Raw genomic sequence first — 60,948 nt, 5'->3', positions numbered from 1 at the left:
ACATTACTTTGTCCCTCTAAGTCTTTACTGCTTCAAAAAGCGTCGGTAGGTTTATTCTTTTTTTTTTTTAATTGTGCTTTAGGTGAAAGTTTACAGCTTAAATTAGTTTCTCATTCAAAAATTTATGCACATACTGTTCTGTGACACTGGTTGCAATCTCTGCAATGTGTCAGCACTTTCCCCCTTTCCCTTTCCATCCTGGGTTCCCCGCGTCCATTTGTCTAACTTTCCTGTCCCTTTCTGCCTTCTCGACTTAGCTTTTGGGCAGGTGTTGTCCATTTCATCTCGTATACTTGATTGAACTAAGAAGCATGTTCCTCACGTGTGTTATTGTTTGTTTTATAGGCCTGTCTCACCTTTGGCTGAAAGGTGGACTTTGGGAGTGGCTTCTGCTGTGAGTCAGCAGAGTGCCCAGGGCCATAGTCCTGGGGGTGCTGAGTTTATTCTTGCTTATTAGGTGGTAGCTCTACAAAATGGGAAACCCAGACATCCCCCCCGTCAGTAGGCTGACAAACCCTACACGTGTACCAGCAGCTAGCTCTGGACCTCAGATACAGCCACACCGAGAGAACCAACATTTTCTTTGATAATACTGTTTATTGTCCGATGGCTGAACGATCACTCAAGAATGATACAAAGCATCAGAGACATGCGCAGTCTGCTTGTCATTTTGCAAAAAACAAAACAAAACAACTTTCATGTGTTCCCAGCACAAGAAGGTCTCAGGTTTCATATTCCAGAAAAAATACATCGCAAAAAAAAAAAAAAAAAAAATCCAAACAAAATCAACAGAGCTTTAAATTATGGCAGCAGTCCGATATTTCTTAATACTTATCAAGCAAAGATTTGAAAATAACTATCATGTAAACTTTATTTTAAATATTTTGAGTTGCTTGCATGAAGAAGAGAACAAAGGGAGGAGAGAACAGTGCTTAGAATATAACGTATAAATTAAACCACGCCAAGCGGAGGTCCTTCGTAAACTATATATATATATAGCAATTATTTACTGTGAGGGTATTTGAGTGGCCGTCTCTTGGCTGCCACTGGGCACTCGGACTTCATCTCGTTTTGCTTGACTGTTTCTGCTCAGCATGGTGGGAAGGCCAATAAGGACGGACTAAATATGAAGGCCATCTTTTAGAACCAACTTACCCAGAGGGCCCTTCCTTCGTAATCATTTGAACCGGTGAACAAAAGATGGGAGAAAGAGAAGCAACGATGCTCAAAGAACTAAATCCGAAGGACTCCACCTTCACAGCTCGCTACCACAACGTGCTACCCACTCTGTGTCCAACGCTTCCACGATGCAGAAACCTTTTCTTTTTTTCAGGAAAAAAAGTGCAAGTCTAACACCTACCAACAGTAATAAAAAACACAGCACAGGAATGGTTACAACGGATGTCAAAAACAAACTGAAAGGTTTTTTTTAAAAAATCAGCAGAAACAGGAGTAAATGTTACATATGATATCACCATACAGGAAGTAAACGGGGTGGGGTGTTATACTGAGTGATGAGAAGGGTGTGGTGTACTGGTAGATACTGAAATCACAAGGACTGGCCCATGGTGACATCGTACCAGCTCTCTATCAACGTACAGCATGAAAACGCCCTTGGAGCAGGGGCTGATTCCAGGATGTTCTCTTGTCTGCCCTACGGAGGGAAGTCATCAAGGTCTCTGCTGACCAGGTCCCAGGCAGGCACATGGGCTGCATGCCACATGGGGCGATCAGGGGTCTTACAGTGGCTTTGGGGTCGCTGCAGAATAGAAGAGGCTTAGAAGATGGTGCTTTGGATACACTTTGTAGAAGGCCCACTTATAGGCGGCCAGGCTTCAGTGTGTGTATGCGTGTGTGTGCACGTGTGTGCGTATATGTATATGTTTGCATGGTGTACACCTATGTCCTCAGAGCATCTTACCTTTACAACCCAAAGAGGAGGAAAAAGGAGATTCTCTTTATTGGTCTTTATTGTGATTGAGCAAGGGCTGCTTGTCTTAACCTCCATGGCTGGCATCAAGGATTGCTTTTAGGGAACACATAGACTCCCCAGTTCCCTAGGAAATTTCTTCATGGGGTGATCTTCGTAATATAAGAAATGTAAGCAACTTGGGTGCACATATTAGCTGAAAATGAATCTTTCGAAAAGTGAGATGTTTCTAAAAGCAGACCACCCCAGTGCCATGGAGGCCCAACGAGAAACAAGAGTTTCACCACAGCAACCCACCTCCAATCTCCTTTCCTTCCCAGGAGGACTGCAAGAGACATTAGCTAACTTTACTTGCAGAAATTCACCTCCAGAGCAGCAATTGTCCATCTTTGCGGGGGATGACGCTAAGCCCAAGGCATCTGCTCAGAAGGGCCCCGAGGTGTGCCAGGGACCCAGCAGGACTCAGCTGTTCACATCCTCAGGATGTGCAAACTGGGTCCCACAACTGGCCCTCGCCACCGCAGCCAACCCAGGCAGAGCCAAGTCCTGCAACTCAATCTAGTCTCCCAGTTCCAGGGGGAGGCAGCGGGAGTGACCTCAGGAATGAACTCTAGGGACCAGCCAAGCGTCTGTCCAAGACCCTGCCCAAGCGGTAGAATCAAGCAGGTTCCCACTAAGGGGTGTGTGTGTGTGTGTGTGTGTGTGTGTGTGTGTGTCTGTGTGTCTGTGTGTCTGTGTCCGCGCGCGCGCGTGTGTGTGTGTGTGTGTGTACGTGGAGGGAGTATGGGGCTGAAATGACCTGGCGAAGCTCACATGTGGCTTGGTGGGGGCTACTTGCTCCCATGCCTCTCCATGGCCCCAACTGAGGCTCCCACCGGAATTCTGTGATTGAGGGGTTTGGGTCTCTTTCAAGAACAAGCCAACTGGTTCCAGGGTCTCTCTTGGATTTGGGGGTGTTGCAGGGCAGAAAGGAGGGCACAGGCAAGGGGTGGGGCCTGCCACTCTGGGGACACGGCAGGGGTGGAAGCTGCATGAAACGAGGGACATGCCCCTCTCAAGATGAAAGGGGCCTGGTAGGCCTGCTACACAGTCTCACAACGACCCTCAAAAGTTTCTGCAAAATGCGCATTTCCAGGCTAGGGATTCCCCCAGGTGCTACCCACTCAGCGCCAGTCACAGCGCCAAGACGGGGCCTGGGAGGGATGTCCGTGTGTCCCACCCCACACCCCAAGCCTGAAGACTGAGATGTTTAGGCCGGGGGATGCAGTGTGGGGTGAGACCCCGGCCCACCTCTCCCTCCAGACGCACAACCGGGTTGAAAGGGAAAATGGGGTGGGGCAGAAAGCACGCTAATTTGGGCTCCCCTCGGACGACTGTTTTTCATGCTGTTCCCAGGAATGATGTCAGAGCTGGACCAGTCTAAACTCTCGGAGGCTTCTCGTTGGCCACAGGGTTTGTGGCCCGCTTATGGATCCTCGATGTCAAGAAACTCCTGCTTGGGGGGCGCGGTGCCACGGTACCAGGCACAGGAGCCATCGCTCCGCTTGATGCAGGCGAAGAACTTGGCCTGGTGCCCATTGATGTTCTTCTCCGTGACCCAGTCCATCCAGAGACACTCGTCCGGTGAGGAGATGTAGCACGGGATCATGGGGCAGCGCGTGATCTGGGGGGACACGGGGGAAGGCCTTAGCATGGGCTGTCCCTGATACCCGTGGGAAGGTTGGGGGAGATGGGGCCGGTGCAGCAGCAGGTGGCCGCCTGAGGGAGCAGTGGGGTCTGGAGTGGGAGCCTATGCAGACTGTCTCCAGCACACCCCCCTCCCTGCCTGCTGCACCCCCTCCAGCCAGTGGGTCTCCATTTTGGGCCACCTTGTCTACCTTCTCTGACCATGACCATGGCTTCCACTTACCTCCATCCTCCTGGGGGTTCAATAATAACAACAACAATAATGTCATTGTTAGCTGCCAGAGAGTTGGCCCCCGACTCATGGCGACCCCATGCACAACAGGATGGGACCACTGTGATTTGCACGGTTTTCAGTGGCGAAATTTTGGAAGCAGATTACCAGGCCTTTTTTCCTAGTCTGACTTAGTTTCAAAGCTCCGCTGAAGTCTGTTCAGCGTCATAGCAACACATAAGCCTCCAATGACAGATGGGTGGTGGCTGTATTGGCCAGGAATCAAACCCAGGTCTCCTGCACGGAAGGTGAGGACTCAGCTACTGGACTACCACTGCTCCCAATAGCAATGATAAACCCAAAACCAAACCTGTTGCCATTGAGTCAATTCTGACTCATAGTGACCCTATAGGACAGAGTAGAACTGCCCCATAGAGTTTCCAAGGAGTGGCTGGTGGATTCAAACTGCTGCCTTTTTGGTTAGCAGCCAAGCTCTTAACCATGGCACTGCCAGGGCTCCATAGCAATAATAAAGCACCTTAGATTTCCTGGAGTCAGGTGCTAGCCACGTAAAAGGTGTACCTTGTCCTCAAGCGTAGACTGCCAGCAAGTGGCTCTGAGGCCATCAACAAGTAGCATTTTCACAAAGGAATCTCAGGCTGCCTGACCACGTAAAAAGAATGCCTGCACTTTTGGTCTCAGATTGGGCACACAGGAGTTCTGCCTGACACGTGTGAGCCTGGAGACTATGAGGGCACAACTCACATTCGAATTCTGACCGCTCTCCGACTCAGACAGCAGCAAGGGAGCTGAGGGACGGTTGTGGCCACAGTCCCCAACAAACAGCAGAAGCTCTGAGAGGCACAGAACAACCCCACAGCTTCAATAACAGGCAGTGCTTGGCCCAGCGGGCACTCTCTGGCCCCAGAGCCCACAGTGGGGTGCCTGCTACCCAAGTTTGGCTCCTGTGCTGGCAGGGATTGGTAACGACGGGAGGGTGCTGGGAGATGACAGAGTCTGATTCTGGGAGCCTGGGCGGCCCCACCTCCTCTAGCCATGTCTAAGCTTCGACCCTGCCTCACCTGTGTCTCATCTGTGCCGGGCAAAAGCTCTGGGCCAGTTTCGAGAAGGGGGCAGGCGCTTAGCTGCTCTTGACACACAGACCCCATGTTTACAGGAATCTTGAGTGGAAATGGCTGGGATGCTGGCAAAGTGTCATGTTGGGGGGGGGGCTCACACAGGCACACAGGTGTTTGGCATTTCCACTTCTGCAGAGAATACCCATAGGGCCATGTTCTCCCAAGCACCCACCCCTCTGCAGCCCAGGTGCTCAAAGACAAGCCGAATGAATGACTCAACAGGTGAAGTCAGTGAAGGCTGGAGAGGAGCCTTCCTGAGCTCCACGTTCCCAAAGCAGCAGCAGCAGCAGCAGCAGGCCACAGACTACGTGGCTACCTTAGCCTGCTCACACACCCGGACCCTTACCTCCCAGTACCCACAGTGCTCGCCAGGGCTTAGGGCCACCCCCAGCCAGACGGCCTCGCTAGTGGGGAAGCCACACTCTCCCCACAGCCCCGGGACCAAGAGAGAGAGAAACCCCCCCACCCCAAGCCAGGGACCACACCCCAGCTGTCCACATGCAGCCTGCGGCAGGTGTGGGGCAGGTGAGGCCCCAGGGAGGGAGCTTGCTTACCTTGCACTCACAGCCCATCTGGTACCTGTGGTTCAGGCTCTTCTTCTGGGTGGCGCTCAGGGTGTCCCAGGGCACGATGAAGTCACAGAGGGTGATATGCATCTTGCCGTTCCCCTCTGCCTTACCTGCGAGACAGAGGGGCACGAACTCAGGGCCAGGTACACGGCTACCTTTTCCCGCCCCCCTCGGGTGTTGAGGTTTACTTCTAGCAATCCTGTGGGTTGTTTCTGAGCGTAAAAGTAATGAGTGCTCCCTGTACAAAATTTGGAAAATGCGGGAAAGAATAAAGGGGAAAAAGCTTCCGACTTCCATCACCTTCAGCTCACGTTTTGATGCCTGTCCTTCCAATATTCCTGCATACCCACACATTCACACACAAACGCCAGCCCGACTGTATGTAGACTGTATTTTTGTAAACCACTTTGCTTTTGCCAAATATTTTGTCCACAGGCAGTTCTTCCACCTGATGCTGAACTTGGGAACAGCATAAGCATGGAATTAAAAAAAAAAATGGATATCTGCTCTAACGTCCCCTACTCGGGATGAGCGGAGGCGGGGCGGAGCGGAGGCGGGGCACCGGTTGTTTCTTGTACCTGAGACTCCTGACTCAGCTCCCTCCCTTCCTTTCCTGAAGATATCAGATTTGTGACGAAACCCTCACACTCAAAAAAACCCCAAACCCACTGCCATCGAGTCAAATCTGACTCGAAGTGGCTCAATAGGACAGAGGAGAACTGCCCCCACGGTGTTTCCAAGGCTTTATGGAAGCTATCACATCTTTCTCTCGCGGGGCAGCTGGTGGGTTCAAACAGCTACCTTTCAGTCAGCAGCAGAGCACTTTAGCCACTGCATCACCAGGGCTCCTAGCGTCAGCCAAGCAGGAGAAAAAGGATAAACAGTGTATTCCAGTGAATGGCAGAGTCTAAGGAGTGCGGGGTTGGTCATTTCACAGCCATCACTCCTGCTACAATGGTACGTTGTCAGGGACACGCTTGCCAGCATGGGGCTCAGGGGCAGAGACCATGAGTGATTCCCCAGGCAGCAGACAGAGAACCTGGCTGGATCCTGAGCACCTTTGCTTGGCAAAGCTTCTGAGTGTCTAACGTCCTTGGGACTGTTTTCTGCAGCTCTGCAGTTTGGCCAGGCAGCCCCTAGAGGGCAGTGTGAGGAGACTGAGCTGGGAGAGCCAGGGCTGGTCCTCAACAACCACGACAAAAACAAGCCTCAGAAAACTGGAAACACTAGATTTGTTGGGTAATAAGATCCTGCATGGGTGGGTCTGTCCCCTTTCCCCTCTTTCCAGATTTTATTTTTCTAATTATAAATGTAATGTTGTTGGGTGCTGTTGAGTCAATTTTGATTCATAGCAACCCCATGTGACAGAGTAGACCTGCCCAATAGGGTTTCCTAGGCTGAAATCTTTATGGAAGCAGATTGCCAGATCTTTCTCCTGCAGAGCCGCTGGGTGGGTTCCAACCACTAAACTTTCACTTAGCAGCCAAGCACTTAACTCTCGAGTCACCAGGATTCATTATAAACGTAATGGATGCTCATAATTTAAAAAAAATTAGCAAATACAAGAATGCATAAAAAAGAGACAGAGCCAATGCTGAATGCCAGTGGGCTTCTCTCTGTACCCACGCTGAGCGGCCCTGGGAACCTGCCCTAAACAGCTGCAATGCGTTATGTACAAGGTCCCGCAGCCTCTGCACCTCCTCCGGTCCTTGCACCTTCTCTGTGTCATCATGGTGTTGGCACCTCTAGTCCTTCCACCTTCTCTGGGTCATCATGGTGTTGCCTCCTCCGGTCCTTCCACCTTCTCTGTGTCATCATGGTGCTGGCACCTCTGGTCCTTCCACCTTCTCTGGGTCATCATGGTGTTGGCACCTCCAGTCCTTCCACCTTCTCTGGGTCATCATGGTGCTGGCACCTCTGGTCCTTCCACCTTCCCTGTGTTATCATGGTGTTGCCTCCTCTGGTCCTTCCACCTTCTCTGTATCATCATGATGTTGCCTCCTCTGGTCCTTCCACCTTCTCTGTAGTTATCATGGTGTTGGCACCTCCAGTCCTTCCACCTTCTCTGGGTCATCATGGTGTTGGCACCTCTGGTCCTTCCACCTTTTCTTTGTTATCACGGTGCTGCCTCCTCTGGTCGTTCCACCTTCTCTGTGTCATCATGGTGTTGGCACCTCTGGTCCCTCCACTTTCTCTGTTATCATGGTATTGCCTCCTCCGGTCCTTCTACCTTCTCTGTATCATCATGGTATTGCCTCCTCCAGTCCTTCCACCTTCTCTGTGTCATCATGGTGTTGCCTCCTCTGGTCCTTCCACCTTCTCTGTAGTTATCATGGTATTGGTACCATTGAAAGATCTTTGCATGACAGGTGATCTCAACCCCACAACCCTATTTTTTTTTATTTTTTTCAAAATAACAGCTACTGGGCCATAAAACGGTACAGCCACTTTGGAAAGCAGTCTGGCAGTTCCTCAGTTAAACATAGAATTACCATATGACCCAGCAATTCCACTCCTAGGTATATACCCGAGAGAAATGAAAACACATACCCACACAAAACTTGTACGTGAATGTTCATAGTAGTATTATCCATAATAGCCAAAAGGTGGAAACAACCCAAATGCCCCTCAATGGACAAACAAAATGTGGTCTATGCATATAACGGAATATTATTCGGCAAGACAAAGAAATGGAGTTTGATACATGCTGTAACATGGATGAACCTTGAACACATTATACTAAGTAGAAGAAACCAGACACAAAAGACCACATGTAGTATGATTCCGTTTATGTGAAATTTCCACAACAGGGAAATCTATAGACAGAAAGTAGATCAGAGGTTTTCTAGGGATGGGGTGGGGGAGAAGGGAAGATGGGGGGTGATAATGGGTACGGGGTTGCTTTTTGGGGTGATGAAAATGTCCTAATACTGACTGTGGTGATGGTTGCACATCTGTGAATATGCTAAAAACCAATGAATTGTACACTTTTCCGGGGGGGGGGAGCTTTTTTTTTTCAGGGAGGAGCTGTTTATTTTTGAGTGGGGATCTTGAGATTCCTATTTATCTTTGCTTTGTTTGGTCTGCTGGAAAATGCAAGGAAGTCCAACTCAGTGTAGCCAGACGGAATCCCTTCTTCCCTTTCCTCCCTTCTTCCCCGGCCCTAGCTTGGATGCTTCCGGAAGCACGGGAGAAAGGTCACTGCTGAGGAGAGGGCGTCTACTGGTTCAGGGAGCACCACTGGGGACTGCAGTGACGGCACAAATCATGCTCGCGGCTTGTAGTGTCCCCAGTATCAAAGGCGCCGACCATGGCTGTCTGGCCCACCGTGATACCCCAGCACCTGGCACGCTGTCTCTCCCAGAACGGGCAGCAAAAAAAACCTTCCTTGAATGAGTGAAAACAATGTTTGATGTATGACTCTAACTACACCCGCAAACTAAGCCAGAAATTGGGGTTTAACGCTATTGCTTATCCTCATCTCCTGCTCCAAAGCACATCCATATGGTCAGGAGTCGCTGGGAAGAGAGCCGCTGGGAGAGCCCGTGCTGCAGAGTCTCCCCTGATGGGGCTCTGTTATTCTGTAGAGTTACATGTTTGCAAGTATTTCTCTGAGGGAGCCGTGGTGGCGCAAATGGTTAGGAGCTCAGCTGCTATCTGAAAGGTTGGCTGTTTGAACCCACCCAATGGCTTGCTCCGTGGGAGAAAGACCTGGTGATCTGCTCCCGGAAAGATTAGAGCCAAGGAAACCCCACGGGGGCAGTTCTACTCTGTCACATGGTGCTGTTATGAGTCAGGATAGACTCGATGGCACCTAACAACAGCAATAACAAAGAAATAGGGAAAATGATCAGCAAAGCAATCCGGAGGGGAACACTGGCAGTACAACAGCATCTGTGCCTGGACCAATTCCACTGTACATCTGAGGACCTTTCCGGGGTCCTTGTTTAGCCATTAATCGAAGTGTCTTTCACATTGAACTTGCCAAGAAGAGATGCACAACTGACACCGTGGAAAGCATGCACTATGTTTTTAAGGCAGGTGGCGGACCAGCTTGCTGCACGGTCTCCTCCTGAGTTTCCCTGCAACGGGTCCACCGCTGGAGAAATCTCATCTTTCTTAGTTGTGGTGAGCTTTCAGGCTTGCCACACTTCCTTCTGGGGACGGAACAAAGCACATTTGCAGGCCACGGGCTGTGCAGAGGGGATCTTAGACAAGGGAGTCTAAGTGCTGATTTCTGCAGGGTTCTCATCCTGCATTTTAGGGAAGTGTTGCAGGCCTCTTTTGCATCCGGCGCCACAAGGTGTCGTTCTTCTTTTTTTCTCTTGCCATACTTGAACTTTAGCTTGTAACAGTCCCTAGCTCTTTGCTTCAGGATTCTTTTCTTCCTTCCAAGACGAAACCAAACCCAACCCACTGCCATCGGTCGGTTCAACTCATAGCGACCCTACAGGACAGAGTAGAACTGCCCCCATAGAGTTCCTAAGGAGCACCTGGTGGATTCAAACTGTCGATCTTTTGGTTAGCAAATGCCCTTGTGTCAAAAACATAAAGTCTTCCATGTCATGGGGTTGTTAACCAATGTCATAAAACAATATGTGTATTAACTGTTTAATGAGAAGCTAGTTTGTTCTGTAAACCTTCATCTAAAGTACAAGGGGAAAAAAAAACTCCACAATTCTTAAGAAATGAAAAAAAAATCTGAACTGTAAAAAGACTTACAAAAAAGGGAGAAGCCAAACTTGAAACATGTAAAACAAAAACAGAATGCTGCTGGAATTGAAGTTGTATAAAAGGAATAAAATCGTAAAAATTGGCTTATGAGAAAAAAAAAAAAGTCAAGAAAACAAGTAACTTAAATGAAAAGCTATTTAAAAGAACCTGGATATGATACAGTATTTTGAACAACTCTCATAGATATAAATAAGTAGTATAAGATGCAAAAGAACACTGACAAAAAAGAAGACCCAAGAATGCATAAAACAAGAAAAAAAGATAAGTTAGTACACTAAATTTTTTTTTAAATAAATGCAAAAAAAAAATAATATGTGTCAGTTATGTTTTATGGAGCCCTGGTGGTGCAGTGGTTAAGAGCTTGGCTGCTAACCAAAAGGTCGGCAGTTCAAATGCACCAGCTGCTCTTTGGAAACCCTATGTGGCAGTTCTACTCTGTCCTATAGGGTTGCTAGGAGTCAGAATTGACTCCAAGGCAATGGGTTTTTTTAGTATGTTTTATAACACAGTTTATTGGATCTGTACTAGAAAGAGCAATTATAAACATCTGGAAGTTTACTGTATCTTATGTCTCAAAAGAATAAATTCTTTTTTTGTACCAAAAAAACCCATAAAGTCTTCAGCATCATGAATTGGTAGTGGAAACTCATCCATCATTTGGCTTAGTATTTTAACTGTTGCTAACGGCTCAATGAGCCCTGGTGGCACAGTGGTTCAGAGCTATGGCTGCTAACCAAAAGGTCCACAGTTCTAATCCAGCAGCTGCTCCTTGGAAACCTTATGGGGCAGTTCTACTCTGTCCTATAGGTTCACTATGAGTTGGAGTCAACTCAGTGGCAATAGGTTTTGGTCTTAGTGGCTAAAGGACTGAAGTGTGCTGGTGGGGCCCTGTGGAAGCCATCGGGTTGACCTGCATTTTCACTGTCTGTCCTCGTCAGCACATGTACATTCGTTTGGGGACCAGCCTCCTTATCACAGGCTGCCTTAATTATCTAGTGCTGCTATAACAGAAATACCACAAGTGGATGTCTTCAACAAAAAGAAATTTATCCTCTGAGTCTAGGAGGCTAGAAGTCTGAATTCAGGGTGTCAGCTCCAGGGGAAGTCTTGCTCTCTGACAGCTCTGGAGGAAGGTCCTTGCATTCGATCTTCAGGGTCGAGGAGCTTCTCAGCACAGGGATCCTGAGTCCAAAGGACACGCTATTCTTCCGGTTCTTGTTTCTTGGTGTTATGAGGTCCCCCTGTCTCTCTGTTAGCTTCTCTCTTTTAGATCTCAAAAGAGATTGACTTAAGACACAATCTAATCTTGTAGATTGAGTCCTGCCTCATTAATATAACTACCTCTAATCTTGCCTCATTAACCTCATAGAGGCAGGATCTACAACACATGGGAAAATCACAACAGATGACAAAATGGTGGACCACCATACAATACTGGGAATTATGGCCCGGCCAAGTTTATACACATTTTGGGGGGGCACAATTCAATCCATGACACACGCACTTCAATCTTTTAAAACTTTAATGCTTTGGAGAATTATAGGAATGATATGCCGCTTCCCAGGTGTGCACCGTACCCTTTAAATGGGTAAACGGGCAAATGGCACTGCGTGTGAATTAAATCTTAATGAAGTTGTTTAAAATGCACAACAAAGGTTGCTATCTTCAAGAAGGGGACAGAGAAGTCCTGATGTAGCAACGAAGAAACCCTAGGAAGCATTTGCTGGGTGTGGGCACTTCGAGGAACAGAGAGGACATTACCCAAGGATCAATTACACAAATTTTCACCCCATTCATTGGCCAGTGCGGTGACTGCCCTCTCTCTCCATGGCCAAGGTCAACGCCTCTCCCACTGCTAAGTCATCTAGATCCTTCAGTCTGCATGAGTCTCTTCCTCTTTGTACCTCCTGACGCACTCACTCGCCATCCGTACATCCCCACAAATAAAGCCTGTCTTTTATTTTCTCTCGTGTCTCTTTCTGTCTCCCCTTCTCCCTGTGGGAACGTGTGTGTACTTCCTGACAGCGGGAGCCCACAGCTGCTATGGTCTCCAGCCTGAGCACCACTCACATACACACCTGCAATGAGATACTCCTTCTTTCCTCCAATGTCCAGCGAGACCCCGCACACGGCCGAGGAGGGGGCAGTGTAGATAAACTCTATGTCCTTGTCAGGCCCTTTAAACATCTGAAAAAGAGCGGATGAGGCAACATCAGCAGGAGCCAGGCTGTCAGCCAGAGGGTTCCATTCCCACCAGAGCATGACGGGGCGGCCCCGCCTCCACCGCCATATTGCCAGCAAAGGAGGAAGGCCCAACAAAGGAGGACAGAAGATACAGAGGGGACAGGCTGGGGACGGCCATCTCTACTACAAATGACTCTCAGTAGGGTAGGCGTAATAGTCACCTGGAGGGAACTTTCTCAGACTACCCATCTGAGAATGAGGTCATTTCAGATGTATACTTCCAGGTGATTCTGACCCAAAATGGGGAACCACTAAAAAAAAAAAAAGCAATTTCCAAGGTAAGGATTCTAACTCATGGTGACCCCATGTGTGTCAAAATAAACTGTGCTCCATAGGGCTTTCAATGATTGATTTTTTTGCAAGGAGATCACCAGGCCTTTCTTCCAACGCACCTCTGGGTGGAGTTGAACCTCCAACGTTTCTGTTAGCAGCCGAGTGCATTAACGGTTTGCACCACCCAGGGACTCCGAGGAAGCACTACATTTGCATGTTCTTGGGAAGGCTGATTGAACATTGACTACTTGACAGGTGGGAGCAGAGAGGCCACTGGAATTAGGATGGATCCCATGGACGAGCAGGGTTAGACTCCCCACACCTGATTTACTAACAGCCTCTTAGGAACGCACACACTGCCAGGGTGAAGGGGTGCACTATTTCAGGACCCTGGGCAGGAAGAGAGCCAAGCCAGGGAGTTCCTGCTGCCCCCACTGTGGGGCAGGACAGGCGGGGACATGAGGTCGGCCTGAGAGCTGCCCTCCACTCTGGCTTTCGGGGGTGTAACCCCATGGAAGCTGTGTATGTGCTTGTGCCCATGCCCTGGGGAGAAGGGGGAAAGAGAGGTGTCGATTAAATATTGACAGTTACAACTGCTACCGTGTTACACAGCTTTCCCTCCACCTGAAGCCTAGAGTTTTCTTCTCTAGGATGGAGAGGAGTCAGGAAGAGAAAGCACGCAGACCCTCTAGGACCACACAAACAAAAAGCTGGGAAGACAGAATTTAGAAGCTCAGGGGCTTCACAATTCCACTTGAACTTCCTCAGGACTCCAAGGTTAATAGCTTTTTTTTCTTTTTTTTTTGAGAGTTTCAGTAAGGAAACCGAAATGGAGCTGGGTCATCTTTAAGGTCACGTCAAACAAGCTTTGCAATAACTAGGCTCCAACACATACCAAGACATGTCATGTTGATGTGACAACAACGTTCTATATTAAATGACTTCTTTCTCCAAGGGGCTAAAGAACACTTCCTTGGCTATCACCTGTCTTTCCATGACTCCTTAATGAGGTTGTAAGAGCAGAGATTCCCTTTAAAGAGACTTAGGCACTGAGGGACTGTGTAGTGACGGATGTTTAATTACTATGCATTTCATTGACCTTTTGATGATCACCTTGGCTTCTTTCTATAAGCTATCAACATTTATTGTCTAGTACTTTTTATTTTTGTGACAAAAAAATATCAACATTTACAAATGCTGCCATGTTACAAAGCTGTCCTTCTACCTGCAGCCTAGAATTGTCTTCTCCCCTGTAGACCAATTAGTTACTGCCAAGGAGAGTAGCACTGGCCCACCTGCCCCAGTTGGAAGGGTCCCATCCTTTCAACCTCCTAACCCAAGCTCTTCCACGACTTCAACCTCTCTGTCTCTCTGGCAAACATGGGTTTCTTCCCGTATGTCCTTGAACACAGACAACTCTCAAAAACTAACAACCATCCCACAACCTCTACCTCATTCGGCCACCCTGACTCATGCCCCATCTCATTCCCAGGTGGCATAACACGTTGTCATGGATTGAATTATGTCCCCCCAAAAATGTGTGTATCAACTTGGTTAGGCCATGATTCCCAGTATTCTGTGGTTTTCCTTCATTTTGTGATTGTAATTTTGTGTTAAAAGGTTTAGGGTGGGATTGTAACACCATCCTTACCCAGGTCACATCCCTGATCCAAAGTAAAGGCAGTTTCCATGGGGTGTGGCCTGCACCACTTTTTATCTCTTAAGAGATAAAAGGAAAGGGAAGCAAGCAGAGAGTTGGGGGACCTCATACCACTAAGAAAGCAGCACCAGGAGCAGAGCGCTTCCTTTGGACATGGGGTCCCTGTACCTGAGAAGCTCCTCGACCAGGGGAAGACTGATGACAAGGACCTTCCTCCAGAGCCAACAGAGAGAGAAAGCCTTCCCCTGGAGCCAACACCCTGAATTTAGGCTTGTAACCTACTAGCCTATGAGAAAATAAATTTCTCTTTGTTAAAGCCATCCACTTGTGGTATTTCTGTTATGGCAGCACTAGATGACTGAGACACGTATCTTCTAACTTCCCAGGCTACAGCCTCCATTTCTTCCCTAACTCTCCTCTTTCAGGAAGCTGCCCCTAACGACACTAGTCCACAGGAATCTCCTTTCTCAAGAGGAATTCCTCTTCCCTTTAGGATTTTTTTTTAGGATTAAAGCCAAGGGAAGTCTAGACTACAAGCAGCTGTTTGGGGCTACTTAGGTCAAATACTCACTTCAACTGTAGGTTCCCAGAGGCAACAACCAAGTCCTCGCCACGTCTGAACCCCTACAGCATCAGAGCCAATGAGAGGCACTCATGGAACATTCCAGAATTGCTATCGTGAACTCGGCAACTTAAAGCTAAGGCGATTCAGCTGAGTTATTATCCATGGGCATTAAGGTAACACATTTCTGAAATAACGTAGGTCGATGGGAACACACCATTTCCACACAACTTTTTTTTTTTTCCAGTCATTTATTGGCTAAGGGAAATTGGATCTATTTGTGGCTGGAGGGTCTTGCTTTCTGCCCCTAGGGGTTGCTGGGCTGTGTCCCAGGGACCCAGCAGCCCCTTGCAAGAAGACTGAGCACTTTAGTATCATCTTCAGGCCTCTTTAGGGAGGATCTGGCCTTGCTGCAAACCCTCCAGCACCCTCCAGCTCTGCTCAAGGGAGTGGCTAGCATTACCTTTATCTGCTTGATCTCATACTGAATCCTTTTGATGGGATTGCCATAGATGTCGTTCCCAGAGTCCACCTCCTTCTCGCTAACCGCCTTGGCCCTGATCACTGCAAGATACAAAGACACACAGGAGAGGGTTAGGGTTAGGAGTTCCCACAAGACCGACAGTCCTGCTCTGAGGAGTGGTGAAGCCTCCAGGCCTACAGGGGGTCCTGGAGGGAGTCAGAGAGGTGAGAGGGAGCCTACCCATCATCTGTTATTGGGTGTCCTCTTGAGTCAATTCCAACTCATAACAACCCCATGTGTTACAGAGTAGAACTGCCCCATAGCGCTTCCCAGGCTGTAATCCTTATGGAAGCAGATCGCCAGGCCGTTCTCCCACAGAGCCTCTGGGTGGGTTCTAACTGCCAACCTTTCAGTTAGCAGCCACGTGCTTAACCACTGCACCACCAGGGCTCCTTACTCCTCACTAAAAAAAGCAAAACCAAAAACCCATGGCTGTCAAGTCGATTCTGACTCATATGACCCCATGTGACAGAGCAGAACTTCCCCACAGGGTTTTCTAGCTGTGAACTTTACGAGAACAGATCACCAGGTCTTCCTCCCATGGAGAAGCTGGGTGGGTTCAAACTGCGGACCTTTTGGTTAGCAGCCAAGTGCTTAACTGTTGTTCTACCCAGGCTCCTTCCCCCTCGTCTAAAAAAAAAAAACCTCGTCTAGGGGCTGTAAAATGAGGGGCAAGATGTTCCCAGCCCCCAGCATGGCATCTGATGCCATACCAGCTGAAGGGACAGCTCCTAAGACCGTTTCTAACTCTACGATTCTTCAACAAAAACCCTCTTTACCAACAGTGGCACAAAACCAGGGATCTGGGTCCTTCCTTATCAGCAACTTGATGTTTCTATAATCGTGGGGCAGTGATTGGCTTGACCAAAACTGCTCTGTTGATGGGAGCTTGTGTGCTCCAGGGTTCTTGTGCATCTCCTCCAATACGGGTTTACTGGGGGAAACCAAAACCAAACCCAAGGATGTCAATTCAATTCTGACTCATAGCGACCCAATAGGACAGAGGAAAACTGCCCCATAGGGTTTCCAAGGCTGTAATCTTTATGGAAGCAGACTGCCACATCTTTCTCCCACGCAGTGACTGGTGGGTTCGAGCTGCTGACCTTTTGTTTAGTAGCTGATCTCTTTAACCACTGTGCCACCAGGGTGGCTGGGGGAAGCAGTAAACCAATGAACTGGCCTGCAATCCTGATTGTTCAGTTAAGGACAGGTGGGGGCCCCACCCCACCTCCACTTCACGAACTATAGGCAAACAGGCTTTTTCTGGCTGAGGGCAGAAGGGATAGTTACCTGCCTTAAAGGAGCCCCACTGTATTTAGGTTTGGGGTCTTAAATCTAAAAGGTTTATCCTGCTGCCCTCCTAATCTGTCCTGAAAGTTTCCCCAGAAAATGTCCAAAAATGATTCTTTATAACACATGTTCTATCAGGGCATCTCAGAGGAAGGGTCAAAAATTTTTATCTCCATTTAGGTTAGGGGATACCTACAGGCCTAGCTGGCAGACCCAAGAGATAGTCACCAACAACAGAGGTCAAACAGAAAGAAAAATATCTAGGACCATGACAAAAGAGAAAGGAGCAGGGCACAAGTCAGGCTGGGAAGGATCCAGAATGTCCTGGAATGTTCGCTGGAGCCAGAGGCTGCTGATGGGTCATGCACCACATCTTGCCCCTCATTTTACAGCTTTCTGCTGACAATTAAGCCAGGACTCTGCTCCACTCCCGGACACCTAATAGCGCACGGGTCAGCAGTTCCCATGGTCACTTGGGCTGAGCAGGCCCTCCCTTTTTTCATTTCAAGGCTCATCAGGTTAGCGCATGACTTGCTTTCATGGTTTTAAAAGCTTTGCCCTTCAAACTCAGTTAGTCAGGGCCACTCTGGGTGAGTGTTATGTTAACGGGGATATGAGCAAAAAAGAGAAATACAGAGCACGTCGTGCCAGGCTCAGAGGACCCCTACATCCAAAGTGGTCAGCGTGAATCTCTTGGGAGCCCTTGGCCAGGGCTGTCTTTGCCTCCAGGGGCAGGGCAGCCCAGCACCTGGGTCCTCCATCTGCATCCATTCCCCTCGACCCCAGAAATGCTGTCTGGATCCTGGCCTGGCACCAAAGCCCCATATCACAGCCCCACTGCCCCTCCCAGGTCCAAACCCCATTCCTATTTCTTCTTCTGTTGGGCTCAGTCTTGCTGGCTGGAGCTGCAGGTTTCTGCTTCCCAGGCTCGGCCAGGCCCAGCCTGCAAAGCTACCTTTAGTAAAGGTCACCCTGGGTGGGCCACCCCAGACCAGAGGGCTTTGCCCTTGGTAGAGGTCCCCGTTTCTAGTGCCTTGTTCCCCCAAGCCATCTCCCCCATTGCCACCAATTATCTTTTTACAGCCATGCCCCTCCCAGCTCAAACATTCTCCCTGGCCACCCACTCCCCACAGTACACCAAAAATATGAGACCCTTTACGATCTCCTGCCGTTCAGTTAGCCAGCTGCCATTGTTCCACCACTCACGGCCCCACTCCTGCTGTTACACCAGATCATAATACTTCCCTGCCCTGAACACACCAGATGTGTCCACACCTCTATGCAGGCGAGTCCCTTCTACCTCGAATGCCATCTTCTCCTCCCTGCCTACAGAACTCCTATTCATCCTTCAAAGCCCAGCTAAAGTAGTCCTTTCCTGTCTTCCTCTGGGAAGTTCTATCCTCCTACAGTACTTGGTATGCTCCTCCTCTCTCGTCCCTTTTGCTGTAAACACCTGTATGCCCATCTGCTCAGGGTTCTGGAACTTGCCAGTGGACAAAGGCTACATTGTAACCCCAGGACAATCAAGGCTCACTAAACGTCTGCCAAACGGAACTGAACCTGAGAATTGTGAGCTGGGAGCTCAGCCCAGGTGAGGTTTGTCTTTGGATCCTCCTGCTAGCTGCCTAACGTATACCTTATCACAATGCTGCATGAAAAGTGTTGATGCCAGTTTGGAAATGTGCCAGGTTAACTTTGTCAGAAGTTTGCTATTCACGTAGCATAGTCATCAGTTCACACTATTAAACAAGCCCACAAAATCCAATGGAAGCAACAGCTCCAGGAGCAGTGCTGCTGGACTTCACTGGATTTTAACGGTACCCTGCTGCTACACCCTTCCTGGAACTGCCTTTCAGCGGTCCGCTGTCTTGCACAATGCTCGATGCACAGCCCGGTTAACCAGCTGCTGCCCGGTCAACTCCGAGACTCACGGCGACTCCATGTGCGGCAGAGTAGAACTGGGCTCCACGGTGTTTTCAATGGCTGATTTTTTGGAAACAGATCACCAGGCCTTTCCTCCGAGGCACCTCTGGGTGGACTTGAACCTCCAACCTTTTTGTTAGGAGCCAAGCACATTCACCATTTGTACCCTCAGTAAACACACAACTGGCAAGCAGAGAATAAGTAAGAATTTCCCTAAAACAGCCACAAAGTTATGCTCTGAGTCCTTATTGGAAGCAGTGGTTTCAGCACTCCAGCCTGCTTCAGCCCTTGACTCCTCTGAGCCCCAGCTGCTCACATCTGAAATGGGGATGATAACAATACCTCCAGGACAGAGGGTTGCTGTGAGGATCAGGAAGGCTCATGTATGGGATGTGTGATGCTTGGCACGCGTTTAACGCATGTCTCGTTCAGTACAACAGAAAATAGCCCGGCAGTGAAAACACAACAAAAAAACTAAACCAAATACATTACCACCGAGTCAATTCTGACTTATGGTGACCCCATGCGTTACAGAGTAGAACTGCTCCATAGAGTTTTCTTGGCGCTAAAATCTTTTTATGGAAGCAGGTCACCAGGCCTTTCTTCTGCGGTGCCACTCGGTGGGTTTGAACCTTTAGTTAGTAGCTGAGCACAAACCATTTGTGCCATCCAGGTGCCTCATTGCAGCAAAGGAGGGCGCTAACTCTCCCACTCCTGGAAGGCTGTGTCACGCTGCTCAGGTACAGAGAGGCCAGTCCCAGTCGGCATGCAAAATCAACACGCAGCACTAGGGTTTGCTGCAGCCTCTTAATGTGTTCGCCTTGATTTGGGGCTCTGGATGACCCACTTTCCTTTTTTAAAATGTCAGAAAATCAGTAACTGGTTGGATCAAGGGTCCAGGGTAGACTTGGAGTTAGGACCAGAAAGCCAGCTGTCGCTGACGCTGCCAGATGCTTGGAGAGGTCAAGATGGGGTGGGTAGAGACTGGGAGCAATCCCCACCCCCAGCTGGGCTGTCTCAGTCTGCCCTCGCACAACAAGAATTCAGATTCGTCAGGGTCCCTGAACGTTGGGTGAGAACCTCCTGCCCCATTTTGCAAAACGAGAAGTTATGTGAAGGAAGGAGAGAAGTGAAAGAAGCAGAGAAGGACCAGTCCTACAGAACCTTTCCCAGCACATCAGCGCCACCCAGACATGAGGCTGAGTCGCAGGGAGGACAGCGTGCGTCAGTACACACCTGTCCGCAGACTGAGGGACTGCATGGCAGCCTGCTAGGAAGGTGGTACCTGTCCGGGGCAAGCATGTGAGCTTGGGTGGGAGGGCACGCACACAGCTTTACCAAATGAATCCATCACAGGCAGAGAACCACCCAGGCAAGTTGAATAATGTTGTTGTTAGATGTCACCGAATCGATTCCAACTCATAGTGACTGTACGTGACAGGGTAGAACGGCCCCACAGGGTTTCCTAGGCTGTCACCTTTACGGAAGCTGATCACCAGGTCTCCCTCCTGCAGAGCCACTGGGTGGGTTCAAACCACCAACCTTTCGATTAGCAGCTGAGTGCTTAACTGGTGTGCTGTCAGGTCTCCTTAAGTTGAATGCAGGAGACTGAATAACAATATGCATGGGCCCCAGGAGGGGAGAGCTGGGGTGGCAGCAAAGTGGACCTCAGCCAGCTGTGGCTGCGGGTTGCAGACCCTCAGCCTCTCCCCCAGGTATGAGGCCAGAGCGGCAGATGGTCTGCCATGCCAAACACAGAGCTTGGGGGTTAGGTGGCCTTTCCAGGGTGATCTTGAAAGCATGGGCTCCCTGGGTTGCCCAAGGGGAACAGCAAGGGGAGAAAGGGGTATAGGGTGTGGGGTGGGAGGTTCCCTGAAGGACCTTCAGTAACAGACCTTGCCTTCTAGGACTGTTCCATCCAGAAGAGAAGATGCACAATGGACAGAAAAACGGAAGCACCCTGTTTCCAAGTTTCCATGGAGGATTGGGAAGGAGGCAAACAGAACTCTCCGGAAACAAGTTTCCTGCACCCAAGGCCACGGTCCTCACCGTGAGCTCCAGATGGACCACTAAGAACTTGGAGGAAAGGGGGTCACGCCAAGTGAGAGACAGGCCCTCCGAGTCCCCAACCACTTGCCCACTGTTGTCAAGTTGATCCCAACTCATAATGATCCTACAGGACAGGGTAGAACTGCCCCATAGGGTTTCCAAGGCCGTTATGTTTACAGAAGTAGATGGCCACATCTTTCTTCTGCAGAGCGGCTGGTAGGTTCAAACTGCTGACCTTTTGGTTAGCAGCCAAGTACTTAACCACTGCACCACCAGGGCTCCTCCCCCTAATCACTTAAAGGACAGGGAAAAGCAAAGAGACAAAAAGAATCTGGGAAGAAACTAAAATCAAGGCATGAAAAAGTGAAACAAACAAACCAACCCAAGTGCCTATCAACTAATGAATGGATAAAGAAAATATGACACAGCCACACAATGGAATATTATTCAACCATGAAAAAGTAACCAAGTTCCGACACACTCTGTGACATGGGTGACCTTGGGAAACACTACGCTGCACGAAAGAAGCCAGACACAACAGATCACATATTGGATGATTCCATTTGTATGAAATGGCCAGAACAGGCAAATCTGTAGAAACAGAAAATAGATTAGGTGTTGCCTAAGGCTTGAGGAGGAGCCCTGGTGGTGCAGTGGTTAAGCACTCGGCTGCTAACCTAAAGGTCAGCAGTTTTGGACCGACCCAGAGGCTCCGTGGGAGAAAGACCTGGCGATCTGGTCCTATAAAGGTCACAGTCTTGGAAAACCTATGGGGCAGTTCTGCTCTGTCATGGGGCCGCTATGAGTAGGAACTGACTCAATGGCAACGGGTTAGGCTTGGGGGTGGGATGCGAAGTGACTGCTAACGAGCACAGGTTACTTTTTGGGAGATGAAAACATTCTAAGATTGATTGTGGCAACAGTTATGCAGCTCTTGAACATGTTTAAAATGAATCGTGTATTTCAGATGAGTGAATCGTATGGTTCAAAGCCCACTGTCGGGTCGACTCCGATGCACAGCGATTCAACAGGCTAGAGAACTGCCCCGTAGGGTTTCCAAGGCTGTAAATATTTACAGAAGCAGACCATCACACCTTTCTCCTGCAGAGTGGCTGGTGGGTTCGAACACCTGACCTTTTTTAGGTTGGCAGCTAAGCACTTTAACCACTGCAGCACAACGCTCCTGAATTGTAAGGTAAACGAATTTTATTTAATAAAGCTGGTTATTAAAAAAAAAAAAAAAAAGCAAGGCATGGACAAGTGTTTACTGAACACCTACTAGGTTTGGGCCTGGTGTTAGGCACTGGTTAGCGGGGTCAGCCCGTGTCCTGTCCAGCCCCCCAGGAGACGGCCGTTCTCACCCACCTCCCTCCCACAGGAGCCAGGGGCAGCCTTGTTCTGCTCTGCACCAAACAGCCACAGCCTTTCCCAGGGCTGCTCAGATTCTGTTCTTTCTCCTTTCTGCCGCTAACACAGCATCTGGGTTTAAGATCAAGGGTGATACACAGGCTGATGAATCCTCCGCCAGATGTCAGCTACTGGAATGCACAACCATCAACTTAATTCAAAGCACACACAACCGCAGGGCCCCCACCCACTCCCCGGCAGGCCAGGCCAGGAGACCACATGACGTCACTCCCCTCCCCCACCACGGAGCCTGTAAAAACAATTCTGATGAAACCCAGCCAGGCTGCAGATGGAAAAGAACTGGGTGGAAAGTCAGAATCTCGGGAAGGTGATCCGCAGGACGGGCAACATCCAGACTGCGAGGTGGCAGCCACCCTGGACACCCACGAAGACTGGGCTGTCCCATGAGAGTTGGGGGCGCTTGTTGGCAGCCTGGTTGTCCCCAGCACATGCTGTGACAGTGGGCCAGGCTGTGGGTCCGTCACACTCAACAGATCCCCATAGTGACCAGCCCACAGGCCCCCAAGCCATGGCTCTCGCTTCTCCTTGCCCTCTCTCCTGCTTCCACCGAAGCACGGGCCTGCTGTGTGCTCATATCACCCCCACACATCCCAGCAACACCTTCTCAGTCCTCCTATGTCATGGAAGAGGAGCCCTGGTGGTGTCATGGTTAAGCACTCGGCTGCAAACCGAAAGGTCAGCAGTTCGAACCCACCAGTAGCTCTGAGGGAGAGATACAGTGAACTGCTTCCGTAAAAATTAAAAAAAACCGTTGCTGTTGAGGCGATTCTGACTCACAGCAACCCTATAGAACAGAGTAAAACTGCCCCATAGGGTTTCCAAGGTTGTAATCTTCATGGGTGCAGACTGCCACATCTTTCTCCCTTGGAACGGTTGGTAGGTTCAAACTGCCGACTTTCAGGTGAACAGCCATGCACTTAACCTCTGCACCACAGGGGCTCATTCCCGTAGAGATTATAGCCTTGGAAACCCTATGGGGCACCTGTCCTAGACGGTTGCTGGGAGTTGGAACTGACTGGACAGCAATGGGTTTGCTTTTTTCACGTGTGTCCACAGAAGCATCAGAGAATAAGCCATGACCCTAAGGAGCTCTTGCCATCTGTGGAGGGAACTGGAAGAGAGCTGGCCTTATGAAGGTCACTTGGCTTACACTCATAATTATCTTCATTGCCTTTCTACCTGCCCAAGGCATCTGGAGAAATCTGTATGCCACCTGTCTAAATATACCCGATGGGACAGTTCCTGTTGGGCCTGGCATGTATGCTTGACTTGGAGCACAGGTAAACCTGTGGGTATGATGACCTGACTTTCAGGACCCATGGCCTTGCCCAACTGCTCTAATTTCCCAGCCCCCGTCCCCCGGAGGCTGAGTGGCACTGAGCACAGGTGCTAGGGAAGGCAACCCAGAGTCTCTCAAAGTCACATGTCTGCCAGAAGCAGGGCCGGAATCTCCAGGACTCAGAAAAGCATCCATCTAAATAGGAAGTCACAATCCGACACAGGATCATCTGAGCCTCAGCCGTCCACTGAGTCAGACGGAGGACCTACTGGGTGTTGGCAGAGGGCATGCCCCTGCAGCTTCCACCCTGGGAAGGCACCCAGGGAGCAGGGTGTTTGCAGGGAGACCAGCTCTCTGCTGTTCTGTCTACTCAGGGCCCTATGGAAATGAGGGGCATGCTTCCAATGCCTTTCAGTCTATACGGGGAGATGGGGCCTCTGATCTCTCAGAACATTTGCCAAGCACCCCACTGGCCCAAACCAGGAGTGGGTGGGGTGGGTCTCCTGCTGGGACTGGGCTTAGAGTTCCACCTGAGAACACAAGGCTGGCTGGGGTTACAGGTGGGTGAGCCGGGAGAAGGAAGCGCAGTCCTTTGGCACAGGTGGGGTAGTTCCAGGTCTCTGCTGGAGCGCCCTCTGTGGGCCCATCAGCTGTTTCCTTATCTGGGGGGGGGAATGACATTCCAGCTATTTCACAGCTATGTCAGAGAGATGACTTTTCTCCAGACTAAACCCAGCTTCTGCTTGTTGAGGCCAGTGAGGGTCCGGGGACTTTCCAGGTACGCCTGGCTTGGTTGGCTTCTTCGGGGAGGAGCGAAGTTTCCTTACCTTTTCCTGAACTTTCCAGAGACGGGGACGGCCACGAGACTTCACATGTCACAAATCAAGTCACAGAGCGTTGGCAGAGCCCTCACTCACATCTGAATCTATCCCGCGGCTGCTATTTGGGACAAGGGTCTGGTCCCTTTTCGGTAGAAGTCTCATATGGCTCCCTGACCTGGCCAAGGCCATTTGACCTTTGACAAACTTGTCCAAAGCCCTGGCTGAGAGCAGGCCTTTAGGCAACTCTATCGCCTACTAACCCCTAAGGTCAGGGTTAGGAAACATGGCCGCTCCCCACTTCCAGGGTCTATGCCCTCATCTGGGGGCCTGAAATATCATTACCTTTTCTGGGCCCTTCCGCCCAACATGAAGTGTTGAGGCCTGGGGATTCTTGTGGAATCCCTAACAGCTTGCATATAACAAAATCATTTTATTTGTGCTTTTAGAGGACAACAGTTAAACGAAATGTTGGCAGTTTGAACGCACTCAGTGGCTCCACGGAGGAAAGACCGGTGATTTGCTCCCAAAAAGATTACAGCCCAGGAAACCCCATGGAGCAGTTCTACTCTGTCACCTGGGGTCACCAGGAGTCGAAATCGACTTGACAGCACGAACAGCAACAACAACGGCAACGACCAGCTCAAATCAATCCACTGGCAATGCGTCTTCTTCCTGTAGCAGGATGGGCTGTGCTCCCTGGCCAGGACGGCAGAGCTGGCCACAACACCGCCAGGGCCAGCTGGACGGGGCGCAGAAAGGGGACTGTGCTCTCGTGGGCTGCGGGCCTGCTCCAACTTGCCGGGCTCGGACCGCACTCCCCCCTACAACACTGGAAGAAGGTGCAGGCGGGTCGTGGGAGAGGTGGCAGAGTCCATGTGGACATCCAAGGGTGTGTCCAGCCCCCCTGCCCCCCCCAGCCCCCTGCCCCTCCAGCCTCCTATCTGCCCAGCCCCCACTTCCCACGGTGCTCCTGGGTGGACAGAGCCTTGGAACCCTTTTCTGAGGGCCTAGTTGTGCCCTTGTCTGCTCTTAAAGCCCGGCCCTCTGCTGAGCCGTGCAGCAGGCCTCCTCAAGTTCACTCCTTTTAGGGAAATGAGGGAGAAAAGGGGGGCTGTCACTGAGTAATTAAAAACAGTTCTGTGGGGCTTCAGTGGGACTGCGGCTTCTCCCCTCTCTGCAGCAGCTGGGAGGCCAGACCCACCCTTGGGTCCCTCCAGGCCTGCCCTCCCCCAGAAGCCTGTGGTTGGGCCTTTCGGGGAGCAGAGGAGGGCTAATGGGTGGGACACCTTGGGAAGCTCCAAAGGGTGGCCCCCCTGCTCCCGGGAAGGGGTGGCAGGTCCAGGGTGAGAGCAGATGTGGACAGAGTGACTCAGGCCACGGTCAGAAACCTCTGGAGAGGCAGCTGCTCAGAGCAGCTGACTGGGAGGCTGAAGCCATGAAGGGGGTGGGGGGGGGGAGAGGAAAGGGAGACCAGGAGCCAGCAGTGCAGCCCCAGCCCCGGCCACGCTGCCCATGGGCCTAACACCGGGGAACTGCCCACCCCGCAGCTTGAGACTCCAGCACAAACACGTGAGCAGCTGGCCACTGGATGCCCGTTTCCATGGAAACCAGCTTTCCCGCAGCTTCCTTCCTGTTTGCTTGTCTCCCCTTGGGCGGTGGAGGAGGGGGGGCAAGGAGAACAACATCTATAAGTGTGTCAGCGTGCCTGCCCAGACTGCGGAGGGAAACCGCCACCCTGGCCACAGCTTCCAGCCCCCTGACCTCTCAGTGCCCAGCCTCCTCCCCTGCAGCCCTGGCAGGACCCCCACCACCCAACCCCTTCCTGAAGCCCTGGTGGGACCCCCCTCCCAGCACCCAGCTCCCTCCTACAGCCCTGGTGGGACCCTCATCACTCAGCCCCCTTGCAGCCTTGGTGGGACCCCCACCACCCAGCCCTTCCTGAAGCCCTGGTGGGACCCCTACCACCCAGCCCCCTTCTGCAGCCCTGGCGGGACCCCCAGCACCCAGCCTCTCCCTCTGCATACCTGGCGGGACCTCCACCACCCAGCCCCCTTCTGCAGCCCTGGCGGGACCCCCAGCACCCAGCCTCTCCCTCTGCATACCTGGCGGGACCTCCACCATCCAGCCCCCCACCCCCGCCGCCCTGGTGGGACCCCTCAGCAGCCCTGGTGGGACCCCACCCTATCCTGGCCCACCGTCCAGGCCCTTCCTCCCACATCTCCCTGTGAGCCCGGCAGGCGCTCGTGCCAGAGGCCTGGGTCATGGTTTTGAAGCCCTGGGCCCAGCCCTGCCCGCTCACGCTCACGTGCTGCTGAATCATTTGAAAAAAATGCCCCGTCCCGGGAGGCTTTGCCGAGAACAGTGCGGCTTTGTGGAGGAACTGCTGCGCTGCACTTTCTCCGCCAAGACCCCGGGAGCAGCCAAGCTCAGCCCTGTGAGCGGGGAGGGGACAAGAGGGCCATGAGGGGACACGGGTGCCTCTGCCGCCCCTCATCCACCCCACGGGCTGAGGAGGGGATGCCAAGAGGCCCAGACAGGGGCACATGCTGCCACGGGTAGGCTATGACCTTAGGTGGGTCACCTTTTCTTCCAGGCCTCTGTTTCGTATCGGAAGCTGGTGCTCAAGGGTGAGGCCGGTGTCTTGGGCCTGGGTAGGACTGAAGAGCTCCAAGGCCCGTCACCCATGGGCCAAACCCAATGGCTGTATTTCTCAGAGAGAGTGAAACAGGGATCTCAAAAGCAGTGCTCTGGGTGGCTCATGTCCCACTCCTCTTTCTATTCCTGGTTAGCTTAGCCTTGCAAGTAAGCGCCAGCGTCTACCAGCCCACCTGCCTCCCTAAGCTGAGAGTATAGGCGGCAGCCAGCCAGCACAGCCCTCTGCTTCCAGCCTGGGAACGGGGTGGGCTGTTACAGCAGCCGTAGCACCCTATACTGGCATGACAGGGGGACAGTGGGGGTAAGATGCTGGTCATGTCTTTTCAGGCTCCCCCTCAAAAAAAGTTGTCTTCAGATCAATTCTGACTCACGGCAACCCTATGTACTGCAGCGTAGAACTGTGCTCCACTGGGTTTTCAAGACTGCAACCTTTCGGAAAGGAGCCCTCGTGCCTGGATCCCTTGTGGCGGTGGTTAAGCACTTGGCTGATCGACCTGACATTCCATGGGAGAGAGATGTGGCGGTCTGTTTCCGTAAAGCTTACAGCCTTGGTAACCCTACGGGGCAGTTCTACTCTGTCCTAGAGGATCTCTATGAGTCAGAATTGACTTGATGGCAATGGGTTTGGTTTTCGGTTTTGGAGCTTTTGGAAGTAGACAGTCAGGCCTTTCTTCCAAGGTTCCTCTGGCTGAACTTGAACCTCTAAGCTTTTGATTAGCAGCCAAGTGTGTTAGCCCTTTGAGCCAGCCAGGGACTGCTCTTTTCAGAGGGCTTAACAGAATTAATATATTATTTGCTCATTGGAAGAACTAGCGCAGGTCAGAGAGGGGCCTTCTTCCCACGCCCTCCTTCAAACAGCCTCTTTTTCTCATCACATGACATCTTTCTGAGCTTCTGGTATGCCATATATGCAGCCCTGGTGGCGAAGAGGTTAACAGCTACAGCTGCTAACCAAGTGGCCGGCAGTTCAAATCCACCAGCCTCTCCTTGGAAACCCTATGGGGCAGTCCTACTCTGTCCTACAGGGTTGCTATGAGTCAGAATTGATTCATCAGCAACAGGTTTCGGGTATACCTGTACTGATGCGGTGTACCTGGCTGAGTGGGGAGGGGAGAGGTGCTGGGAGAGATTGACCCGCGAGCAGCAGGCGCCTGTGCAGAGTCACTGCCACACCACTGCCCACTCGCCCAGCCAATCCCAGGGCAAAATGCAACCCCGGCTTCTCCCAGGCTGGCACCTGTCTGGCCCTGCTGGCCTGCCCCTGCCCTGTGGGCATGTGACCCTGGCACCACCAAGTCAGCCACAGGGGCCTTCCTGATTGAGTCCCTGAGGCAGGGGAGCAGGACCCCCGAGGCAGGACGCAATGAAGGAATGAGCTGGTAATGCAGGGTGAGGTGAGAACAGGAAAGTCGTCCCCAAGGCGGAGGGGCTGGAGCATTAAGGGTGAAAAGCACACAGGTGCTGGAAAGTTCTAGAAGACACAGTGTTCAGAGTCAGAGAGCCCATGGGGAGGATGAAGACAAACACCACATCAGGGAGCCTCACGGTGCACCTGGCAGAACCTCACGGAAGGTTCTAGAACCCGTGCTCTTCCAAGCGGCATGGTCTCTTGTTTGCAGTTAAGTGGAGGCTGGGAGCAGTTAGGTAGCTGGTCCACAAGAACATGGATCCAGGTCGGACCCCCAAGGCTGCCATCCCAGCCGTTCTGCTGTGCCTGTGGCTCTAGGGAGGTTTTAGGGGTGCAAGGAAGGCACTCAGTGGGGCCAGGCAGAGCCCTCCATGTGACTGAGTCAGGAATGGAGGTGGCAGTGATGAGAGGTGGCTGGAATCTGGGGACGAGGGGTAGGAGGGGAAGCTCAGAGACAGTTAACACCCTGTCCAAGAGCACTGAGCTTGCGTCAAGGGCAGAGCTGAGACTCAACGCCCATTCCAGAGCGGTCTCTCCATGACATCACGCTGGCTGCTGGGGGGCTGCTGAGCACGAGGAGCCAAGGCCAAGTGAGTCAGGCTCTTAGCTGCCCACAGTGCCCTTTGCTTTTTCCCCTGGACCACAGTCCAGCCAGGACAAGGTGGATGGAGAGGAGCCAAGACAGGGGCTGCCAGGACCCCCCTGCCGTCCTTTGGATACCACCAAGGGATGCAGTGGAAAGTTACTCACAAAGCCCTGCAGGGAATCACTGGAGGGCCATCTTTTTTTTTTTTTTTGGTGGGGGGCTTGGTGGACTGTTTCATTACACACAGCACTGACCAGGGCAAAGAAATACCCCAGCCCTTCTGGGGGGCATGTTGGAAAGGGAAGGGGTCTCATCTCACGGTGAGGGGACAGCATAGGCATGACCGTGGGCAGAGCTGAGTCATCCTCCTCACGTCTCGCTGCCCGTCCCCGCACCTACATTTAGCTCTAGTGTGGCCAAGAAGGGTGATTCCTCACCTACGACACACGGCCACAAATACTACCTCCAAAAGTGGAAACAAAAATAACCCATAAAGGAGGCTAGTCCATTCATTAGACTGTGGTTTCCCGGCTGAGCCAGGGAGACCTAAGTCACCCTACGTCTCGGTCCCACTGTGGGCACGACTTCAACCCCAGCAATCCCCACAACACCCTATCTGCCCTCTCAGGCTCGGGGGTGGGGGGGCACAGTGACAGAGAGGAGCGTGCGAGGTAACCTCCTGTGTCCTGCAATGGTGTGCCCCACCTGGACGACAGGCACTGGGCTGGGTCCCAGGGCTACCACAATGTACCCCCCCGCAAAGCAATTTGCCTTTGGCTTGGGAATAACAACAGCCCTCCTGACCCCAAGATTCCTTTCCTAATCATGTTGAGCTTAGATCAAATTGTTGGGTGGCTTTGCAACCCTATCCCGTGACATTCCAGAAGCAGATGACAGAAAGACAGCAAGCTGGGATGAAACACTTCCTGAGGACTCGGCCTCAAGTGGAAAATCAGATGCAGACAAGGAGACCCACGCAATGATAACCTGCGGTGGCAGGAGGCTCTGCCACCAAGCTGTCCGTGACGGAGAAACATTCCTGGGTGCCGCCCCTCTCCCGTACAAAGGAGCATGGTGTTTGGTGGCAGCTGGGCTCCCCAGGGACACACACACGGGGAGAGTGACCTCACACCTCACCATGCCACCACCTGACATTATATATTTTACTCAGTGCTACAGACTGAATTGTGCCCCTTCCGCAAATACGTGTTGGAATCCTAACCCTCATACCTGTGGATATGATCCCATCTGGAAAGGGGGTTTCTCTGTTAATTTGATCATCAAATCAAAATCCAAACCAGCTGCAGTCTCACAGTGACCCAATGTGACGGAGTAGAACTGCTCCACAGGGTTTCCAAAGCTGTAATCTTTATGGGCCACCTTGGTTAAGAGCTCAGCTTCTAACTGAAAGGTCGGCAGTTTGAATCTACCAGCCGTTCCTTGGAAACCCTATAGGGCAATTCTACTCTGTCCTATAGGGTCGCTATGAGTCGGAATCGACTTGATGGTAATGGGTTTTTTTTTTTTTTTTTTTTTTTTGAGTCTTTATGGAAGCAGACCCACATCTTTCTCCTATGTAGCAACCAGTGGGCTCGAACCGCCAACCTTTTGGTTAGCAGCCAAGCACTTAACCACTGCACCACCAGGGCTTCTTGTAAGATGACAAACCAAACCAAACCCACTGCCATGGAGTCAATTCCAACTCATGGCGACCCTACAGGACAGAGTAGAACTGCACCATAGGGTTTCTAAGGAACAGCTGGTGAATTTGAACTGCCGACCTTTTGGTTAGCAGGTGACCTATTAACCACTGTGCCACCAGGGCCCCATTGGTAAGAGGATAGAGCCCCAGTATGACATAGACCCAGTGGTCTCTGAGCAGATGACACAAACACAGACCCGACAAACTACAGCAGTTTTGACATACCACCCAGGTATGTATTTGTCGTGGGTGGGTCTCTGGCTTTTAACATATCTTCTGAAACTCCTGCAAGCGCTTCCTGGCTTCTTCGAGAAACTGCTTGTGCAATTTTTTTTGCTCTAGAATCTGCAGCTGAAGGTCCCGTATCATCTGACTGTGCCTGTTGTCGTCCATGATGCTAATGCCCGAGGGGGAAGCGACGCTGGGTCCCTGTCCTCCCTCCCACCACCGGACCTGAACAAAGGACGGCTTCAGGTGCGCCTCCCTCTGTTCGCTCTCCTTGTCTTCCAGCTGAGCATTGTGGACACTTTCCAGGTTCATCTCTGGGTGTTCCGTTTGCTCAAACAATTCCAGCTGCTCTTGTCTCCCCTGCTCCGTCTCTGGGGCTGGTATTGCCTCCATTACGCCCCCTCCATCAGCTTGCTCTCGAGGGTGCAGTTGAGGGGTGCCCTCTGCCAGCCTGACTGTTTCGGGGGATTCTTGTCCAGATTCTGCAGTGCATGAGAGCAGGTTCTCTTCAGCGACAGAGATTTCTGCCTCGGGAGATGGGGCTTTGTCTCCGCTCTTAAAATTGGCTTTAGATATTTTGTTTTTCTCTTCAAACACACACTTAGCCAACCTGTGATATTTTGGGTTCTCCATCTTGTCTAGTAATTTCCTCAAGTTGATTTTGGAGAGTGTTTGGTGGGCCACCACGGGGCCCCTGGGTTCCCTGGCAGGCGCCGTCTCTGCCTCTAGGATCTTCTTCTCTCTCTGGGCCTCAATGCTAGGATCTTGCACCCCTAGGCAGCCTGGTTCCCCATCGGGACCCTGCCTGTTTCTTGACCACAATTCAAGGTGCTGATTCAGGTGGTTTTTCAGCTTTCTGTTTGTGTCAAACAGCTCTTCGAAGGCAAACTGAAGCTCTCTCTGCCACTTCTTCCAGTTCCCGTGCTTGTCCGGGGGCACTGCTGACACAGCTCCCCTTTTGCAGGTTGAGCTAACCGGCCACAGCTGTTCCAGATCTTTCCGTCTGCCCTCTGGACTCAAATCAAGACGGTTGTGTTTCAGGCCTTGAGTGAAAGAAGCCTCCCTCTTCCCCAGCTGCCTCCTCCGGTCCCAGGTTACCTTTTTCCCTCTCTCCAAACGCCTGGTTTTGTCCGGATGTGGATACAGCTTGTCCACACCTGTCCCTCTGCTCACCCAGGGGTCCAGGTGCCGATGACCCCCGCTGGTCTTCACCAAGGGCCTTTGTTTCCCTTTTCTCTTCCCAGGGGGGATGAGGGGAGGCCACGTCACACCTGTGATTTTGGAGGCACCCTGCTTTTCTATGCCTGCAGCCTTCTTCCGGGACTTTGTGCGCCACGCCGACTGCTTGGCTGGCTCCTCCTTGTGACTCTTCTCCTCTCTGAGGGCTGCTCTGTGCTTCTCCTTGGCCCTCTGCTGTCTGGCGGCTGCTCGCTGAACAGGCTCCTCCAAGGCCGGCTGGCTGTCCTTTCCACATCCGCCTCCCATGCCCAGGAGTTGTGCTAAGTACAGCCACTCCAGGTCTCTGACCTGCTGCTTCTGGATCTCCTGCCACTCGGCCTTGCACTCCTCGGCCAGGCACTGGAGCTGCCGGTTTTTCCACTGCCGGAGGTCTTGTCTTCTCCGCTCGGCCACGTTGCCTTTTTCTCTGACCTGGAGCAGTCTTTGCTCCTGCCTCAAAAGCAAGGCCTCGTCATCGGGGCAGGGAGTCAGGCAACCAGCTCGCTCGAGATTTCTTTTCATTCTGAGAACTTTGCAGATGCCACTTCTGGGGGAAGGTGGTTTGAGCCCAGGGTGGAGGCTAAAGGGGCCCTGGGTCTGAGAAACCACAGATGCCATGTTGGTTCCACGCCAAACCTACAGAGACGGGAGGATGCACACTGCTTTCTGGAACGTTCCGAGAGATTGAGCAAGGCCCTGGAGACAAGTGCACATGGGATTCTCAATAAAGGGACACATTCTTATATCCTTCCAGATCTTTCCCCCACACCCCAGCCAAAAGGCCCGTTCCCTGTCTCCTGATTCCTGTCGTTCAAATCTTTAAGAAGACCCTGTAGGGCAGGGATTCTTAACAGGATGTGGCTTTGCCTCCCAGGGGATTTTAGCCATATCTGGAGACATTTCTAGTTACTACAGCTGTGGGGGAGGCTACTGCTACTGGCAGTGAGTGGAGGCCAGTGGTGCAGCTCAACACCCTGCAGTTCACAGGACAGTCCCCACCACAGAGGACGATCTAGCCCCAAATGTCAACAATGCCAAGGCTGAGAACCCCACCCCCGGAGGCATACATTAGGACTTGCGTGTGTGGAAGGATACAGATGATGGCACCTGAAGGCATCTCACTGCAGCAAAGGAGGACCTTGGAAGCTACTTACAAATGTGAGAAGGGAGAGCCTGCTGGGCAGAGTGTGTGCAGACACGTGTGTGTGGGATGTGTGAGTGTGTGTTAGAACGTGTCATGTGTCTGTGTGAACGTTACGTGTGTATGAATGTGTTACGTGTATATGAATATGCTATGTAATGTGTGAGATGTGTGTGAATGTGTTACATGTACGTGGTGTGTGTGTGTGGTGTGTATGACTATGTTATGCGTATGTGGTGTGTGAATATGTTACGTGTATGTGGTGTGTGTGAACGTGTCATGTGTGTAATGTGTGAGGTGTATGTATGTGTGTCAGTGTGTGTGAGCGTGCGTGAGTGCACTGACTTTAATCCAGTACAAACCACTCAGTGAGGAGGATAAGCTGGTGTTACTTTTTTCCTCTGACCCCCACCTTTTCCAGGTCCCTCTGGCCTTAGGAAGGGGCTCGTGCTCTCCCAGGACTCCCCAGGGAAGGAGGTATGTTTGTGTGAAGAGTATGGGGTCACTTCTATTGTCACTTGCAGTTAATTTCAACGCTGTCAGCTTTATGGGATAAAGGAGCTGCTTTCTGGACAGCTGCAGCCACTGTGGAGCTATGGACTACACCCCAGCTTCCCTTCTCTCTCATTTTAGTCTACATGAATCCAAGCTAAGCAATTGGAGTCAAAAGTAGTCAGTGTAGTCAGAAACTAACACCGCGTTGATCTAACAGCTAATGTTGGCTGTGCAGGCTCCCCTTTGAGCACTTTACAACACTGGTTCATCTTTACAGTAACCCTTTGAGGCAAGGAGCTATAGTCAGCCCTGGGGAAACTGAGGCAGGGAGAGATTAGGAAACTTGACCAGATCACCCAGCTGGCAGGCGGCACAGTCAGGACCCTCCACTCTGGTATAGCATGGTGCTCCTAACCAACCTCTGCTGGTCCTGGTGCTGCCAGCTTTGACTTGTGCCTTCTGGTGGGAGGCCCTTCCATCTTTTGGTAAATAAAGCATGCAGTCATACACCTAGAATAGTGGTTCATACCATACTCCTTCGCTAGTGTGCCAACCATCATGATGAGAAAAGGAGGGAGAGAGGAAGTTGGCGCTTTAAAAGCGATGATTGAGATTTTCAGCAAAGGAACCCCAGCAAGTCAGTGGGGAAAGAACCGTCTTTTCAACAAATGGTGCTGGGACAATTGGTTATCCAAACATCAAGAGGCCCTTTCCTCACGCCATACACATAAAGTAACTCAAAATGGATCACAGACCTTAACGTAAGGCCTAAAATTATAAATGTTGAGAAGAAAACAAAGATGTAAAGCTTTGCAACCTTGGGTTAGGCAAAGACTTCTTAGATACAACACCAAAGCCCAAGCAATAAAAGAAGAAATTGATAAATTGGACTTTATCAAAATTAAAAACTTTGGCGCCTCAAAAGACACCATTAACAAAGTGAAAAGGCAAGCTACAGTCTGGAATAAAATATTTACAAATAAAATACCCAACAAATGACTTGAATCCAGAATATATAATTGACTCTTACAACTCAATAACAAGCAGGCAAATAATCCAATTTTAAAAATGGGCAAAAGATTTAAACAAAGATGATCTGTATGGCTAACAACACATAAAAAGATAGCCAGCATCAACAACCATTAGGGAAATGCAAATTAAAGCTACAGTGAGATATCACTTCACACCCATTAAGATACAAAAAATTTTTTTTTTTTTTTTTATAGCTACACTCAAAAAGATAGACAATAACAAGTGTTGGCGAGGGTGTGGAGAAACTGGAACCCTCATAAATTGCTGATGGTGCAAATGCTTTAGAAAAACAGTTTGGCAGTTTCTTAAAAAGTTAAACATAGATTTGCCATATGACCCAGCAATTTCACTCCCAGGTATATGCCCAAGAACTGAAAACATATGTCCACACAAAGACGTGTACACAAATGATCACATGGCATTATTCATAAGAGTCCAAAAATGGAAATAAGTGAAATGTTCATCAGCATGAATGGACAAACAAGATGTGGTCTACCCATACAATGGAATATTACATAGCCATAAAAGGGAATGAAGTCCTGAGATACGCTACAACGTGGACGGACCTTGAAAACATGATGCTGAGTGAAAGAAATCAGACACAAAGGACCATGCATTTTATGATGCCATTTAGATAAAATGTCTGGAATAGGCAAATATATAGAGACAGGAAGTCAACTAATGGTTGCCAGGGGCTGGGGGGTGGGGGCAGGGGCAGGCAGGGAGTGACTGCTGAGTATGGGGTTTTTTTTTTGGGGTGATGAAATGTTCTAAAATTAGATTGCAGTGATAGTTGCACAACGCTAAAGTTACCAAAAAACACTGACTGGCGCACTCAAAATGAGCAATTTTCTGGTATATAAATTATACTCAATAAAACTCCTCTTTTTTAAAGCGATTGTGAAGAGATCCAAGGACTCACTAGGAGAAATAATTGGTAAATCTGCTCAGAGCCACGCTGCTTGACATTGAGAGCTTGCCCCTGAACTGGCTATATCCCCATCGCCCATTCCAATGAGGTGGTCCTCTTCACACCCAGAATTCCCTCGGGCAGCCCCCACACAGCTTCTCCCCAGGGATACTGGATCTCGCTTCAATAATAGATTTTTCATTAGTTGATAGTTTCAGTCTGTGTGTCTATTACCAATATCTGTATTTTTTTCTTTCACACCACAATAAAACTAACAAACGAACCAAACCATTGCTGTCAAGTCAATTCCGACTCATAGCGACCCTATAGGACAGAGCAGAACTGCCCCATAGGGTTTCCAAAGAGCACCTGGTGGATTTGAACCGCTGACCTTTTGGTTAGCAGCCTGAGCTCTTAAGCACTGCGTCACCAGGGCTCCCATAAAATTCCTCTAAAATTCCGCCTACTGGTTTCAACACCTGCTGATACAGTGCTTGATGCTCACTAAGTCCCTCAGAATCCTAATATTTTTATAAATTTATGATCCTTCAAAAACCACAAAGGTAAGTAAATAACCCACTGCCGTCGACTCGATACTAACTCATAGCAACTCTGTGATCCTTACAATGAATAGTTATTTTCAATACTGCCTGCTGTCCTCCCAAGGCCAGAGGGCCACCTACGGCCAAATATTTGAGCCACTGCAGCCTGTCTGGGGGAGGGGACAGACCCACGTGGGACACGACAGCTTCCTCTCTCTGCAGGCGAGGGGTCTGTCGGCAGGGGAGACTAAGAGGGAGAGCTGTGAATGCCCCTCTGTTCATCTTGAAAGACCCCAGGAGAGAATGGGATAACCATGTCCTGAGACTCCAAAGTCTACATCCTTGTCTGGACCTATCAACCCCTGTTCTTTAGCAACAGGTGACAGTGATGGGCCTCTCCTGCTCCAGAAGTGGCCCTAGCCCTTTCAATGACCTGTTCAGACTACACCTTGGCCCAGTCGGAAGCATCCCCACCACTGCAGAGTGGCCTCCCCAGCAGACATCTAAACGGAAGAAACACTTCAAACATTTGGGCGGATGTCTTCCGGATAAAGCCGCTCCATAACTCAGGAATGGGTAAGCCCACAGCAATCATCAGCCCCATCCTCACCCACCTGCCGCACCCGGCTCCTATGTGGCCACCTCTGAACTTTTCTCTACCTGCTCACTCGAGACCAGGGAACAGGGTGTTGCTCCTCATCTGGCCTCTTGGTGGCCCTGGCAGTGAGAGAACTAAGGCTTGAGTTAAGCCTGCAATGACTAGGACAATTACCTCAGTCCCAACTGGATGCTGGCTCTGGACTGAGGGTTTGGGAGCAGCCTCTTGCTCTAGCCCAAGCCCCGTTGAGATACCCATTATGGTGGTTAACTTTGTGTGTCCCCTTGGCTAGGCACCAATGCCAGGCGTTTGGTCAAACACTAGTCTGGTTGTTGTAAGTAAAGCAGATGACCCACCATGATGTGGGCGGGCCTCATCGAATCAGGTGAAAACCTTAAGAGCAAAACAGAGGTTTTCCCAGGGTGTGTTCTACCACCGGACGATAAACAGGCATTTTGCCAGAACTCCTCCACCCTGTCCATCACCTGACCTATGGATTTTCGGACACAGAACTGCAGAAATCTCCAGCCTGTCACCTGGCCTGTGGATTTTGGACTTGCCAGCCCCCCACAATCACATGAGCCAATTTTTTTAAATAAATCAATATCTATCTACCTATCTATTCATCCACCCATCCATTTATATTCATCTATCCATCCATCCATATCTACCTCTATTCATCCATCCATCCATCCATTTGTATCCATGTATCCATCCATCCATCCATTTGTATCCACCCATCCATCCATTTGTATCCACCCATCCATCCATTTGTATCCATCCATCCATCCATTTGTATCCACCCATCCATCCATTTGTATCCATCCATCCATCCATTTGTATCCATCCATCCATCCATTTGTATCCATCCATCCATCCATTTGTATCCATCCATCCATCCATTTGTATCCATCCATCCATCCATTTGTATCCATCCATCCATCCATATCTCACTGGTTCTGTTTCTCTAGAGAACACTAAGACACCCACACAACAGATCAACCTCTGTGTCCGGCTTGTCTTCTGGGCCCCAGGTGTCCCAGCCCTACAGATAGGCCATTTGGGGTCCCTGGGCAGGACACCTTCCAGGAGAAGTTGTCATTTCTGATTGGGGCCCTCTCCATAGCACCCCTCTCCAGAGATATTGGCCCTGTCTGTTTGCTGGGTAGAACATTCCAGGCTAGCAGGGGTCCTGAAGCTTCTTTGTCCCTCCTGCCCTCCTGACCTCCTCACACCCTCGTGGTGCCCGCCTCCGGCCAGGGACAACACTCTAAACACTGTGGTTTCTCTCTCTGCCTCCCTACAAGAGTCCCCACTGACCCTGCTCCAACCCTGGCCCTGCTTGCCCCAGAGCTGACCGCTGCCTTGTGCCACTGACTATAAACCGCCCATGGAAGCCGCAGTCCCCCCTTCCCCACAGAAGCAGCACTCACAGCAGCAGACAGAAGACCTCCCCTAGGGCTGAGTGGACACACCCCTATCTGACCTCCCCCGGGGGCCAAGTGGACACAGCCCCTTTCTCCCCGCTGAGGCTCTGCAGCCAGCCAGCAGGGCCATGCCCAGGCAGTCTCTCACAGAGCTTTTCTACAGAAGCAGACCCCCCAACACATACCTACCCCCAGAGAGGGCCCCTCCTCATAGGCAGGCAAGACAGGGAAAGTGGCCCCCATCCTTCGCACTTCCTCCCAAGGATACCCCAGCCCACCAAGCCCTCTGGGAACCCAGGCAGAAGGGTCAGAAGTTACAGTGAGCATTGCTATCAGGGGCTGGCTGAGGAAATGGAATGGGGTCCCCACAGTCAGATGGGCTGGCTCCGGATGAAGGATCCAGGGTGACCTGTGTCACCTCTATCTCCCTCACCTGTAAAAGAGGCACCAGGCTACCCTCTCTCAGAGCCACTAAGTGTGAAACATTGGGAGACTGTCACCCACCACCTGGTCAGTGCTCACAAGGGCCCCACCTGGGACCCTGCAGGGTGCTGCTGAGACCTCTCCCACCCCATTCCCCGACCATGGCGACACACAGCAAACAGTGGTGGCCGCGACACAGACCAGGGCCTAAAGGTGTTGGGGTTTACTGGGACGTCCCAACAGCCTTGTACACACCATACCTTTGGCCAGACTCCATCCACCATGGTGTGAGATCTGAGGTGGATCTGCATCCCTGAGGCTGGGCACAATTTGGCAGGTATTTCTCAGGTACGATTTTGTAGCTCTGAAGAAGATGTAAAATGGGCTTGCTGTGCAGACGTGACGTTGACATCCATGCAGACCCAGTCGACAACAGCCCTAACTCACCCGGACTTGGCACAGTTGGGCGATTATTGTCTCACGCCGCCTTCCTACTTCACCCCTGGGGGTAGGGTCCCTTCTCATTCCACTTTCTGAAGGGGAAATTGAGGCTTAGAGAGGTTATGTAACTTGCTTAGGTTCCCATGGCCCTGGAGCGGTGCAGCCAGAATTCACGATTTAAATCCCAGCAGCAGAGGGGGGTCACAGCTGGGCTCGCGACTGTGGACAACGGTACTCCGTCCTGGGCTGTGCTTGTCCTTGCTGACCACCCCCTCCCCAGCCCTCTTGTGACTCTGAGAGGCATCCTAGCCTCTGATGCGTTCAAGACGGGCCTTAGCGCTCTCTGCGTGCATTTTTCCTGGGACTCCACGGGGCTCCCGAGTTCATCAAATGGACCACCCTCTCCCTCTCGGCTCAAACATTTCACCCAACACACATGGAAAAGTGAGATTCTGCATACTGTGTCATCTCAAAACTTGTTAAAAGCAGATTCTGACTTAGCAGGTGAGGGTGGGCCCGAGACTCTGCATTTCTGATGAGGTCCCAGGGCACAATGGCGCTGCTGGTCTTCGGACCACACTTTCAGTAGCAAGGCCCTCACAACTGGGTCTCTGCCCCTCCTCCCCAGCCCCCTGCCCCCATAGCAGCTGAAGCCCTGATCATCTGGCCCTGGCCCTCCCCCTCTAAACGCCTCCCTGTCTCCCCAATTCACCCGCATCTGCACCCCTCTTCCTCTGCGCTTGGCTACAGCCACCTTCTAAAACCTGGTCGGTCTGCGCTGCTTTCCAGCAACAACCACAGTTTCCATGTCCATATCAGCTAGGCTCCAGAGGTGGTCTGCAGACCACCTCGCCCAAATCACCTGAGCTATTGGCTAAAAATGCAGATTGCTGGGCCCTGCTCCAGACCAAGCCTATGCCAGCCTCTGCAGGTGGGGCCCAAGAACCTACCCAGGGAACCAGCAGCTCCCCGGTGGTCTCACACACCTTCTGACCCACCTTTTCTCTCCATCCAATCCCAGGAGCACCTGTGTGCCCCTAGACCCCCCACTCAGGTGGAGTCCCATGACTGTGCTTCAGGAAACGTTCCTGTCTTTCTCCAAAGGACCACAGACCCTGTGCCTGGGTGAAACCATTTCTTTGAAACACATAGATACAGAAGAACTACGATGAGCTGGCATCGGCCAGAGGGGGAGCTTTTCCACGTAATTGAAGCTTACTCTTTCATATGTAGAGCTAAATATTTCTCTGCCTTTCAAATGTCTGTAAAATACATATAATTTGGCCTTTTTTTGGAGAAGACTCTAGACTATTTCTGGGACGATAATACAGGGATTCCCTCAAAGGCAACTAAGATCTATAGAACATTTGACAACAACTCAGAAGGTTAGATGAGAAGCTTTGGGGGCGGTGAGTTTATGTTACTGGTGGTGGAATAATTAGGAAAAGGACGGCGAGAACGGTTGCACACCTTGAAGAATGTAACCAATGTCCACGAATTGTACATGTAGAGATTGCTGAAATGGTGTATCTTTTGCTGTATTTTCACCAAAAAATAGAAAATTTTTAATTAAAAAAAAAAAAAAAGCATAGGACAGAGTTCCCCTAGACTAAATGACCCGAGAATGCAATATGAGTTTTTAAAATCAACTTTTCTATAGCTTCTTTTCTCATCCGTGGCTTCTAGGTTGTTGTAGGCGGGCACTCACATGCTAACCTTGTTAAAAGTGTGTGTAAAGTGAGAGTAAACAGAGTTTGAAGGACCAAAGGGCTTTTCTTGGGTCAAGTCCACGGGTTTTTGAACCTAAATGTAATCAATTTTAAGCCATGGGTGCCCCCGGCACGCAGATTACCCATGGGGGAGACGTGAACCTAGCCCCATGGTGGTAAGAATGTCAGACTCCAGCTCCAGAGAGTTTAACAGGCTTGCACAACTGGCCAAATTACGCAAGACGAGACGAGACAAGATGTAATCGGAACCCACCTAAAGCGCATGGATAGGCCCCCAAACCCAACTGCAGAGTACAAAGTGGGTGGCGGGGAGGAGGATGCAGCCCAGAAGAAGCAATGCAGGAGACAGAGGGCTTGAGCTGGCTGTGCACTTACAGGGGTCAGCAGAGCCATGTGGCCACCAAAGGTGCCGATTTGATCCTAAACAGAAATGTCCCGAACGTGTGGAGCAATGGTCCAGCCCAGCCCTGTGCCGGTCAGGCCTCACCTGGATGTTCCAGGCCCCAGAGCGAAGGAGGTGTGCACACCCATCGGACGGTGTCTGGATGCAGATGACTGCATGCTCCAACTGCCCAAAATACACTCTCCGTGTCCCTTCCCACGGGACACCTTCAGAATCAAAGGAGATGGCCTGATTGAAGCTCTCAGATCACACCTGACTCACAGGAAGTTTTGGTGAATGTCCAAAGCACCGCAGAGACATAAAGACAAACAGTCCATCCCGTGCGCAAGGGGCGGACAGTCAGACGACATGTGCCAGAAATAACTCTAACAAGCTAGGAGGCGTCTATGCTCTCGCAACGGCCAATTAGAGGATGTCACGGGAAAAGATGATCTTCAGAATTGCAAGAAAATTATGACAACGAGAAGGAATAGACCTAACGATATATGTACAAAATGCATAGGGAAAAAAAAAAACTAACAAGTTCTAAATGAGAACTACAACTTTACTGGAGAACAGGGAGAAACCTGAACAACAGAGAGACATATACTCCCAGACAGAACTCAGACAAGATGGAGAGTGATGAGGGCAGAAGGGTCTGTAGCCTCAGCGTTCAAGAGTAGAATAAAAACAAAACAAAATGAAGAAACAAGTCATAGGAGGAACAAATAGACCATTGAAAGAAGTCCCAAGGAACCAAGAATGTTGGTGGGAGCGGGATGCCTGCAGTGGATGGAACAGGCTAGAATGGCGTAGTGTGGAGGTTAAGAATACTATGTGACCTAGGCAAGTTGCTTAATTTCTGGGTGCCTCAGTTTCCTTGTCTGTAAAATGGGGATAAGGAACCCAGGTGGTACAGTGGTTAAGTGATCCACCACTAACCGAAAAGTCTGTGATTCGAACCCACCACTGGCTCCACGGGAGAAAAGACCTGGCCATCTGCTTCTGTAAATATTACAGCCCTGGAAATCCTATGGGGCAGTTCTACTCTTTCCTAAAGGGTCGGTATGAATCGGAATCAACTCAAAGGCAACAGGTTTTGTTTTGTTTTTTTTTTTTTAAATAAGTGTTAATAATAGCATCCATCTATAGACCCACTGGAGCCCTGGTGGCACAGTGTTTAAGAGCTCATGCCAACCCCATGTGACAGAGTAGAACTGCCCCATAGGCAGCAGAACCATAGAGTGTCCTAGGCTGTAATCTTTACGGAATCAGATCACCAGATCTTTCTCCTGTGGAGTTGCTGGTGGGTTCAAACAGCTGACCTTTCAGTTAGCAGCTGAGTGCTTAACCACTGCACCACCAGGGCTCCTCGTTACCACTAGACACACCCAGATGCTGACGAGCTGTTTGTGGAAAAGGGTACTCACTGTGTGTGTCTCCAGATGACAGGACTAGACCACCAAGAACACATCACAGACAGGCAAAGACTGGCTGGGTGGAAGGCAGAACTTTCTACAGGGCTGTCTTGAAATCATTGGGCTGACTTGGTAGGAAGTGAGATGCCCATCACTAGAAGCATTCAAGCAAAGGTTGGATAAAACAAACGTCAGATACACTCTAAACTTCTCTGAGTCCTACAGTCTAGAAATGCACTCTGACTCCAGCTGGCTGCCCAGGGCCTTGGTTTTCGCCCAGGTCCTGGACTTGTAGCTACTTCTGGAGCGGCGCTTCCTAAACATGCTGGTTTTTGGACTGGCTTGTCAGAACCAACTGGGGAGTCCCTGCCAGGACCCACAGTGAGTTTCTTTTTACCTGAGCCCTGGAGGTGGGACCTATGAATCTGTGTGTTTAACCAGCTCTCCAATGCCCAGCCATCACTGGGACCAGCATTCTAGAAGGCCGAGGCGGTGGACATCCACCTCTGGATGAAGAAGATGAGGCTCATCGTGTCTCACTCTGCATACATGAGTTAACTCCTCAACGGGCCTCACAAAGATGGGCCCAGAGGCAGAGAATGATGTTCCCCAGGCTCACAGACGAGGCACCGGGACAGCCGCGTGGACTGCTGGCAGCTGATCCGACTGGTGGCTTACTAAATGTTTCCTGACAATGTCACTCACCTGCTTTCCCCAAACCTGGTTCAGGTTCCAAGTGCCCAGCCTAGGTCAGGGGCCCCCAATATCCTCTGCTGTTCTTGCTTCATGCCCCCCACCTCCCACTCCTGCAAACAACCATATTCACTTCCAACTCAATCTCACCAGCATCTACTTCCCTCCTCCCAGATCAAATGGTACATGGAGAGCCCCCGCAGGAACTTTAAAACTCAGGTTCTGGAGATGCAGCCTGGAGACCCTTATTAGCCCACTTCCCACAGCTGCCAGCGGCCCCAGGCCCTCTTGGGAGCCTCACCAAACAGCTGGGCACAAAAGGACACCACCCTCCCAGTGGACAGGGGGTAGGCACAAGTGTCTCAGCCCAGAGGTGGTATGCATGGCGTCTCTGGGGCCCACTGACCACGGCTGGCTGGAATCGCAGGTCCCCACCTCCACCAGCAGCCCAGGATCTGCTCCAGCTGGTGAACTGTGGCAGCCTGTTGCCATGGGAACCACAGAGCTGTTGTGCTGTGACATCAGGGAAGGGGTGAAGTCAGGGACAGTGACGAGCCAGACAGGGGGGAAAGAATGCAGGTCAGGACACACAGCAATCACAGAGGTTTGGCTCAGTCAGGTGAGCAGACGGATGGCCAAGGAGGGGCATTTTGGAGCTGCCAGGTGTGTGAGCGCTGTTTGCTGCATGTGAAAATCCTCCCTGCAACACCTGGTGTTAGAGCCGTCCCTCCTCGCCCAGCTCGTAGCATCACTCATCTTCAGGGTGTCGCTCTTCTCCCTGAGCCTCAGGCTGCCAAACAGGTATACTTCAGGGTCAGGCCCCGCTGACAATGTTTAATGCCTCTTCTCCTATAGAGAGACCTGATGTTCCAACTTGGAGAGCAGGAAGGGGAAGCAAGCTCCTGCTTCCAAACACCTCAAGGATGCCCAGTTGAGCAGAGATGAACCAGAGGCTACGGAGAAAGGACCCTGGTGTGGTCCCCCTCCGTCACCTACTCACCTGCACGAAAGAAGACCTCGAGCACTCTCGACCTTGCTTCTAGGCTGGGAAATCCTCCACAAATTTGACAGTTAATTAATTCCATTTTTTTTTAGGGAACATGCTCTGGGTCCCAAGAAGTCAAGGCAACTGGTTCTCAGGGTTTTGTTTCTTAATAAAACAAACTGCAAGAATTTGGCTGATGTTTGGGAATCTCGGGAGGTTTAAGTCTCAGGGGAGCTGAACCTGGGACAAAAAAAGCCTTTGTCTTGTGCTGGGAGGGCCCTTGGAGAGGTTGTCTGGTCGATGACTCAGGCCGAGCTGCCCTAGGCCCAGCGCAGGCCAGGAGGAGGTATCCACGTGTGAACATTCTTGGATGGAAGTAGCTTCGATCACAGTCCACCTTCCCCCACCCACTTCCTTTGGTCCCTCTTCTTGGCCCTGTAGATATGAAGCCATGTGTCCATTTCCCCTTCCCAGGAAATGTCCCCAAATACTGGCCTTTCAGCATGGGCCTGTCTATCTACCCTGAAGCAACAGAAAGTTCTAGAAAGGAAGGGACCGACATGGTGGCCAAAAAGTACAGCCTTCAGGGCCTTTGACAAGGAGCCCTAGCGGCACAAAGGTTAAGCGCTTGGCTGCTAACCGAAAGGTTGCTGGTTTGAACCCACCTACTGAGTCTGCAGGAGAAAAGACCTGGATATCTGCTTGTGTAAAGGTTACAGACAGAAAGCCCTATCCACAGCTCTACCCTGTCACATGGAGTCTCCCCGAGTCGGGATTGACTAGACATACACAACAACAACAGAGGAAAGGATGAGGAGCCCTGGTGGTGCAGCAGTTAAGCACTCAACTGCTAACTGGAAGGTGCGTGTTTCAAATCCACCCAGCGGCCCTGTGGGATAAAGACCTGGCAATCTGCTCCCGTAAAAATTACAGCCAGGAAAACCCTATGGGGCTGTTTTCTCTGTCACATGGGGTCGCTATGAGTTGGGATCGACTCAACGGCACCCAGCAATAGCAACAGGGCTTTTGACAACCCTTTCCGAATATCACAGAGCTGCCCCCACTGCCATCTCTCCAGCCTTTGCCAACTTAGAGCAGTTCTCCCAAGCCGGGCTCTCCCGACATGACTGTTATGGGTTGAATTGTATCCCTCTAAAATATGTGTCAACTTGGTTAGGCCATGATTTCCAGTATTGTATGGTTGTCCTCCATTTTGTGATTGATGTAATTTTCCTACATGATGTAAATTCTAATCTCTGCCTGTGGTTAAAAAGGCAAGATGAGTTTGATTAGATTATGTTAAGGAGGATTAGGGTGGGAAGTAACACCCTTACCAGATCACAGCTCTAATCCAACATAAAGGGAGTTTCCCTGGGGTGTGGCCTGCACCACCTTTTATCTTAGAAGAGATAAAAGGAAAGGGAAGCAAGCAGAGAGTTGGGGACATCATACCACCAAGAAAGCAGCACCAGGAGCAGAGCACGTTCTTTGGACCTGGGGTTCCTGTGCTGAGAAGCTCCTAGACCAAGGGAAGATTGATGACAAGGACCTTTGTCTAGGGCCAACAGAGAAAGGAAGCCTTCCCCTAGAGTTGGCGTCCTGGATTTGGACTTGTAGCCTATTAGGCTGGGAGAGAATGAACCTCTCTTTGTTCAAGCCACTCACTTGCGATATTTCTGTTATGGCAGCCCTAGATGACCAAAGACAAAGACCCTAGTAATTCCTACAATGCAGCGCCTACCCTCTGGATTAATCTGCTCTGCTGAACGGTTTTTCTGCCTACACAGGTTCTGCCTCCTGACAGGGAACCGAGCCCAGCCTTACAGGTCTGGCCCACACTATTGTTGACTGGAATTAGACCTGTACTTTATCAAATTCTAACTTTAAATCACATCCATAACATTATGGCTCCACCAATTATTGAACAATAATATCATTTATATCACACACAAGTACAATTGTACCGAAGATCATCCAAAAGAATATTGAATATACCATGGACTGCCACAAGAATGAACAAATCTGTCTTGAAAGAAGTACAGTCAGAATGCTCCTTGGAAGCCAGGATGGTGAAACTTCATCTCATGTACTTTGGACATCTTATCAGGAGGGACCAGTCCCTGGAGGACATCATGCTTGGTAAGGTAGAGGGTCAGTGAAAAAGAGGAAGATCCTCAATGAGATGGAGTGACACAGTGGCTGCAACCATGGGCTCAAACACAGCAACAATCGTGAGGATGGCGCAGGACCCTGCAGTGTTTCGTTCTGTTGCACACAGGGTCGCTATGAGTCAGAACTGACTTGACAGCACCTAACAACAATATAACATTACGCCTAGTGGAAGAAGGCAGACATAAAAGGACAGATATTGTGTGATGCCACACATATGAAATACCTAGAATTGGAGAATACCTGGAATTTGGTCTAGAGACCAAAGTTTATTAGTGGTTACCAGGGCAGGTGAGAGTGAGGGGAAGAGGGGGGTCACTGCTTAGGAGGCACTGAGCTTCTGTTACGGGTGACAGAAAAATGTGTAAATAGATAATGGTATAGCTGCACGTGATAACATAATTGTCGTTGTTGTTAGGTGCTGTTGAGTCAATTTCCAGCCCATAGCGGCCCCATGCGACAAAGTAGAACTGCCCCATAGGGTTTTCTTGGCTGTAATCTTTATAAAAAAAAGGAGGCTGTAATCTTTTTTCTTGGTCGTAATCTTTACAACTTTCTCTCCAATGAAGCCGCTGGGTGGGTTCGAACCACCAACCTTTTGGTTAACAGCCAAGTGCTGAATTGTACATGTAAAAAATGTTGAAATGGCAATTTTTTTATTATAGGTATATATATATGTTTACCTCAGTAAAAAAATTAACTAAAATTACATGTATAATTCAAATTCAGTACAGAAAATGAGGGAATGGACACTTGTAGAAGAATGTCTACTTTCCCCTAACTTTTTACATTTCAATTAAAAAAAAAAAAACTTAATACTACCACTTGATGCCTGCAGAGTCTCGGGCACCGTGGTTTGTCTGTCTCGCCTGCTCCTGTGTGCGTAGGTGCTTCTAACATTTGCCTAAGACAAGCAAGACTGAGATGAACACTCTTGTGTCTCGATCCTTGCATGTGCCTTAACGAATTCCCTAGGAGAATGTCCTACACAGAGAATTGCTTGATCAAAGGGAACACTTATTTATCATTTTTTTTTTGTGCTTAAAGTGAAAGTTTATAAATCAAGTCAGTCTCGCACACAAAAACTTATAAACACTTTGCTGCATATTCCCCATTGCTCTCCCCCTAATGAGACAGTCTGCTCCCTCCCTCTACTGTCTCTTTTCGTGTCCATTTCGCCAGCTTTTAACCCCCTCTACCCTCTCATCTCCCCTCCAGACAGCAGATGCCAACATAGTCTCGTGTCCACCTGATCCAAGAAGCTCACTCCTCACCAGCAACCCTCTCCATCCCATTGTCCAGCCCAATCCCCGTCTGAGGAGTTGTGAAACAACACTTGTTTTTAAAGCCCCTGCTAGGTGCTGCCAAACGGCCCTTCCAAGGCTCTGAAGTGCGAACCTGAAGACCAAATGTAGCTCTAGTCAGGCATTTCCAACGACAACAAGACCCTTGGCCCAACGGAACGGAGCAACGGAAAGTCCAAAGCCATGAAGTCAAATCCTGTTTCCAGGGACCGGAGCCAGGATCAGGAGTCCTGGCACCAACGCCTCAGCTGTGAGACCTTGGGCAAGTCACCAACTGCTCCCCTCAGACAGTGAGGAGCTAATAGCTGCCTCACCTACCCTGCAGAGACCTCGTGAATAGGAAAATATGTGAAAAGTCCTTTTGCACTGAAAAGTCATGGATGGATGGATGGGTGAGTGGGTAGATAGGTAGAGAGAGAGATAGGTAGATGATAGATATACAGACAGATGATAGATAATATCAAACAAAAAAACAAACCCATTGCCGTTGAGTCCATTCTAACTCACAGAGACTCCACAGATGAAAGACAGACAGCTGCTACCTTCAAGTCGACTCCAACTCACGGCGACCTTACATACTACAGAACGAAACGCTGCCCAAACGGCATCATCCTCACCATCACTAGCATATCCAAGCCCATTGTTGCGGCTATTGTGCCAGCCGTCTCACCAAGAGTCCCCCTCGCTCTCCCTGGCCTTCTACTTCATCAAACGTGAAATACTTCTCCAGCAATGGATCCCTCCTAATGACGTGTCCAAAGCCAGCGAGTCAGACAATGTTCTGTGTGATTCATTAAGGTTTTCACTGGCTGGTTTTTGGAAACAGATCACCAGGCTTTCTTCCTGTGCACCACGGGCACGTGATCTTCCTTGGCATTGGGAAGACCCTGGCGATGATATGTCCTCGTACCTTACAGGGTGTATTGTGTGGCTTAGATGTCATTGGTATGTGCAAACTCTCTAGACACGCAAGGTAAAGTTATCATTACTACAAGCCTGCACGTCCAATGCTTCCGTCACACTCTTGGCTTTCTTCTTGTTTTCCTTCCTGCCCACGTCATGGAATCCAGAGGGGACGTTGAGGTCTTGATGGTCAGCATAGAACATTCTCAACTAACTGGAGTTTACAGGACATGGTGGCACAGCGTGGAAAAGGCAAAGGAGCAGACCATCACAGGTAACTTTTCTGTTTAGTGTTGGGATCAGCGTGATTTTTTAAAATTGTGTTAACATATTTATAACATGTATTCACAATATTGTATACTCATCACCACTACCTATTTCCAAAATATTTTTCATCACCCCAAATAGAAACTCAGTACCTATTCAGCAATAGCTCTCCCCCACCCTCCAGCCCCCACCAACCCAGTGCCATCAAGTCGATTCCGACTCAAGCCCCAGGTAACCTCTAATTTATTTTCTGTCTCTATGAATTTGCCTATTTTGGATATCTCATATAAGTGGACTCATACAGGAATCCCCAGGTGGTGTAAGTGGTTAAGTGCTAGGCTACTAACTGAAAGGTTGGCAGTTTGAGTCTACTCAGAAGTGCCTTGGAAGAAAGGCCTGGCAATCTGTTTCCAGAAGGTCACAGCCATGAAAACCCTATGGAACAGAGTTCTGCTTTGACACACGTGGGAGCACAATAAGTCAGAACTGACTCAACGGCTAGTGGTTTGGTTTGTTTTTGGAACCATACAATACGTGACCATTGGTGTCTGGCTTCTTTCACTCAGCATACTGTTTTTGAGGTGTGTCTGTACTGTAGTGTGTATCAGAACGTCATTCCTTCTTCTGGCTGAACACTATCCCATCATATGGACAGAGCACATTTTGTGGACCTATTGGTCCACTGACAGACATTTGGGCTCTTTCCACCTTTTGGTTATTGCGGATAGTGCTGCTACGGACACTGGTGTGCGTGGGTCTGTTTGGACACCCGCTTTTAATGCCTTTTGGCTATATACCTAGGAGCTGAATTGCTGGGGAACCCTGCTGGGGAGAAGTGGTTAAGAGCTACAGCTGCTAACCAAAATACCGGCAGTTAGAAACCACCAGCTGATCCTTAGAAACCCTACGGTGCAGTTCTACCCTGTCCTATATGGTCACTATGAGTCAGAATCGACTCGACAGCAATGGTTTGTTTGTTTGTTTTTCTATCTTTGACGGTAACTCTAAGGAGCCTTGGTGGTGCAGTGGTTAAGTGCTCAGCTGCTAACAGAAAAGTCAGTAGTTTGAACCCACCAGCTGCTCCACGGGAGAAAGACATGGCAGTCTGCTTCTGTAAAGATTTACAGCCTTGGAAACCCTATGGGGCAGGTCTACTCTGTCTTATAGGGTCGCTGTGAGTCAAAATCGACTTGACAACAACGAGTTTGGTTTTTGGTTTATGGTAACCCTGTTTCAGTTTTTGAGGACTTGCCAAACTGATGTGATCTTTAAGAAGCATATTTGCTCTTGTTACATCATCTGGGGCTGCTCTCAAACCCACCCACATTCTTGGAGCTCTTGATTGGTACCCAGGGAGGAAGGGCCACAGAGGCGAACTTGGCAGCTGCGAGAAGCCTGGGCTTGACATGTCATGGGAGTAACAGGAAGGACTGAAAGCTGGCCACATCGAGTGGAAAGGGGAAGCCCATTTTCTGTTCCACAGAAGTGACTCTCTTTAAAGGGTTCCAGGGCAGAGGTCAGAAAGTTCCTCAGTAGCACTGTCCGGGGTCTACAGCTCTGGGGGGGGGGTGGCCAAGAACCACCATCGATTGGGCCCCCTGATGCTTTTACACACCATACTCATTCACCAAAAACTGACCCTGTGTCCTCCACGGCCAACCCTGCAAAGTTAAATCCTGCTTCCGCGGAAGAAGAAACTGAGGTTCAGAGAAGAGCAGAATAGGGGTTCAGAACCAGTCCCTTCAAAGTTCCTTCCAATACCCTCCACTTTATCCTTTTCTCTAAAATGCTGGTCCAGCCCCTCATTCTGCTCTTGGTTAAGGATCAGCTATTAAAGTGGGTTCTGCGCAGACTGTCTCTGAGGATACCAGAGGGGCCTTGGCACAGCCCAGTCCAATGTCAACTTGTGTTGCTGACTCAATAGGAGGTGGCCCTCATGCTGACAGGGCTGGAAGGCCCAGCCAATCTCTCCAGACTACAGATCTAAAGGGGTCAAATAAAGTCTCCGCCCAAGGAGGTTCTGTCCCCAAGAAATCCTTTAAGAGATCTCAGGGTCTCTTCCAAAACCAAAAGCCAGGCCTTTGTCTGAGGCACGCCTCTCTCTATTCTAGGCTACGCTGCCCAAAGCCTCACAAGCCCACAGCAGGTACGCGAGTTCACTGCGTCTTTTTTTTCCGTGTGGGTTTGGAGGATGATGCTCTACAGGTACGTTTCTTCTCAAGTCATCCTGCTTGCTCTGGCAAGTAGGAACCAGGTGGCCAGGAGAGGGACGAGCCAGCTGCATACGCAGAGTACCAGGGAGCTCATACCTGTACAGTCAGACCTGAATGACCTCGGTTAGGGGTCAGGAAACTTTCTCTTCAAGGACAACTTTATAGAACATACTTTATAGTATGTTGTTGTTGTTGGGTGCCGTTGAGTCAATTCTGACTCATACTGACCCCATGTGACACAGCAGAACTGCCCTGTAGGGCTTCCTAGGCTATAATCTTTACAGGAGCAGATCACCAGGTCCTCCTCCCACAGAAGCCTGGTGGGTTTGAACTGCCAACTTTTCAGTTAGCAGTCGAGCACTTAACCATTGTGCCACCAGGACACTTTATAGTACAAAATCAAACCAAACCTGTTGCCACCGAGTTGATTTCGACTCACAGCGACCCTATAGGACAGAGTAGAGCTGCCCATAGGGTTTCCAAGGAGTGGCTGATGGATTCAAAGTGCTGTCCTTTTGGTTAGCAGCTGAACTCTTAACCACTACGCCACCGGGGCTCCACTTCATGATATGGAGCCCTGGTGGAAAAGGGGTTAAGACCTTGGCTGCTAACCAAAAGGTTGGCAGTCTGAATCCACCAGCTGCTTCCTGGAAATCTTATGGGGCAGTTCTACTCTGTCCTATAGGGGTACCGAGCATTGTCTTCATCATGAATGACAAAGAGGAGCTGATGGGCTGGTCCTGGCTAAAGGAGACTAAATAGACATGACAACTAAATGCAGCATGTGGTCCTGGACTGGATCCTGGATCAGGAAAAAGGACCATCACAAGGATACTATTGTTACAACTGGCGAAGTCTGAATATGGACTGAATTCATTAATATCACCAATATTAAACTTCCTGCATTTGATAACTGCATTATCATTATGTAAGAGAATGTCCTTGTTATTGGCAGACACCTCTGAAAGAGTGAGGGGTGAAGTATCCGGAAGTCCACATTTTACTCCCAAAGAATTCAGCACAAATAGTAATTATGAGATGAAACAAGTCTGGCAGAACACCAGCACTTGGCAGACCCCGATGAAGGGCACATGTACTACTCTTGCAACTTGTCTGTAGATGTGAAATTTTTCAAAATAAAATTCCCAACACAGTCCTGGTGACTGGGACCCAGCTGTGGTCTGACCCCACTGTATGCTTATGCTCTGCACAGAATCCTCTTCCCGATATCAAGTTCTATCAGAACGTTCCAGAAACCAGGAGCCCTCCCTGTAACAGCCTGCACGGCCAGCCAGCAGAGCTTGCTCACCACCGGGACAGGCTGATGGTGGAGGAGGAAGCAGGTACTGCAATGTTCTGGGCCTTTCTGTCTACTTCCCTCCATCTAGTCTGGTGGCTTCCTGCCTCTCACCCCACTCCCAGGGGTCTACCCAGAAGTCTCTTTATTAAACGCCTTTTGATCTGCTTTCTACCACATCGTAGTAAGATATTTTGGACAGACAATATCATCCTTAATTTAGAGATGGGAGTAAAATCATTCAGAGGTCTGAGGTGGTTTGCCATATCACCCTGGAAGAGAATCCGGTGCCCTCCCGTTCTCTCCCAGCAAGCCAAGCTCCTGCCTCTGCTTTCCCTTATTCTTCAAAAAGTGGTGAATGGGGGCAATGTAAGAAGTGTCGATACCCTACTTTAAAAAAAAAAAATCTAAAGAGGAAAACGATTCACGTCCACACAAAGAACTCACAAGCATATTCACAGTAGCACTATTCACAGTGGCCAAAAAGTAGAAAACAACCCAGGTGTCCATCAACAGATGAATGGATACACACCATGTGGTCAGTCCATATGATGGAATATTACACAGCCATAAAAAGGCACGAAGTCCAGGTACATGCCACGACATGGGTAGACTCTCACACCATGACGCTGAGTGAAAGAAAACAGACACAAAGGACCATGTATTATAGGCTTCCATTTACGTAAAACGTCCAGAATAGGCAAGTCCACAGGACAGAAAGCCAAAGAGTGGCTGCCAGAGCCTGAAGGCGGGGAGAAGAAGCAGTGACTGCTAATGGGTGCAGAGTTCCCTTTTGGGTGATAAAAATGTTCTAAAATTGACTGTGATCATGGTTGCACAACTCTGTGAATACACTACAAACAGCTGAGTCGCCCACTTTAAAAGAGTGAACTGTAGACTATGTGAATTATATCTCAACAAAAATAAAAATAAAAAAATTGCTTAAGCCTCTGGGCACATGAACAAGGAGCTTGTACAGTCTGTACCTCCGAGGCCCAAGTCGAGGTCGAGTGCCCTGAGCGGTGGATCCCTGTCCCCCCCAGCCCAGCTCTCTTATGCTCTCAGTGGGCCCTTCTGCCTCCCCCCATCCTGAAGACAGCCCCCCACCTCTCTCTTTCCACTCATGTCCCGAATGCCTTTTAACTTTAAAATAATGGCACAATAGATAATCATCATAGAAAATACAGACAAGCAAAGGAAATGAAATCCTCCGTAACTTTACCCGCTGCCTAGAATTTCATTTTTCCCTTTTTGTTTTTCTTAAATAATATTTTATTGTGTTTTCAGTGGTTTTCACAGCAGTTCAGGTTCCCATTTAACAATTTCTATACCAACTGTTCAGCGACACAGGTCACCTTCGTCACAACACGTGATGTTCTCAGTATTTCCATTCTGGTTGCTCTGTACGTTGCCCAGAATTTGGATGGATTCCAGCCAGCACGTAGGCCTCGGGGGTCCAGGTGAGTGGGGCCTCTCCGTCCCCTGCCCTCATGGAGACACTGATGTTCTTGTCACCCCGGGGTCTGGAGGTCCCCTTCCTCCCTGGCCCCATTCTCCTCCCTTCCTCCACTTCCCCCACCACTTACAATCCTCGGTGCCCACGGCTGCAGTGTCTCCACGCTTTTTGTCCAGACACTCTAGCTCTTGCGTGTGTGTGTGATGTGTGTTGTGGGGTGTGGGAGTGTAAGCATGTGAGTGTTGGGTGGGTGGAGCTGTGTCCTTGGCAGTACAATGAGGCCCGTCTTTTCTTCCTTCTCTTTATCTCCTCTTGTTTCTTTCTCCTGCTGCTGTCTCCATCCTCGTGGAGCCTGAGGAACTCAAAGCACATCTCTTTGTGCAGGAGGGTCACCTCCACCTGTCCCCTGGGCGTCCATGGGTGGCTCTGTATCAGGACAAGGGTGGCCACGTACATCTCCCCTCATGTACACATCCCCTCACTTAAAAGTCGATGGAGGACTTGGACTGCACAGCCTATGTCAGTGGGACCTGCCAGGCAACCCCGCTGCATCTGTGGAGACAGGGGCAGCCACCAGGAGACAGGTGTGAGCCCACCTGCAGCTCACAGACCACTGCTGGGCCACGTTGCTGGCTCTGCACCCCAAGAATTGGCAGATTCCTGCAGCCGAGCAGACCCCAGGCTGCACAGGGCCCTCAGGTCACAGGTGAGGGGGACAGGATGGTGCGGGAGAGCTCCTGCCCAGCTACTGTGCCCCACAGTGCGGGCCCACACCTGGCACAGACCTCTTTACTCTCCCCACCTCCCAGCAGCTCAGGGTCCATCCTCCAGAAAAACGTGTCCTTCCAGGGACACTGTCCGAAGTCAAGCCCAGATGTCCCAGCCCCCACCACGGTCTGTCTCCTCTCCTCCCTCTGGGAGCCTCTATCTTCAGCTCTGGCACACGCACTTCCTTCTGAATTCTGGTCATTTCGAAAGCTTATCCATCATTAATTTTTTGCCTGAAACACATCAAGTCTGACTTCCTTTACGTCATGTTACACCAGGCAGGCAGGGAGGGTCCGACTACCCATTGGCAAACCACTTACACACTCGCTGCCTGGGGACAGGGACAGAGCTGTACCTGTCACACCCCTCGCACACATCCCCCGAGGCTGAGCAGGCCAGCCCATAGCTGTTTACAGAAACAGAAACCAGCCAATACGAGAAGCGGGACTCACAAAAGTGTGACACAGCCCAACTTTCAAGAGCACCCCCACCCTCCGCCGCCACCACGCATTTGGGCCTGATTCAGTGCACAGGAATCTGATCCTGTGTCCTGTCCCAAGCACACATGTCTGGGAAGAGAGGGCTATTTAGGGGGGCTTGCTGTGTGTCTTCTGGGGCACCCACTTCTATAATCTGGTCCCCACCAGTGCATGCTGTGCCCACCAGGGCCCGCTAGGAATCAGGCCACCCTTGTCCCGTCCACCCTGGGAAAGGGCCTTTTGGCCTTGGCTGTGAGCCCCTCCCCACCTGGTAAGAGAGACCACCATACACTTTGGCGAAAGCAGTTTCTGGAAAGGGAACACCCTGAGAAAGACAGCATCCGGCATTCCAAGAGCTCTTCTAGAATCAGTGCCTCCGGGCATCGCCACCCAGGCCAGAGGGAGATTTTGTTCTTGGTCTAGTCCAGCGAGCCCCTGTTTCACCCACGGCTCCAGACGCAGGCCCCGGCAGCCTAGCTCTGCCAAGTAGCTCAGTCGGCCGACCAGCTCCAGGCTCATGCTCATGGAGCTGCTGCATAAGGGAGCCCACAGCTGGTCTTAGCCAGATCACTGTCGCTATGCAGCCTTGCAATAGATGGCGAAGGACTCCATTAGATGGAATCGCAGCCAGCAGCACAGACTGGGTATGTTCTCTTAGGGAGACGGGAGACGCTTCCTGGCTGTCCTGGCTTTGCTGGAAAGGTCAGGGAGCTGGGGCCTTCGGGGAGACCAGATCACCTCCACACTATGTTTATAACCTCATAACGAACCTTTTTGCTGACCATGGTTCCAATCTTACCATCAGCAAGAGCCCAGGAGAGAGCTCCCAGGAATCTTCCCATGGGCAGGATTGTTTCATTAAAGAGAAATCTGAGTATCTTAAGTCAATTGTCTCTTGCAGACAGCAGACCATTACAAAGTCTGCATCTACCAACAATAAAAGGAGCAAGCATGCCAGAGAAAAGTCAGCCTCTTATTAACCCGACACAGGTGCCAGGCCACCGCCCTTCTCCCAGGCCTCCGGCTGCACTGAAACACCTGGGGCGTGGGGGCTTTTAAAAGCACAAAAGCCTAGGTCCTGGGCCAGACCTTCTGTACTGGCATCTTACAGAGGGACCCAGGCCTGTGCAGGTTTTAAAAGCCCCCCGGGCAATCCGGCTCTCAGCCAAGGTGGGGAACCATTATTTCACTGTTGGCTTTATCTGAGAGCCCCTCAGGGGCCTGGCTCATAATAACCTTAATCTGCGATGTCCTCAGAGTCCCTGGGTGGTGCAAATCATTAATGCCCTAGGCTGCTAACTGAAAGGCTGGAGGTTTGAGTCCACCCAGAGGCGTCTTGGAAGGCCTGGCAATCTACTCCTGAAAAATCAGCCACTGAAAATCCCATGGTTTTACTCCGACACACGAGGGGTCACTGTGAGTCAGAATCAACTCAACAGCGGCTGGTTTTTTGAGGGGGTGCCCTGCTCTGTACCCCAAGCCGTCCGCGGGTGAAGGAAATGTGGTGCAAGGGGGCCAACTCGGGCTGTGGCATGTGGCTCTGAGCCCTGCCTGGACCTACGAGCTGAGGTGGGGTTAAAAACTTGGGCTATTCGATGACTTCCCTGCAATGTCTGAGACGCAAATGCCAGGAAATCCAGGCAGATGGGAGACATTCAGAAAATGAGAAGTTGCCTCAGGGCATATTGAAGCTCCCTGATCTTTGAAGTCTTTGATGCCAACCCAAAGCAGAAACAGCCACCAGCCTCACCTGCAGCCACCTTACAACTAGGCGGTCAGTGGGAAGGGGCAGGGAGCCAGGATGATGGGTGCAGCCGTGGTCCAGCTCCTTCCCAGTGGGTGCCTGAGAATGAGCCCTTGAGACTAAGGAGCCGTGTGGGTCCTCCTGAGCCTACCCCTGCCTGCCTGGCTGCTCTGCAGGGTGGGTGGGAAGGAGGTACTCCCTCTCTTTCCCTGCAGGAAGCCCACCTGGTTTCCCAATGAGAAGATTCTCTCGTGCTTCACCATATCTTGCTGAGCACCAAAGCCCTCACTGCACCTAAGTCGGATTTTCTGGAAACTCCTCTCCAGCCACTCACACACCCAAGCCCAGGTGCCCTGGGCCATACCTTCCCACGGGTAGGAGTACTGAAAACTTCCCACCTGGGCAGCAGGGCAGCCCAAGGGCAACCGGGTGCAACCAGGAGCCGGGTGGGGTCTGAGGATGGGGAGCATTGCTGAACACAGGGGCAACAGGGAGAGGCTCGCTTGAGTCTGGCCATGAGGGGCCTGCCCCAAGCACCTGGCCTTGTGTCAGGATGCTGGGCTTGGTGAGGCTGAGGAGCAAAAATAACCCCATGGGGAAGGCTGAGGGGCTGCAGAGGTCCATCTGCTGGGTATTTGTTGTTTTGGTTAAACTGAATGGCCCAGGAAAAAACATACCCCCTTGGCTAACAGCCCCAAGGCCAGAGAGGCCTGTGAGCATCAGAGCTGGAACCTGCACTGCCCAGCTTTGTCTCTTCCTCCCTCCCATCGCCTGGGGACAAGGAGCCCTGAGGGCAAGATATTTGCTGGGGAGTTAAAGCAGCCAAACCAGCCCCACCCACCCCTGCAGTGACCTAAGTCTCCCGTTTGGATAGATGTCCTGAAAAAACAGTCACAAGGGGTAAAGCGCCAGGGGGTCCCCCTCCCTGCCCAGGCCTGTTTGTGGAGCCCCGTACAGGGCAAAAAGCCAGCCCACGGGGCCCTACTGAGGTTCTCCATGGCCTCTCTGGGTTCCAGCAACCTGCCCCAGTAGGGGGGCTTCCATCCCTCAACCCCCTTAATCAGGCCAACCCCAAATGGGCTGTTGGGCGAAGGCCAGGCCAGATGTCCTTCCTCGCCCAGCCCCAAGCCCAGGGGAGCCCAATTCCACCTCACCTGGAAAGTTTTTCTGAGGGTGCCCACCACTCCAGCCCACCGAGGTGGATCCCCCCACCCCCACCCAGCGCTGTGCCCCCCTTCCCCGCCCCAGCACTGGCATCCGAGGGCGCGCCGCCTGCCAAAGCCCGATCGTTCCCTGGCTCCCTGATCCCGGGTTGGAGCCCCGCTGGGATTTCGGTGGAATTTTGAGGTCGAGAAGCGTCTCGGCGAAGCAAGGGAAAGAAAGGGCACGAAGGAAAGGGAAAAAGAAAGTAGGGTTTGGCGTCAACTTGCAGGATTCCAGAGGAGGCGAGGGCCCTGGGGGAGGGCGCGGGGTCCCCATGGGGGCGGTGGGGCCGCGCGGGGCCGCGCGGGGCCGCGAATGCTGCTCCTTACCTACATCTGCATTGCAAAACGCCTGTTGCGGGTGCACCGGGGAGCAGCTGCAGGCGTCGGCCGGGCGGAGCGGCGCCACCAGTAGCAGGAGGCCGAGCGCCAGGCGCAGACTGCGGGCCGCGGCGCCCATGGCGGGCCGGCTGCTTGCGCGGCTCGGCCGGGCTGCGCTGCGCCGCCTCTGGGCGTCCTCGGGGCGCGGGCCGAGCCGGGGTAGGCTCGCGCGGCCGGGCACTGGGCCCACGGGCGGCGCACCCTCCGCACCGGGCCCCGCGCCGCGCAAACTTTATGCGCTTTGTCCGGGCGCGGCTGGGCCGGCCGGGCGCTTTCCCGCGCGGAGGAGAGAGCGGGCGGGCGCCGCAGCCTGGCTCCGGCTCGGCTCGCTCTGCCTTCCACCGACCGTGTGGTGCGGGCTCGGTCGCGCGGGCGTTTTACTGCGCTCGAGGAGCCTCTGCTCCTCCTCCCGGTGGCTGGCGGCCAGTGCAGCGCGGGCTCCCAGCAGCCCCCTCCTCCGCGCCGCCCGGCCCTCACCAAAACCCCGGCTTTTGTTGCGCTCAGCCTGGCACCTCTGGGCCCTCCTGCGCCACTGGCAGCAGCCCCGGCCTGGGCCAGCCCGCTGCCCACCTAGCTTCCCACTGCAGGGGGCCGCTCCTCCCCGGGGCAGCCCCCCAAATCGCCTGAGGTTGGGGTGGCCTCGTCGGTGGCGAGCAGCGCCCGGGGGGCCTGACTCAGCACTTAGGGCTCCAAGGTCGATGGCTCAAGGGCACCAGGCAGCCCACCGACCACCCCTCCCCTCCAGCTTGGTGCCAGGATCCACTGCCTGACCCCAGCCACCTTTGGGACCCCTTGGACATTTGGAGCCACCAAATGGAGCAAAGGGGACATGCCCTTTGGAATAGGGGTCATCCCTGCCGCCCCTCCTGTACCCTCTGTGGGTGGGTGGCCTTGGAGAAACGTACTAGGGCTCCTTTTTCCAATGGAGGCTTCAGAATTTTAACTGTGCTTGGCTAGTTTAGTTGGGCAAGGGGGGAGTGGTTACTGTGAACAAAACAGGATTTTACATAAACTGGCCATATTTTTGACCAGCCAACAAGGGCAGGGGGTGGGCTCAGGAGCCCAGGAGCCAGTAGGATCGTCTGGAAGGCAGCTGCTGCTCTGCTCATGGCTCCCTCCCTTAACCCACATATTTTGGAACTGAAAAGAACTTTTCCCAGAACAGTTCTAAGTTCTAGGAAAGGCGAGGAACTCGAAGGTGTGGACAACATGTCAAGTGTGGATGGCTGTGTAGACAATGGGGACAGGGTCCCTGTCTATCTGCCACTGAACCTGCCCTGTACCCCCTCTGTGCACACCTCTCTGCACCTCCACTTTGCACCCCCCTCTGCACCCCCTCTGTGCAGTCACCTCTGTGCCCCCTCTGTATACCCTCTCTGTGCACTCATCTCTGCACCCCATCTATGCACCCCCTCTGACACCCTCTCTGTGCACCCCCGTCTGCCCCTCTCTGTGACCCACCTCTGTGCACCCCCTCTGTATACTCCTTCTGTGACCAACCTCTGCACCCCCTCTGTGCACCCCACTGTGTGCAGAGGGTGCTGAGCTGTTCTACAGGATGTCTTTCCTGCCCTCAGGACGTTTGTAATCTGGCAAAGGAGACGTCAACCCAGAAAACGACCCAATTAAACAGTAAGGGCCTGCGCAATTGAGTGGTGCTGACCGGAGACATGGAACCTAGGGAAATATTGGAAGAATGGAAAAATGTTGCCTTTTTGTTTGTGTGTGCTTTCAAACAGGCAATTTGGAGAAAAGTTAGTATGCAGGGTAGTTGTTTTTTAGCACCCTTACAAATCCAAAGTCACTTTTTCAGCTTCTGTTATCATAAAATATAGCTGCATCGTTCACAAAATATTTGATGCTAAATTTCTAGAGGTAATTCAGAAAATTATTACACTTCAGCTGCTCATAAGCGCTCTATTTCTTCCTTCCGTCTTTTCTTTTGCGTTCTAAGTGGAAGAAATGCTGGAGAGCTTTACGGAATCTAGAATCAATTGGTCAGCCTATAAGAGAAGCAGATAACTTAAGGAGTTCCCAGGCTTTTAGCCAAGATGTAAATACAAGTGATCAAGTCTGTGTTAGCGTGGTCAGTACCTTAGAGGCAGGCTGGATGGTGCAAAACAGGAGTGGGGCCTCTCGGCCTGCACAGCAGAGGCACTGAAGGGCCTGGGCGGCTGCTTGGTTGGGGCTGACCTCTCCATGGAGACCAGGTCCCCCAGCCCCACAGCTACCCACCTGCCTCAGGGTGTCCCTCCCACCGAACCATCCCACCAGCACACAAACAGGCTGGAGTATCTCCCGGCAAGAGCTAAACAAACATCTTTGGACCCCACTGCTAACTCCCCCCGCCAGAACGCCCCGTTTTTCAGCGTCCCTCTGCATAAATCTCTTGCAGATAAGCGGCTAGACTCGAAGTTTCCAGTTCTCCTC

At 51.1% G+C, this 60,948-nt stretch overlaps 1 protein-coding gene across 4 annotated transcripts; it reads right to left on the bottom strand.

Moving 5' to 3' along the window:
* Nucleotides 1-577: 577 nt before the first annotated feature.
* Nucleotides 578-58,612, bottom strand: TIMP2 (TIMP metallopeptidase inhibitor 2). Of its 4 annotated transcripts, none has more exons than XM_064270634.1 (5): nt 58,468-58,612; nt 15,472-15,572; nt 12,348-12,456; nt 5,521-5,645; nt 578-3,593 (listed from the first exon to the last, which is right to left on the bottom strand). In XM_064270634.1, the coding sequence occupies exons 1-5, from the start codon at nt 58,595-58,597 to the stop codon at nt 3,396-3,398; spliced, it is 663 nt and encodes a 220-aa protein (XP_064126704.1). In that variant the 5' UTR covers nt 58,598-58,612; the 3' UTR covers nt 578-3,395. The 4 variants fall into 4 exon arrangements, with proteins under 4 accessions (XP_064126704.1, XP_064126705.1, XP_010595215.2 ...); XM_064270635.1 differs by lacking the exon at nt 58,468-58,612 and adding an exon at nt 42,670-42,690; XM_010596913.3 differs by lacking the exon at nt 58,468-58,612 and adding an exon at nt 15,712-15,945.
* Nucleotides 58,613-60,948: the final 2,336 nt, after the last annotated feature.

The sequence above is a fragment of the Loxodonta africana genome, chromosome 18 (genome assembly GCF_030014295.1).
Source record: "Loxodonta africana isolate mLoxAfr1 chromosome 18, mLoxAfr1.hap2, whole genome shotgun sequence".
In the NCBI taxonomy this organism is placed as follows: Eukaryota; Metazoa; Chordata; class Mammalia; order Proboscidea; family Elephantidae; genus Loxodonta; species Loxodonta africana.
Note: the sequence above shows the minus strand (reverse complement) of the source record. Positions and strands in the feature narration are given on the sequence as shown.

Excerpts from the sequence above, each read along its gene's own strand:
- TIMP2 (XM_023556841.2), bottom strand. The coding sequence starts at position 32,736 with ATGGCATCTGTGGTTTCTCAGACCCAGGGCCCCTTTAGCCTCCACCCT.